This window comes from Lichenostomus cassidix, chromosome Z, assembly GCF_008360975.1.
Source record: "Lichenostomus cassidix isolate B80296 chromosome Z, HeHo_3.0, whole genome shotgun sequence".
NCBI classification, from domain to species: domain Eukaryota; kingdom Metazoa; phylum Chordata; class Aves; order Passeriformes; family Meliphagidae; genus Lichenostomus; species Lichenostomus cassidix.
Genome location: NC_139511.1, coordinates 21,702,251 through 21,774,339, shown reverse-complemented (window position 1 = coordinate 21,774,339; position 72,089 = coordinate 21,702,251). Strand labels below are relative to the sequence as shown.

General features: G+C 39.8%; 1 protein-coding gene across 1 annotated transcript; it reads right to left on the bottom strand.

Moving 5' to 3' along the window:
* Nucleotides 1-40,834: 40,834 nt before the first annotated feature.
* Nucleotides 40,835-43,008, bottom strand: LOC146424496 (uncharacterized). The gene is made up of 2 exons (XM_085043437.1): nucleotides 41,682-43,008; nucleotides 40,835-41,274 (listed from the first exon to the last, which is right to left on the bottom strand). Exons 1-2 carry the CDS (start codon nucleotides 43,006-43,008, stop codon nucleotides 40,835-40,837), a joined length of 1,767 nt encoding a protein of 588 aa, XP_084899563.1.
* Between the last annotated feature and the right edge of the window lie 29,081 nt (nucleotides 43,009-72,089).

Genomic DNA, 72,089 nt, shown 5'->3' with positions numbered 1-72,089 from the left:
AATCTGGGGCTAATATTAGATCCAGTCACCCCTAGACTTCTCCCTGAGAAGGAGTTTAGAAAGCACAGGGGTCCTTTCTGCACCTCATGACTCAAAGGGAGAATCTCCCTTATCAAACTTGTCCAAAAATTCCATCTGTCTGCAACAAGCCACTTATAGAAAACAAGAGATGGTAAATGTAGATAAAGAATACTCTTAAATTTATGCTGAAAATACACTAGCAATATGACATTTTCAAAGTCCACATAGAAAGTCTATGAATTTCTTTGTCTGTTTCAATGACCTGCTGGGAGTTGGTTTCTGCACATGCCACAGATTTATGTCACAGAGGCAAGAGGTACCTGTACTACCAATCTGTGTGTAAGTCAACCAAGTGGATTGACTGTAGTCATGGGGTGGAGTATGACTGATGCTCTCAACCCTGCACCCCAACAAACAACACTTGGTACAGGCTCCAAAGAAGGTAAAGACCTGCACAGTTACAGGAAGAAAAGGAAAGAAACAAAATTTGGAAGAATAGGTGAGAATTATGCTTATGCAAGCGCCACACCTGCCTAACCTCATGGAAATTAGGAAATTAATAGTATCCCCAGAGGACTGGGATGGTGATATTTGGGGTGATCCTAATGACTATGACAAAGGGAAAGATGGCCTTTGTTTCCCTTCAGATTCCTCTGAATATGAGTACAAACCTGTCATTAAAGCAGAACACACTTAGATTCCAGTTGGTAAAATTTCTAATAGATACAGGTGCATGATGCTCAAACCCAAACATGATACTGAAAAAGTGGTTGTGTGACCCAGACATCAGAGAGTTAAAGTCACTGAAGTAAATGGAGCACATGTTATTCGCCAAACCACAGAAGTTAGTTTATGGCTCTGGGGGCAGAAGCACAAGCTTCTATTTTCTTTGTAATTAAAGAGCATAACAAAAATTTTTGGGATTTTGATGTTTTGACTGGGTGAAATTGGTGCTTTCCAGATAGCCCCATGTGGTTCTTCCTTACAAGTGCCAACCACAACCCTGCTAGAAATTATGAGGCTACAATGCAGATACTCCAATCAGTCTCTACACTGCCCAATTCCAAAATTGCCTTTGTTCCATAGTATCCAATTCCTGCCATCCCTGCTGTAGAACAAAATGGATTTTCTGACGTAGTAGCAGACTTAGAAAAATGCACATTATTTCCATAACACACTTCCCATACAATTCATGGCTAGTCCAAAAGTCAGATGGGAGACAGCAACTAACAAATTATTAGCAGAGTCTAAATGCCCTACAGCTCCACCAATGGCTGCAGTACCCAATTTTTCAACTTACAGCCACACTGCATAAGTTGTACATTCATACACTAGAAACAGCCTGTGCAAATCAGAGAACCAGTTAATTTTACACAAGCATTTCTAGAATGGATTGCTGCTCCAGAAGGAGTTGCACAAATATCTTTGGCCAGTAAATGGTCTGCCTACTTGTTGAGAATTGAAAGGGAAATGAAATTAACCGAAGAACATACTAGAGTTTCCAAATTACAGATGCCTTCAAATGCAGGTGTATTGACATTATGACAATAATATAAACTGTCACTAATTTTAAATGCACCTCTCCTCACCAAGGAAACACCAAAGTAAGACATTTGGTTCAGTGATGTATCAGCAAAAAGAGTACAAGGCTGCTGCATGAAACATTGCAACTGGCAAAAAAAAAAAAAAAGGAAGTGGTGAATGTAGCACGTAAGTAGAAAAGCCATTGTTTCAGTGGCACCAAATGGAGAAAAAGTTATATATGTAGACCAGGTTATGAGGTTATGTCCCATTGACAGAGCCACACAATGGCTCTGTCAATGGGAATCACTGGACTGAGAAGCAAGGTTATCTCCAGTCTGGAGAACCCAAGACTGGCAATTGTTACTAACTGTAGCCAGGAAAGCATCACTTAAGATGAGACACGTGAAATTCATGGGAAGGACAACAAACCTGGTTAAAACTGGAGCAAAAATGTCAGTGAGTTTACTAAAATTGGGAAAATAAAAACCCCAAGTGGTATTAGCTGTGAGAATGTCTACACCAAAAGCTGGGTCCCACAGGTAAAAACCACATTATTTGCTGCACAGAGCAAGGTTTGACCCTGAGACAGAGTCACTGCATAGTGAATTTTTCCTTCTTTTTAATAGGGTGACCTGCTAGGACTCCCATACAAACAAAGTCTATTTTCCCTTGCAGCACCCTACAGGTTGGCAGGCAAGAATGCTGTGTTTGTGTTAGTCCAAACCCTGACAATGCTGCTTCTCCAATGCAGTGAGCAAAGAACCTTAGAGTGGCCATGATCTAAAGCATACTAGGTGAACCAGGAATACTGAAATGCATTCTGATGGGAGAAATTGAAATCTTTCCACCACTATCAACACAAAGCAATATCTCTGGAATTAAATCTGCCTGCTCACCAGCCCTGGATACATGTTATACAGGATGGTTAGCCTGGATACATGAACAAACCCTGTCCTGTCCTGTCCTGTCCTGTCCTGTCCAAAATTATCAAGGGGAGATGTTCTGACAATACATAATGCTTTGGTATACACCATATACCCTATAATTGTGTTTGGATTAAATCACTATAGAAATGTCCTCTACCCATTAGCACACAGATTATGGGACGAACTAAATGGGAACAAATGGCAAACTGTTGATGGTGATGCATGGGTTGAATGTGAACAACAGGGATTTATTTGTGAAAATAGTACCATTAAGTCCCAAGACATTTGTCTTGACACTGAAGAGTGTATTTGTCATTTTGAAATATATCCTGATGAAGCCCCTGGGACTGTAATTGTATATATTGGAAATGGATGTGTTCATATGAGAACCTCTTGAGATTCTATATTTACTGACAGCACCACTGTAGAAACATGTAATCACTGAAATATCCATAATTGCAATCTTACTGAAATTGTGGGATGTGACTCTAACTATTGAGCTTCTGTCACAATCTACCAATAACTACAATCTAACTACAGATTGTTTCAAATGTTCCTGCCTACCCTTGTTGGAATGAAACTTGTATTTATAAGAATACTGTTGCAATATGATCATTTGAGTACATTACTGAAAAGAATCCAAGACACCAAAGTATCCTGATTAACATCTATCTTCGTAAAATTAAGATACATGATGTCCTAGAAAGACTGAAAAAGGATGGAGAACATAACTGGTGGGATATCAGCAACAGGAACTTTGAATCTAACTTCATCCAGCTGTGATTTTGTTAGCTCTAACATTATGCTTGTTACTTAAAATGTTTTTATATGCAAACATCTGGTAAATCATGAAGCAAATGAACTCCTTATTCATTATGAAGACTCCCCCTATAACATAATTAATAGTAACATTTTATACTAAGAGCTATTAGCTTACTTTGGATCTGCAAGTGTGCAAACATAGTATATAATTAACATTAATTTTGGCACTTAAACGAAACAGTTTATAAGATAATTGGACTCTTGCCACTGATCTGCCATGTATTTATGGTATAGAGGCAAGAGGTAACTGTACTACACCTTTATGAATCAATGAAGTGGACTAACTGTGTTTGTGGTGTGTGACTTATGGGCTCCACTTCTTAATCACACTCACAACAGTTGATACAGGCTCCAAAGGAGGTACAGTCCTGGGTTGCAACTGAGTCAAGAAAGCCTCAAAGAAACTCAAAGGGTAGCACAGTGACCTTATGAACATCAGTGTATGTGAGCTTGGAACACCAATCATAGAGTTGTGTAGTGGTTTTTCCAAGATTTCTTTATCAAGAAACAGAGAAATTTGTGGGTACAGGGAGTTTCATGCACACCCTTTCCACTGTATGCAGTTTGACCATGAGCCATACACATCATCCCATAAATAAAATTACCTACGTGAGCCTTCTTGGAGCTCTCCTTGCTGGTCAGTGTGGCTGCATGGTGGTGGATCTCCCCTGGAGCTGGGGTGCCTCTCAAGGGTGCTCCTCAAGGCAGAGAGACCTTTTGCCAGTGACAGATCTTTGGGTGAGTCCAGTCTGAGTTCTTCATGAGCTCTAGCTGGACTGCATGCCAGGTGACTGTCCCCTTGAGCTTCAGAACAAAAGGGATAAGAAAAGAGAAAAACATTTCAGGCTGCATCTCATCCATTGTCACTGAGAGACTGAATAGCACCGGGCTGAGAGAGAACAGGCTTCTTCAGTAGTTTTGTGGGGGGTTTTTTCTACCTGAAAAGTTTCTTAGACTTTTACAGCATGGGCCGGGTAATAAAATACCCAAAGAAACTGAATTCTGAAATAATGGAATTTTCAGCAACTGGTTAATCTAGTAACAAAATGAAAGGTCTTGGAAATAACTCTTAAAACTGAACAGAAGGTTATAATTTCACTTTACAGCTGCGAACATGAATGAGTAAACAGTTAATATAGATCAACACCATGCCAATGAATTTAAGGGCAGTGCTGCAAAAGAGCAGTCTGTAAGAGTCAAGTCTCAGGTTTTTCAACAAGCTACCTCATTATGTTTATTGAATAGACATTTTGGGAACATACCTTAAAAACTCCTAAAAGTGAGCTATTTGTTTTGCGCTAGAATGAGATTATTTTCATGCTTTTAGTTATATGTTCTCATAATTCGTCACTGTGTTGCATGCAGCATGTTAAAATTCATATGACAAGCTCCATAGGATTTTTGTGTTGTAGGCCTATATACTTGTTATATTCCCTAAAACATGAATAGTTTTTTGTGCTTTTGCAGCCATATGAAACACTGCCTCAGATTCATCTCTGTCATGATCTTCAAATACCAAGGCCATATTTTCTTTGCATGAACAATAAATTGTTAAACACCCTGAAAAGAAAACTACACCACCTTTTTTTTGTGTTTGATTGTGATAACAAAAACTTGGTTGTGTTAAGAGCATGGGTGTTCTGAGCTGAGAGGAGAAAAATATAGTTGGTTTGAGCCTGTCCTGAGTCCCTGGGAAACATCTCAATGATAAAAATTTAATGTTTTTTTTTTTCCAAAAGGATGTATGCTGATGTTTTTTTTTCCTTTTCCACAGCTTGTGAACTGCTGTATAGGTCTGTGAAAAATGCAGGTCTATTTATCTAGCTGCTGTATTACTTGTCAAAGTAACTCAGAGAAAAAAAAAAAATTGAAGACAAATAGGATAAGACTAAGTTGCTTAAAGTGGTGTGATTTTTGACAGTGCTGCATTTGTAACAGCTTTTATGAAAACCTTCAAACATGCATGTAATTATTTCTGTTTCTTGGAAAAAACTGAAAGTACAATTTCCTACATTTATTATAGCTTTCATATTTCTTGCATATATATTGGAAGTAAAGTAACTTTATTTTTCTGGGATTTTTTCCAGATAGAAAGTAATTTTTTTTTTTTTTTACTGTACATTAGAGTTTTCTTTTGACTTTCTGATGAATTGGTCAATGATTTCATGGAAGTTAGAAATCTTTCACACACATCTACAGTGAGAGGAAGACTCTCTGGAACTATAGACACAACTGTGATGCAACAGATCCTTTTTGCTGCCCAGTCAGTGCAGAGAGGTTGTATCCTAGGTTAGTGCTTTTGATACCCAGATTTAGAAATTGCCACCTTGTGGCAGGACACCCCCCCTCCCCCTTCTCTCTCTCCCTGATCGGTCCCAGGAAATGGATGGCTCAACTCAGGTTGATAGCCTAATCAACAGCTACCTGGTGCTGGCAACTGAAAGTCTGAAAAGACACTCCCCTGTGGAATGCAGAGAGAATGTGAGAAAATTTTCAGTGACTACAAATACACACTTTTATCCTATAAAAAGCTCACGAAATCTCAGAAAGGTAGAAGCTTTTTACATGGACATTGGAGCGTGAAGTAAGCCTCTCCCCAGGGTTGGACGCAGCCCTATGGTTACTTCCCGTGGGATTGAGTGAGGAATTCTTAATGTATTCCAGCTCCAAATTGAGTTTGGTAAGATCATTGAGTTTCCTAAATTGTATTATTCTGGCTAACTTATAGGTACCTTTCTTAACTTGCATTTCAGCTAGCTCAAGCAAGCATTTCTTAACTTGCATTATAGTTCAAGCAAGCATTTCTTGCATTTTTAACTATTTTTATAGTTCAAGCAAGGTTTTACCCCATAATTGCATTTTTAACTATTGTAGTGTTGCAATTATGTATTCATTGTGTGTTTATGTGTGCCAATTTGTTCTATGTTTGTATGTTTGTTATGTTCTGTGTCAAATAAATGGTATTTTTAGACAAATCGGCCAGATATCAAAGAATCTTGCGAACGGGACTAAGTCTTGGGGAACTAGCTATCTTAAAGTCTGTCAAACTGCAATAACACATAAAACTCCTGTCTCCCATGCAAGACATAATACACCTAATTCAGGTGTCCAAGTTGCCACTGGTGGTATTGTTCTCTTGCCATGGATAGTTGAAGGACCTTATGCTCCTTAATAAGGTTAATGAAGTTAGTTTTATACTTACATATTGTGGTAAACATTTCATAGTGAGAGTTACAAAATGGATTTGGTCTATCTGAGGAGCTATAGCTGCTCCTGAAATTTCAGCCATGGTGCGACTCAATATGATATGAGTGGTAAGATGGAAATTCATGAAAAGGCTGATGAAAACACAGCTATCTAACGCAGCATCTTTCAAAAGGACAAATAAAAGGCAGTGGAATTACTGCTTAGCTTAAAATTTAATCCTCCTTAAATCTAATTATCTTCAGGTAGTGAAGAATATAGGAAAAAAATGAAATTTCAATTCATATTATCCAACAGTTTGTGGAGTCACCTACAAACTTAACTTGTGCTTTATTTAAAAGACTAAGGCAGTATTATTTTTTTCCCTGAAAACTGGTGCTAAATTAAAATTTATTCTACTCTGTGCTTGGTGCTTCACCAGAAATGGCTGGCCATGTGACAGCAAGTTTACAGAGAAATCAATGAAACAAAAGAATTGGGAGGAATACTTTTTTACAAGCATGATACTATGCCACAAAAGGATAAGAATGCTTTCTAAAGTTTTGAAAATCTCTGTGCCTGAGGGAATTGCCACATTCCTAGGTGTGAATTTACAGGTCTGGATCCCATTCTAATGCTTGTAACTTTTTGTCCTTGGCCTACTATATTAAAATCCGGTTGAAGAAATGAACAAAGTAGTTCTTTAAAACAAGATAAATTTTCCTTTGGGACCATTTTACTGTCATTTTACTATCCTTAAAAGGATAGGTTCCTTGTAAGTGTTGTTTGAAAGAAAATTTTAAGTTGATACATCTCCAGGGTTTTTTCAAGAAAAGCACCATTGTGATCATCACTGCTTTTCAAAGTAAGTGTCTCCAGAAGCCAAAGTAAATGTTTTGAAGAAAGACTGTATTATCATGCCATTGTTGGAAAAGAACTTACATTTCAAAATCTGCTAGAGATTGTGTGTGTGTGTATGTGTGTGTTTGGTTTGGCTTGTTTTATTTGTTTGGTTTGGTTTGGGTTTTTCTGTTTGGCTTTGTTGGTTTTAATTTTTGTTATTAATTTGTTTTTCCTAAATAAACTTTTAGTGAAAATAAGGATATTTCAAAGAATTTTAATATTTTGAGTTGGTGGTTTTTTTAACAAAAAATACTGGTTTTTTGTGAAGAACATTTCCTGACTGATTTTTTCCAGAAGGTGTTTTTTACAGAATAGAACTTCAATGTTTCTGCAAGTGCATGACTGATTGTTTTCCTCTCCAACTCATGCGCCATCAGAACAAGTTTAATGATGCCATTTAATTTAGGGTTATTGTGCTGCGCAAGTTTAACATTAAGCGCATTTGCTGGTGGCAGGGAGAACATTGTTTTCATCAGCCCTCTAAAATAAACATTGTGTCAAAGAACTGTAATTAATCTCTGTCATTGTTTCTGCATCATCAAAAGCATAATTTAGGTCTATGTGATCCAAAGGAAATCTAGTATCAGTTTACTGAGGTCAGTTAAAATTAATCCTATTCCAATGCTCTGTTAGCCCCATGACATTTTCATCTCAGTTTATTCCAGGATGAAAGTTAAATTTATCTGTGTTTTTGGGACAATCTGCTCCATCCCATTTGTTTGGGGTTTTTTTGTATTTATATTTTCCCTGTGAGCATTTCAGATACATCTCATTACAGTGACCATGTGAGGGAATTCTCTGTGCTACGGAGATTTGGGTGCTGGAAGTGGTTGCTTCAGCCCTTGCTTTACACTGGTCACATGAACATAATGGGTAGTCTAGAATGAAAGTCATCCTCATTTGTTCTCAAAACTTACCTGAGGTCATTCAAAAGTGGCAAACATGAAACTGATTTGTATATGGATTCCTGCAGAATTTAAATTCAAATATTCATTATACTTCAGTTGCATCTTTAAATCATAACCTGAAGATGCACTTATAAAACATTAAATTAAAAGATGTAGAATATGCACTTATGGTGGACCACATGAATTCTCCAATTACTCACAGTTTATATATTAAAAAATGTAATCTTGTAAATCAGAATAGGTTTTAATATGAGGTGTCAGATTTGCACATTTTGGTATTTTGACTAACAGAAGAGATTATCTTTAAGATCAGATCTGTGTAAATTACTTTGACAAGATATTTCTATGGCTGTAATTTTGCTTTTGTGTACATTATGTTATTCACTATAAACCTCCTAATTGCTGACTAAAAAGCATTTGTGACAACATTCTTTACTCTTAAAAGCTAAATTGGAGTTCATGATATTTAATGTAGAATGAGTATAAAACAGGCTTTTGCACAGCATACAGCTTCCTGAGAAACATCTTTTAGCTGTTTCCCATAAAATCAATTCCTGTATAAATACACCTGTAGTGATGCCTTAAGGAGCCTAGAAATTAAAGAACACACTTTTGAGATTATATTAGTGTAGGAGATAATATAAAAGCTGGTGTTGGAGGCCTCCAGGAGCAGATATGGAAAAAACATCCAGAAAAGCCTCCCCCCCCCCTCCCCAGGGCAAATAGAGCTTTGTAAGTTGGGCAAATTAGCATATTTGACAAGAATTCCCAATTAGAAGCACAGATGATGAGGTAATTCCCCCTTCTGGTTGACCCCTTTCCTGGATTCCCCCTTGGTTCTAGCTGTACTATGTTAATGAAAATGTGTCTCGAAGAGATGTTTTTTGGACTTGGTAGCCAGGGAGAGCCAAGGTAGGATAGGAGCCTCTGGAATGTGTTTGGTCTTTCTAGCTGGGGAAAAGAGTAGGGAAAAGTTCTAGGAAGGCTACAAATACATGTGCAAAGAATACAGAGAATACATAAAAGAAAAAAGGCAAAAATAATTCCGGCATCAGTAGAATTTCTGTGCAGTATGTATCTCTCCATAAAATCCCATGGTAAAATCCCAGGTAAAAGAAAATCCCATGTTTTCCAGATTTTTTTACGTGTCTATAAATATGTCATGATTCTGTATGATTATATACTTCAAATACTGAAATTGTCATGGGCAAGGGGATTCTGAGGGGTGACCACTTGGGCATTTGTCATTAATGATTAGCACTACCTATAAACAGAGAAGTGAACAATGTATGCATTGAGGACTCTTCCACCCTATATATTGTTTATATACCTCATTTACCTCAACAGGGATTTCATCCTAGGGATCTTAGTGATGCAACAGAGCTGAGGATTTCTTTGCTTCACTGCCTACAGAGCCTACAGAGCTGGTCAATGGATAAGCCTCCAGTAACATTTGAGAAGTGATCATGTCAGATATTAATATTTTTTTAAATTTCAATTTCAGATGCTTTACTTTTTAAATGATATTACATTTGTTGGCTGCGGACAACATCAATGTGATATTTATTCATGCTTCCCACACAATAAGTCCACCACATCCTGAAACCTTTATTGCCAAAGTACAAATGCATCAATAATTGAATGCCAGAAAAGGAAAAGGGGGCTGTAGTTTCAGCCAGTAATATCAGAGTTGCGTGTGTTGTGTAAAGAAGCATCAATTATATATGTCTTATATGTGGCTTGTGACAACCACGCATCTAAAATTGGGATTTGACAACTTCTATCAATACTGGCATTAAATAACTGAGCATAAAATTGAGTCACTGGTAAACGAAACTGTGAAACCTGTAATATTTTATGTTCTAGCTGGTTTTCCCACTGGAATATACCTTGCCTGATTGTGTTTGCTGTAACATATGACAGTCTCTTCCCAAAATCCATTTGTTTAGGGGAATTTAATAATTTAATTATTTTTCTCAAGTTATATGCATTTTGTTACTTTTGAGGTTAAAAAATTTCATCTTTGTTGCTTTAAGAGGCCTTTTCATTAAATTTGGCAGAAGCCGTTGAGCCATTGAGCCATTTCAGTTCCTAAAATGTTCTTAAAAATTGCAAACCATACTGGTATGTTTTCAAGTGTCTTCTTGCCTGAAGGTAGTGTATGAAAATGCATGTGTGTTCTTCCCTGCTCTGTCCCTTCTTCACTTAAAGAATATCATCTTGCCTTTCATCTCGTGCACCTCAGTGTGAGGAAAGATAGCTGGACACCTACCAGCTGTTACCAGTGTCACACGTTTTAAATGTTTTGTTTCTTCTGCTATGACAAGCAGCATGTCCGAGGATTCAGAATTTCTCCAGATGGGCTGTTGCCTCACTCAGTCACTTAGAAAAGTTGGTATAAGCTGCCTTTGGTAGAAATACATGTCTCTCTGTAGCAAAGCCACACTTTTTTAGAAATGCATCGTCTAAGAAGCAACAAGAGAAAGCTTGGATTTACCTTGTTGGTGCCAGTAGAGAACAAAATTAGCATGACCCTATTTGTGTTTATACATGTCCCCACAGCATTGCTGCAATTAAATAATGACATTCAGATGTATACAAGCAGAGCATAGTGAGAAACAGGCGAACAGCAAAATGACAGTGCTGTTTTATCAAGACTCAGTGGTGCACCCAGATGCTGCTCTCCTTTTATGCTACACTTACTTTGCTCATTATTTTACTACCCCCATCCCCTTCAATTTAACCCTAATTTCTTTAGAAAATAAATAACGTGTTTTTTGGATATTAATGGTTTGTGGTTCAAACTTTTCTGTGCCTCTATTATATCAAGGACCATAGTAGTCAGGCAAATGCATGCTTACCCATCACTTTTGTTTCATCATTGAGACCTTGATATATCTTTCTCTTTATCACATACAGTTTCCTCATTACAGCAGACTTGAGTCAGTGGTGCTGAAATCTGACTTTTTATCTATACCAGCTATCTTATATGCCAAGCTCACATCTTAGCATTTGAGAACCCACTGTGTAAACTCATGGGGTAAAAGAAAAACCTGCATTAATCTAGTTTAAGATTTCAATAAACACCTGTAGAGAGAGTTTCTTGTGCTTGAGTGTACAGGCATTCTGAAGTAACAAAGAAAACTCCTCAAATATAATTAAATGCTTATTCACCAGAAAATGACAGATGAAGCTTATTCATTTGGGCACAAAATGATAATCTGTGTAAAACTAATGGAAAATAGCCTATGTGTTCACCTTGAGATGTTAATTCCATTTTGGTTTTGTTTTTTTTTTTTCCAATTCCTTATGAAGATTTATTAACACTCAGTCACTCTTGGTGCCAGACTCTGATAAGCTCTTGTCCACACAGTAGTGATTTCAGATGATCACTGGAATAAATTATAGTTCGGTTTTCATTCTCTGAGCAGCTCAGTATTTTGTGGGAAGATTTACAGGGAAATGGTTATATAAGAAAATTTAGCAGTCTCACGAATGCAAAGCTAAGTTCCACAGGGTGATATTAAATACGTTTTGTAGGGTGAGCTGCCAGGGAAACATTTCTTTTGGGGAAAGAGGGATTGGTTGTTTTGAATTACGGCATTGAGAAATTTCTTCTAATGATCAGGAATAGCGATAGAAAAGCTGTAGCTGTGTTTCTTAAAATGCCTTTGGACATTGCCAGAAAATGGTCTCTAAAAAATGGTCCCTATCTCTTTTTCTATTAGTCTGTCTTTGTACATCAACTCTATTCTAACAGCTAAAGGTAACAGCAAAATTTTCTTAGATCCTCTGTTACGAAGCAAGGACTAAGATTGAGTATACTTGTTACATATAAAATTACAGATAAAAACCAATTTCCAAATACAAATAAGCATGTGGAGCCATGTCTCTGTGCCTTGTCAAGGATCTTTATAGTACCTATTAAATCATTTTTTGCTTTCAGCTGTGTTGTAATTATAAATAGGTTCACAATGAATTCTCAATTCTGCACATGTAAATCATGCCACATATCATTATCTGATAGAGTTGAGTAAGGCACGCATGGCTGCTGGGGCGCTAAAAATATCAGGCCAGGCAGTCAGCTGTATCTCTGAGCAATAACTGCTGTGTGTTACAGAATAATAGGGAGGCAATAAATAAAAAAATCAAAATTTCTCTGAAACCTGGAGCAATACCAAAGATGAGTAATGATTTGATTGAAGTTAAATGCAGAGAATAGTGAAAAAGGGAAAAAAAAAATCTCAGTTAAGGGGTAAAACATCCAATTAATTGTAGACAAAATGTATTTAAGACGGACTGCTATGTTTAACCTTTCTTTAGATGCCTAACTTTGATACTAGTCTTCTCCATTACTCTTCCATTACTCCTTTTAAGAAGATGCAGCTTTAAAGGATGAACTAAGTATGTTTTATCTCTAGAGAAGTAATAGGTGATGAGATTTATCCTATGTGTGATTTATGTTCCTTGTGGAGGGAAGCGTGCTGGGGTGGGGGAAACCTCCTTGTGTGCCTGGCAACCAATGCAGTTCAGTGCAATTTGTCCCTAATGACCAGAACACAGACTTCCTACCTGCTCATTAGCAATATGGACTGTTTTACATTACCCTTCTTTTTTAAACAGAAGTGAATTTACTACTTAATAGAGAATCTGCGGAGAAAACTTTTTTTAAGCAGCCTTATTTGTTCATTAGGGGCTACAAAACAATAAAACATCTATGACACCTTCTATAAGATTACTTTTCTTCCCTACCACTCCAAAAATGTATGTGTGTAGCAGATGAATTATTGTTCCTTTAATGAGAAGGAAAAGCTTACTGACTGGAGTTTATCGAAAAATAATTTTCATTTCATTTGACTGTTGCTTTTTATGCCCAATTTGTGTTTTAATTAACTGTGACACAGAGATTTAGCTGGTAAAATTTATTCAGATGAACTGCAGCAGACAATGAAAATGGCAAGATTGAGTGTAACATCATGCTTTTATATTTTTCCCCTCCCCCAGATTTCCCCTAACTATTGTGTTCTTCTATGAAATCAACAATAGGAAAAAAAAATCAAGACAGACGAAGTGAGCTTTTCCATGATGAGAAAAATATTATTGATTCTGCTGGCAGAGTAATTCACCAGCTCATTTCCATCAGCTTTTATTTCACGGCAATTGTAAAATAAACCACTCGTAGCACATGCTGTTAATCTCTAGTCCCTGGGGTGTAACTGCTGTTACACAGTATGGGTCATGTGCTAGCTAAAGTGTGCATTAAAAAGGTCGAAATTAATGGTAGTAGATCTGATTCCAAACTAAATGCTATTCAATGAGCAAGGCAATTCCCTTAATGGCCACCACCAATATATTGTCGTGTATGTTCCTTTTTTTATTCCTGATTTCCTCCATTAACAGAGGCAAAAGCAAAAAAAAATCCATTATCACAGCAAAGTCCAAAGAAAATTCATTCAGGACAAAGTCTGTGATGGTCATCTGTCCTCTGTTTCCTTCTCCAGCTCATCTTGTGCAAATGCAGAAATTTACCACTAGTACTAATATGTCGGTATTATATTTGCTGTGGGTTTAGTTGTATCACCTAATTTCTTTTAGCAGTCTCAAAAACTTTGGCATTAGATTACATTAGATTCAGTGGCTCTCTAATAAAATATTTTGAAAGGAAGAATATCAGTTTTTTTTCTTTCCATAAAATTGTCCACCTTTAAAATAAGCATTGTACCATTTTTTAAACACACAGGTTACAGGAACTTTTATCCTACTGAATTATTATTCCATTTTTTTTTTACAATGATCCTCTAATTTTAGGGAGTAAAAAGACCCTTGATAAGAGAAAAACTGCAGCATAGGAAATAGAGACAAAGAATATGTCTACAGAGCTGCTTTTCTCATTGCACATGTATAAATAAACTAAAATTCAAATCTGGGTTTGGAGCACATCGAGAGTCTCAGTAGCACTTTGCATGTCTTTGAGAATATTGTGGTCTCAGGGATTTGTGTTTTGTTATGAGAATATATTCAAACTTCCTTTCCCAAAGCATGAAACATCCAATCTAGTTCTTAGTGAAGCGAGTAGAAAAATAGGCATTGATTTCCATGTGGGAGAGGGAAGATTGGTCCCCAAATGAATTTGCCACTTAATGCTAGTTTTATGTATTGTAATACAGGATAAAATGTTCTGAATAAAATAACTCTCTCCTTCTTGCCTACTTCACACCTCATGGTACTGCTGAGTTGGCATGTAAGGAAGAAGTGATAAAGAGGAATAATCAACTACTAGCCTACATTTACATTGACAAAAGCAGACTCTTTCCCTCCTGAGGCAAAGGAGGCAGCAAGGAAAAAAGTGTAGTTCTTAACTAGACTGTTTCAGCAGCTGCTCTGTCTCTCTGCAAGGAAGATTAAGTCATCATGATCCCTTACCTTCTGTAAGGCGTGATTGTTAAAGAAAAGTATAGAACTTCAAATGGAAAATGCCCCCAAAAATAACCATTAAACCCTAAATTTATAGTACTTATTTTTTTTTTTTTTGCCTGGTCCATAATAGAATTTCATTGCCATGCCTTTCTACAAATTTTTGGTTTATTCTTGGTGCCTCCTTGGTAAATATGTGTGCTAATGTGCATTTGGGTTTTATTTTGTAGCTTTCTTATTCTGCATCAAAAATAAGGTACCCAGAAGGAAATAAGGCTGACATACTAAGCATTCTTTAATAATAGAAATACGTTTTCCTCCTTTTTCTCTAGTGAATTATCATTGTTACAGATCTGCCTTTATAAAAATTTAAATAATGGGAATTTATCATGCTAAATCTTATCACTATAGCAGTATTCTTCTTGTTATTTCTTAAATCCCATAGGAAAAATATCTAGAATATTATTATTACATTCACCTACTGCTATTAAACACTTGTATAAAGAATAAACAGATGAGAGAAAAGGGATACTTTATATTCAACACTAGAATGTACTATTTAAAAAAAATCTAAAGTATTGAGTGTTTTCAGGGAGTTGAAGAAGGTCTATAATTTTATCTTGTGTGTGTTTGACATGTTGCTGTCATTTTTTAGTTGACCTGCTTTACTGAAACAGGACTCATGCAACTCAACAGCTATGTTTTATATATACAAAGATGTTTTATTTCTCATAAGAAAACACTTTTGCCCTCTACATTTATTCTGAGTAGGTATTTTTCTTTAATATGCAGGCTCTGATGCTGTGTGACTGGAGAAATGTCAATGTTTCTTGACCTGGGATAAACCTAAAATGATTTGTCTTTTTGAGGCAATTGTGTAACTAAGAATTCACACAGCTGTTTTTGCAGGTCAAACTCAGGTTGTAGAAACTTGCTTATATTTGGATAGTATATAAATAAGTCCTTAAAAGCCTGGATTACCATGATTTTGCAGGTCAAAGTGTGGTACCTCACTCCATTGGGCTGATCTTTTTATGTCATTGTACATGTAAAGACCCAGAGTATGTGGGCAGCTGTTGGATGAGCTATGTAAATGAAATATACCTGCTTTCCCACCACGAGTCTTTGTCTTGGCTTAAAAGCTGAGTTGTATGAGCAGCTGTAACCTCTTGCTAGTTGGATTGCATTTATTGGGAGTTCCAGATGTTTGGCTTTTCCTAGAAGTTAGAACTTAAAAAAAAAATTTTTGTGAAGTTGAGTATGGGAAGGGCAGAAGAAAGCAAGGGAACTAAAATGTCACTTGGAAAGCTTTACTATTGAAATCAAATACTTGAAAGGTGTTTCTTCAGCACTATAGATATGCTTTACCTAAAGAGGCCCTTGTTGCAAGGGCTCAGTCTCAAGTTATTCACACCATGAGTCTGAGGTGTCAATTGGCACCAATCCACAGCCAAAACATTCACCAGAGAGGAGTTCAAAAGGCCACTTCTGCCTTCTTCCTCTGGGGTGATGTCTTCTAATGTACCTCTCTACTTCAATACAGAGGGGTTTCAAGATCAAACCAGAAGTGGCAGCGATTAAAAGATACTTTCTGTCTGGAATGTATTTTGTATTTCTAGCAACAACATACTTGAAAGATTTAGATATTTCATTTCAGCCTCGTTTAAAGAAACTCAGCTGCCAGACTGGTGGATATGGTCCCACATCCATGGTGACAAAGAGTACAGAAGTGAGCAAAAGCACTACTATTTGGCATCCAGAAATTTATAGTAAACTTCTTGTACTGTGCATGATCTCTTACTCAATGGTGATTACATTTAGATCAATATAGAGTTTTGAGTAAGAACTGATTTCTTCACAGGTACTTTTTTCAAAGAATAGCAAAGTATGAGTTCCATAAAAATTCCATCTTTGGCAATTAAAATCCTCAGTGTTATATTTTCTAACTACAATAATTTCAAGTGAATGCTTTATTTTGTGCAAGGACAACTGAAACATTTGACGGAGTAGTAGTGGCTATTTATGTCAAGCATATTTCAGTGTAAAATTTCCTGTATTCTTTGTCATGGGAAGTCAGGTGCTTTCCTTACACCAAGGAACTGTTTAACTGCAAAGAACACTTTTTCTCACTGGAAAATGTTTGTTGTTTTGTTTGTTTTCTTTTAATGAAACCCCTTCATTTCTGTTTTTGATAGCTTGATTGGTTTTTCTAGTTTCTTATGATATGTATATTTCAAAATACAGTGGTAACATTGTTATGTCTTTTTATTTCCTTGGCAGATATGTGATTTCTGAATGGAAAATGGGAAAGTACTCTTAGGATGTTTCTAGGATGACTTAGAAGAAAACTGGATATCATACCATAAACAGTCTAGTCTGTGATATGAAGAACACAAAGTATCTCTTTGATGGAGAGTAAAGAATGAGACAAATCTTTTAAACTTTTTTTATTGCTGTATTGCTGTACCCTTGGATGTTCCTAAATACTTCCCACCATTAATATACATTAGATTTCATCCAATTTCTTTATTAGGCCATAATCACTTTTTGAATTAAAAAAAAAAATTATGGCTAGCAAGTAATGAGTGATAGTTGTGTTCAACTCCCCAGACTAAATCAGAATCTGCTTCAGACTCTTACTCTGTTTATGTACATGAGCATCATTTTCAAATACCATCTTGCTACACTAAGGTACCAGTGTATCATTGTCTTTTCTAGAAGAAAAAGCGCTCCTCAAAACTAAACCAAAGCAAAGCAAGGCAAACCAAACAAAAAAGATAAAGAAAACAAACCAAACCTGCTCATTTTCTCATTTGTGCAGGTCATTTGTCCATCAAGCCAGTGTTAACTTTTTAGTACTGAAATCAGTCCATCATAAAATGAATTGAACTCATTGCAGAATTGTAGAATTGTTTCTGCTAAACCCAATTATACTTAATAACAATAATAATAATAATAATAATAATGAAAAACTCAGATACATGTAAATAATGCATATTGTACAAGCTTCAGAGGCAGCATCACTCTGAGTTGACATGTCAGTTGAACACATCTGACGAAAATTTTTTTAAAATGTTTTTAGAGAATGTGACTTACGCTATTAATCCTTTATCTTTTCCTGCCAACTCCCTTAACAAAAAGCTGCTGCTTCCAACTATGTTTGAAATTGGTAGCATCACATGCTAACACAAGTGGTGCCTAAGAACATCAGATGGTAAATCCAAGCATATTAATTACATCATTATAATAACATTTGGTATACCACTGAGATATATTACAATAACAATAACCTTCATGTGTAATAAGATGCACAGCCAGCACATAATGTGGGAGCTATGCACAACTGAGAGATTCTATTCTATCTTTGCATGGGGTAATTGAATTGACTCAGAAATAAGAAAGAACATACTGCCTTAAAACTAGCACTGCCCTGCTTTTTATATATGTCTCTATGTATATAAGAAGGTGTGTGCATTTGTCTGAATACTGTCACAATTTGAAAGCCAGATAAACTGTTTCAGAGAAGTCAGAGTTGCTTGGTTGCATCTGTTGAAAACAGTCTGTGCTGTGTATGAGACCTCATGTCAGTACAGTAATTACCATAGCTGAGATAAAGCCTGTGCTAAATGTCATTTTCAGCTGACAAACACATGAAACCAAGCACGGCTAAATGATTCAGTTGTTCTGAGAGTGCTTAGCTCTGTGTCTGGGATAAAATCATTTGTCCTGACTGTAAAATAAATAAACAAATACAAAATAAGCACAGAAAGAAACAGCTTAAAACAGAGGGTGGAAAAAAGTCAGTTAATGTACCTAATGAAGTGGAGAGAGATATTTGAGAAAGACCTAGTAGCAATTCATAACAATCATACTAAACACTTTTTCTCTAGCTACAAATTGTTTAAAGGTCATCAGAATGCAAATTTCCACCATGTTAGCAAGTAGCCAGAAGACTGTTGTTCCTTAAATTGATAGCAGTCTAAATATGCTAAAAGCAGCATTTTTTAACAGATTGCCAAAAGATGAGGCATGCACATATTACAAAGAGTGGGGTATTGAGAAGCTATACATCATTACTAAAATATTCCTAACTGGAAAAAAGACAAAAAAGAAGTGGTTTTCCAAAGCCATTTTTATTAAAAATAACCAGCTTGAAAAATGTAAGGGGAAAAAAAAGGGCATGGGGCCCAGGGAAGTCAGGTGCTTTCCTCACACCAGGGAACTATTTAACTGCAAAAACCATTTTTTTCTCACTGGAAAAATGTTGGACAATTCCCATTGAGCTAGAAAAAGGTTTATTGACTTCAAAAGGTCACTGATGCCAGGTGACATTTACTAAATATTTTATGTTGCAGGAGAGGAGTGTGGTGTAGCTGCCTCTGAAATACAGCCACAAGCTGAGAAGTTACTCTAGCCCATGACACAGTGTGATACAGTACAGAGAACTGAGAGTGGCTTCCAAAACCAGTGTAAAGGGACTAATATGATGCCATGTTAAAGGTAAAATGCCCTTCCTCCCCGCTGTTTGTGCTCTATTCTTCATCTAGATGTGATCCACAGTGATTAAAGCTGGGAAAGGTGATGTGTGTATCATCTGTAGGATTTCCTGCATTGTACTTCCAGACCCAGCTGCAGAGGTCTTGTTGGCTGAAAGCCTGGCAGAAGCCTGAACTCAGCATCCTCTGTATTTTATTTAGTATCTTTGAAATCCAGGCTTTAATTATTTTCCTTTTCAGCTTTATTGTAGAGAGGAGAATAAAGTCCTGGTTTTCATTCACCTTTTTGTATAATAGGAAGGACAGGACGCATTCTCCCTCTCTGAAGACTTTGCAGTCTATTTCTTTCAAACACCTGGTCATTTGCAGTCCCTGAATGCTGACTGTGGTGTAAACAATATGTACTACCATGCTGTTACACCAGGAAGGATACTGGAGCTGAATGGTGTGCTGTTAGTACCAGGAGAACTTCAGTAGGGAGGGAATGTAGGGAAAAATACATGAAATATTGGCAGAGACAAGAACTATTAGCATCTAAGGTAGAAGCTAGTTAAAACCTCTTTCTTAGTGTCTCTCTTTGTCCTTCTAAACATTCTCTCTGTTGATTAATGCAAAATGAATGAGTTGCAACTTGTGTCACTCATATTTTCTAACAGTGAGAAATATATATGTGTAAATAATTTATAGTACATGCAGATATGATGATTATCCAAATGAAAAATTGCCCTCAAATTTTACCTGGTATGCAGATCAAACCTGGAATGGAGCAGATCATTAACACAAACCACAAAATACACAAAAGATTACAGGATGATATTTTAAAGCAGTTTGTTTTAAAGCAGTTTGCAGTAACAAGACTTTTGTTTGTAGACAAGACCATATTATTATTTTTTAGACCATATTGCTTTTGTCAAGCATATCAGATATGAGTAATTGTAAAATAATAAATTTGTTAAGTTTTCTTTGCATTGTAGGAAAAACTCTTTTACAAGTGAACTAGATTAATCTTATTGTTTAAATCAAGAAAATTGCCCTGTTTTTAGAGAAAGGGAGAACTCTCAGGTAATAATTAATTAGGATCAAGAGAAAATGTTGATTTTTTTCTTTATCAAGTATGAAATTTTGTTAATTACATTAACAAAATTCTGTATAGGTAAGGATCTTGTTTTTCAGTGGTCTGTGGCAAACTCTGTCAGAGGAGACGATATTTGCAGAGGGGTTGGTGTCTGAGAGGTCTGTTCCCGTGGCCAGAGAATCTAGTTGCACTCTAGGCTGCTTTCAGGCAGCAGCCTGTGCAGCTGCACAGCAAATTTGACTCACTCCTGGGTATGTCTACTGTGGGATATTTTCTTCAGCACTTAATGGCCTTTCTTGGGGAAATCATTCTAAAGCAAGCAGATGTTCTGGGATCTGAAGTGTGCAAGTTCTAGGTGAAGTGTGCAAATTCTTCATAGAATCATACACTGCCTTGGCTTGGAGTGTCCCCTATAGATTGTCTATTTTCAGCCCTCACACCACAGGAACACCTTGCACTAGAGCAGGTTGCTCAGAGCCCCATTCAATCTAACCTTGAACATTGCAATAGTGCCCACAGCTTCTCTGGGCAACCTGTTCCAGTCTGTCATCCACCTCACAGTAAAGAATTCCTTCCTAATATCTAATGTAAAGCTACCCTCTTTCAGTTTAAATACATTCTCCTTTGTCATGTCACTACATGCTCTTGTAAATAATTTCTTGTAGGGTCCCATCAGGTACCGGAAGGCCCTAATTAGTTCAAAATTTTCTCTTTTCCAGGCTGAACAGTCTCAACTCTCTCAGCCTTTCCTCATAGGAGAGGTGCTCCATCCCTCTAATCATCTTCCTGTCCCTCCTGTGGATTGCTCCAACAGGTCGATGTCCCTCCTGTACTGGGACCCCAGAGCAGTACATCAGGCGGGTCTCAGAAAAGTGGAGTTCTTCCCCTGATGTTCTATGGATGGTTTTCTGTAGGCATGAAAGCAGAATTTCAGATTATGTTGCTAGATAGGATGATGTTGATGTAGCTCAGTTCCTATCACGAGAAACAGAAGCTTGTAGGTGTGCCATTGCCTTGTGACAGCTTTGCAGGTCATCAGGTGCACTGCTGGCAAGCTTTTGCTGAAATATGAGGACAAGCACAAGCATCTGCCCTGCCAGTAGCATCAGGAGTGGGAGAAAAAAGAGGACAATATGGATTGACATTTCCTTGGATCAGATTTGTACTCTGAAAAGCCATTTCTGGGCTTCTGCAGTACATGCTGACTAATGGGAAAAGATTGAGCTAGAGGGTTTTGCTGACCAGTACTGGCTGCAAAATACTGTGATGACAAGTGACACTTTGCTGGGATGTGTGCAGAGCTTGGCTTCTGCCACAGCATTTTGACAGCAGAGGGGTTTTTTTTGCTCAGATTGTTTACCCAGATGATTAGTTGTAGGTGAGCTCTGCTATTAAAATTATGTTTCATGGCCCAGAACTGATGAGGGTTAGCCACAGATTTGCAAGTGGAATGAGACTTACGGAAACATTTTCAGTCCTTCTGCAGTGGGCCTTACAATGTGTGGGTGGAAAGAAATATTTCAGAGCAGCATTTCAGTGTTGACAGGTCTATCATTTTCAAGACACAGAGATAAGAAAGGATGTGTTATACCTGAGGAAGCTGAGAATTCTATTTAAATATTGGACAGCTAAAGAGAGACTAACTTTCATTAGCAATGAACATGAATTCTAGCAGGACTGAAATTTTTTCTTTTTTGTGAGGGTTATTTGTTATCATATCTAGCTATATTTGTGCCTAGAATGATGGTGTTTGCCTTATGATAAGGTTAGAGACTGTTTTATTTTACAAATGCATTTTATTTTGCACAATACCTAAAGGAATCTGGCTAAGATGATAAGTGTACAAGCATTTTCTACTTATATGAAAGTAACTGGTAAAACAAAACATGCAAAAAATTTTTTCTGCTGACATGTGGCCAGGTTAATTTAGTGTTCTTATTTCAAGATTAAAGCTTCTATGCTAAAACTAAAATCAAGTTAATTTCATGAAGATTGTATATGGTGTTATGTCCAGGCTTTCAGAAATACAAAAATATTTTTTGACATTACCTGAAATATAAATGGAATTTAATAATTCATTGGAGCTCATGCCATTTTCCTGCAATATTTCATACAACTTTCAGGAAACTCATGAAATCATACTGCGCCTTATGAAATATTTATAAAATTGCAATATTTTTGGAAACTTTCTGTCCTCATTTGCGAAACATGGTTTTCATAAAGTTACACTTTTCTTTAATCATGTTTTAGATAATTAAATAATATTTCCAAAAAATTAATTTTACTTTTTAAAATAGGAGGAGAAATTATATCAAGTTCAGCCAAAGTGTGATGTTTGAATTAACAACAAGAAAAATGCATAAATAGGGCTCAATACATGAGGCCAACCACCAAAAAGTCATGACTACCCAACTCTTCTCGAACAGGGCAGTGTGCATTTTTTTTGACTATCAGTTTACAGCTGTGTATAAGGTTAGACTCTCACACTTGGATATTGCCTGACTGCAAGCTGTAAAGTAGTTTTTTATGCTCAAGCTCTTTAGAGATGAGAACAGCCCTGGTCCAGCACATTTTCAAGTAAAAAAAAATCTGCCTGTTCATGAGCTTTGCATTTCCTGATTTTTGACTCTTTTTAATTTGCAATGTAGCCCTGTCCTTCCCCTTGTCAGTCTAGGAAATCTCTTTTTTTTTTTTTGTTTTTTTTGTTTAGGCTGCTCAGAGCTTTCTGAAGGTATCTTCTTTTCTTCTTCTGTCTTTTTTTCCTCTTTTCCCTCTTCTGTTGTATTTGCCAGGCACCAAGAGACAGATAAAGCTCCAATCTTTAACAGCAAGTCAGCCCAGTTGCATTGAATCTGGGAGGTGAGGAGAGGAGCAGGCAATTACTGGGTTTTGTTCAGTTGCCATGGTACCAAATGGAAAATGTTTTCCATTTCAATTTCGAGATCCTGTCATTTGAGACTCTTCTCAGTGTTGGCAAGTGATAGCCTATGCCTTGGAGACCCTTCTCTTTTATTTTCTGTAGTTCTGGGAGGATTTGCTTATTATCAGTGTACAGTGGTATGTGATTGCTTTGCAAGTCTGAGGATCTGGATGCTGTATGTGGCTTTGAGAGAATATGGGGAGTCAGTGGAGAGTGCAGGGAGAAGGATAAAGAGGGCCAGGGAGAACTCCTCATGGAGAACAGGCACAGGTGAATGGTAGTGCCAGCAGTACTCCTGGTACTTGTTACCCTGGAGGATGTATCTCTGCTTTACTTGTATGGAAAATAAATGTGTCCATTTGAGAAAGCAAAGGCCAGCCTGAAGAGCCTTGAAGCACACTAACATTATTTCAGATGAGAAAATAGCCAGAACAGTCCCCTGAGAGATGTGGCAGAACTGAAGGAAAATAGCTCCCCGTGCAGGAATGAGACAGGGCAGCCTGGCCTTCAAATATTAAATCTCCAATAGAACATTTTTTCAGTTGTCAATTTTACCTTATAGCCATTGTAAGTGTGTAAAAATCTCACTGTAAATATTTTGCAAGGATTATTTGGAATTTTCAGCAGCATGCTGAGTTTATCATCTCACTGGTGGTGTATTATCCCTATGAAGCTTCATGTGATACACATGTTTATCCTGAGAAAATATTTCCTCAGAAGAATTGTATTTTCTTCTGCTGTACTTCTGCCCATAAGATACATCAATAAAACAATAAAAGTAATAAAATGCCTTTCAGTATTTTAAGACATAGCTTAAGTCTCTCTTGTCCCAAAGCACAGCTAAACAAATACAAACCTCATGCTTCAAAATTTTGGCTTTTTACTGTAATATTACTCAGACTTTGAGATACACTAATAAAGATATTGTTCAGCTTACACAGTGTTCAATAAACAAAAAATTATAGGTCTTGTCTCTTGATATTGCTCTGACAAACAGTAGTATGGGATAAAAAACATAAATATTTTGAGTCAGTGTCATGGCATTTTTTCAAATTTCCCTCAAAGATTTGGATTAGTGATGATCAAAGGACAGTGAGAGTAGGTGGTAGCCTGGCTGGCAGTGGAGTTCATACACACTTTCAAAGAGACCATGTACTTTATAATTTTTTCTCCCACTTTCTAGTTCTCAGTTACAATGAGGGTGTGACATAAAAAACAATTGTGAAAGATATCTCTGTCTGGTAAATTATTATCAGCAAAATAAATACCCCATATGTATATTTCTTCCTGAACACTAATTATTAAAATGATTTAGTGATCCAGTTTTTACCCTTTGAGTTTGGCTCATCACATGATTTATTCTGGTTGTACATCATGGGGACTTCTGCACATTCACTTGGTGGGACACAAACTTTTATCAGGTATCAACTGTTCTGTCAATTTGTGACTGCAGAGAAGTAGTAGGGGTGCAACAAGGCTGGCAGGATAAAGAATTATGTAGATTCACAGTCAGTGAGTGCAGTGTGAAGCAGAAGTCATTCTACAAAAAATTTTCTCCTCAGAATTTATTGCACACTACACTTTGCTGATTTTCAAAGCATGTATGTCACAGAACTGTCAAATCAATCTGTTTATCCTATGACTAGGTTGTTGTGGTTCACTTCAGAATACACAATAAGCTTCAAGAGTTACTGAAAGAGGACAAATCTTGAGTAAAAAAAAATTGTAAGCTCCCTTTTGCATTGGTTAGTCTTCAAAACTGAGCCTTTATCACTTATATCCAATGCTGTGGAGCTGAATGCAGAAAACTGGACCATTGAACAGTTATGTTTTCAGATTGTATGTTAGCATGCACCTAAACCAAGACATCATGCATAACAGTTTAAAAATGCAGCAAGCTCAGCTCTTGTCTATTATCAGACAATGTTTTAGGAATGATTACAATATACGTTGTTTGCCAAATTACTGAAGCTGTTTGGAATTTCATGCCAGATTTCTGATCTCCCTTCCATGGTGGATGTTTGATGACAGTTAAAGGATTTAATTTTGGGAGAGTGAGCAGGGAAAAAATAGCTGGTATGAAAGCCAAGGAACAAACAGACAAAGATGATACAGTTGCAGAATCAGTACTTGGTAATATTCAGCAGATTTATTCTCCAACCCCAGAGATTACTTTTTCAAACTCATTTTCACAAGGATCTTTTACCTGCCACATGCTTTCTGACATCCCCAAGGCACATAGGATTAATGGCAACTGCTAACATTTCATATTTATTTTGCCAATAATAGTCCATTAATTCTAAGTTCTATTTTCTGAAAGGATTTAATTATAAATTAAATATCAAATTTCTTTCCTTCAAATAAAATGAAATAATACTGAAATGCATGTAACAAAAATGCTAATGCCAAAAATACAAGAAAGAGGCAGAAATTAAAATGAACCTAAGAAATGCTTGGTGGCATGGACCTAAAGCGGTAAAACTGCTGTTTGGTAAAGAAGATAAGCTGCTGAGGCTGTGTAAGCAGGCAGCCTTTGCAGGAGAGATCCCTGCTGGAGACACATGAAATGATTCCATCTCCCACCTTTCTCACTTTCCTTCTCCTCCCACCAGTCCTTCCAGTCTCCTGAGACTGAGCTGCCAAGGGCTCTAGCATCTAATGGGATGGAGAACAACACATTGCTTAATTTGCAAAAACACCAATGCAGTTGGTCTGGCCAAACCAGCCACATCATCTTTCTCTTTGCCATAATCCCTAGGTTTCAGACTAAATTTATCAAAGTTAGGGATAGCTCCTTTCAGTCATACCTATGAATTCATCAACAGATCTAATTTTGACAGGACTAAAGACTTTAAGAGTTCTCCCTGAAAAAGGGACATTGATGTGTTTTGATAAAATTTGTGTTGCCTAATATTAAAATACTCTCCCATGCTGTGATTCTTATTCTTTCGTCTAAGTGATGTAAACTAAGTCATACAAAAGCTAAATTATGCAAACTTTGGTATGAGTCTTACAGCATGTTTTTCACAGGAATCCCAAGTATGCTGAGATCTCGATAATCAAAAGCAAACCCTGTGAGTAAAACACCTCTAGCCATACATCCTAACTAGTCTGTCAAAAATCAACACTGAGCTGCCCCCAGCAATGTTGGTGTCTGGTGGTTTTGTTTTTGGGGTTTTTTTGCTTGTTTGTTTTAATTTCTGATAAAACCTGACAATCTGGGCTTTTTCTCTTTTAAAATGTACTGTATTCCATGTTCAGAAAAAAACAATCAAAATCATGCAAGGGTAAACTGTTCCCACCTTTATCAGTTCTAAACATTACTTATATGTGAAAACAGGTGCACATCCTGTGGCTGTAGTGTAGCACAAAGATTGCTCAAGTATAGCATACTCAGGGATACAGAACCCATCCTTGTCAGGGAATTGGCAGAAATTCAATAAGGAGACACAATTTAGGAAGAGTCCTGATGTCCTTGGGTTAGCAGGTAGTGGTTATAAATTGAAGGTGATATACTTGGCCAGCTAGAAAGAGAGCAGGTAACTTCTTGGAGGAGAGCCCAGACAGAACCTCCCCATCTGGTTTATATATAGGACAACAGCAGGGACAAAGCAGTAGGACTTAGTGGGCAATTTCATTATTTTGGGAAAATATTACTGATATCAAAAGAAATCTTAGTAAGCAGTTACGCAAAAAAGAATGACATAGGATTTCCATCACAAAATATTTCTGTAAGAATAGATAAATGAAATCTATTTTTATGGAGTAAAAAAGAAATCACAATCTATCTGTACTTAACAAAAAATGCTGGAGATTTCTCTCTGTCTAAAGAGAAAACATAACAAAGGGTATAAAATAGCTATTTCTTAATGAATTTTTCAAGTTTCAAAACCAGGCAGGTATATTATGGTGTTGTTCCTTCCAGTGTTTCCTCTATTTTTTTAGGTTATTAAGCAAATTCTGAATAGAAAAGATAACAGATACTAGAGCAGATGTGATTTTCCCCTCTCTGTCTCACTACCTCTCAGACTTTGAGTCAAGGTTGTGTTTATTTGTGAGAAAATGCTATAGCTGGACTCAGGTTACTGAGTTTCCTCAGGAGTAATTTTTTAAATCTGGAGATGGTGATACCAGATAACCTATTATCACAACTCCATCAGGGCCCTAGCAAATTTTGCTGGCCTCTTTGTGCACACTTTTGTTGACTGACACCAAACTGATTTGGTGACCCTGCCTTGGCAGGGGGGGTTGGAGTAGACGATCTCCAGACATCCCTTTCAACCCTAACAATTCTGTGATTCTGTAATGATTTTTACCAAAGAACAGTTGTCAGGACTTGCAATTCCTAAGTCTTGATGTTTAAATGCCATATTATAATTTAATATACTTACTATCAAAAAGCTGAAATTTTAAAAAGTGAGATAATACATAGTTAGAGATCTTAAGGATACTCTTCCCAGCTGCCCTAAATGCATAAAGTACTCATTTCATGTGTTTTTTTAAGCAAAACAACAATTTTCATGATTGTAAGTGCCCTGACAAATGCTTAGGTTTACCTCCAGAGCCTACATACTAGCAGGGCTGAGCAGTAAATAACTTGCCTGATCTGACATATCATCACAGCCTCATTATGGCTGAACCTGTCACTGGTCTTGATCTGTAAAGATTTCTTGGAGTGCCACTGTGCAGATGACACCCTCAATAAGTCATAAATGTGTTACCAGAGAAAATGGCTCTCCTTTCTGCAGTATCTAGTGGTAGATTAGTGCATTCCCAACAACAGGAAAGGCATAAACCTGTCCCAGGCACCTTCAGGGAGCAGACCTCTTCTCCTCATCTAGGTGTGGTTTACAGATATTAGGCCACAGACTAATTTTTCTTATCTCTTTTTGACCCAATCTTTTTCACAAGGCACATTAAGAACAAGGGTGAAGAGGGCAATCTCTGTTCATGCAGAGCACTTGGTCACTGTCCAGTTTTCACACGGACAAGCTGCCAGCATAACACCACTTACACAGGACCACAGAGTAATAATACGTGGTAATACAACAGCAGCTCAGTCCTAGCTTTGCAACATGGGGTCTGGTCCCACCTGGAGCCTCTCTGACAAGTAGACAGTGGATATGAAGCACTTGCTTCACTGGCACATCTCTAGCCCTGTGTCTGAGGAACTGTTTTTTAAAAGTCGAGAATTTCCTTTCTTGCCTATTGAGAAACTGAAACAGCAATTCCTGCTTAATTCTTTGAAAGTGAGATGATGGTACTCACAGTCTTGAAAGGGTTTTGGTAATTGAACATGAGGAATCTTACCTTCACCTGCAAGAGGGGCACCAGCAGTGCAAGGGTTTGATTCTTGGCCTTTCTCCGTTGGCTGAACTGGAGACAACACCACTTTAGGAAGCAGCTATTCTGGAAACAGTTTTGAGGAAATAAACTCGTTGACTGTATTGAATAGTCCACTATTTTCAGGCAACAAGTAACCATTCATAGGCAAGCATTAAAAAGTCCATTTTGGCAACATAGGGCTGTACTTGTGAAGTTGTCGAAGTGGTGAAAACTGTCTCAGAAAATGTATGGTCTGCCCTTATCTACCAACAGGAATGCTCTTTCTAGGCACATCATCTGCAACTGGAAAATACTGTGTGAGATTTTTCTTTCTTTTCAGTTTTTTCATGTTCTTACAGTTTAGAGAAAAAAAGATGAAGAAAAGATGGGAAAAGCAAGCATGACTAGATGGAGGAAGAAACACTGCTGTTGAAAAACATGGATGCTGTGTTTCTCTGCCCAGAAAGCATATAGGAGACTAGGCCCCCTGAAAAATGGTCAACTCTGAGCCCTACTGACAGTTCTCTTACAATGAGTTCCTTTCTGATGTGGGAGCAAGTGCTCTCTCACGTATGCAACAAGCAGCAACAAATGTAAAGGTAACTGGAATAGTTTGAAGAACTGCATCTGAGAAAAAAGATTAAATTAACAGAAAAACTTGAAGAAATTTAAAAAACTCATTGCCAGTAATTACAAATTATTTTCAGGAGATATTTGTGTTTTCATTTTTTAATATGACTATAAAATTAACAAAGAATTTAAAAAGGAAAAAAGGCAATATAGTGCTCTCTATGTTTCATTAATATACAGAGATCTTTCTGGTCATGCAGTTGAGAAGGAACACAGAATGTGTTCCCTGGTATGAATTCTGAATATTAACACCTAACTAGAGAATTACATGCACTCAAATATATTATGTTGGTGAAATCATGTCACAAGGATGTGGGGTTTTTTTGGCATATAAAGAGACAAGGAACACAGAATTTAGGTATCTTTCCAAGAGCCAGAAAACCAGTTCCTGAAAGAGTTGAGTTCAGAGCTTGTTTCCTGCATTGCTGTATGCTTCACTTCTCAAGTTTTATTTGACTTCTGTAGAACTTCTGAGGACCACCATAGCTTTAAGCAAAAGACCCTAAACTGAGCCCAAATTTGAATTCAGTTGATGGAATTTCTCCTAGACTGCTGCAGTATAGGAGTATTGATTTGTTTCCTTGTCTATGGCAAAATTTAATGGCCTGCTGCAGTTTAATATCTTTCTGGAATAAAGTCAAACAGGCCCAGTCTTCTGCACCTGTCTGTAAGTAATATATATTTTTATCTCTTTGATTTATTCATAACTTTAAGATATATTGCAAGTGGTAACTGGTTTGGGTATAGGTGGAAATCTCATAGCTACTGCAAATGATCTGTTTCAGGTTGAAATTCAATGCCTTATGACTGGTTTTAATACAAGTAATACACAAGTATCTTAGCAGACTATAGTTTTGACTGTATCTAGTCGTTTCAGACTCCTTTGCTTTAGGAGGACCACCTTAAATTTTACATGAAAATAAAGTTTTTTTACTATTTCTGAATATTTTTACTCAAATTATGGAGTAGTTTCTAGATATTATCACTATAGTATAACCATAACACTATTCCTTTCATCATACAGCTTGCTGTCACATTTTTAAATAAGTTCTGTTGTATGCCTAGTCACTGTAGGTAACATTGTCCTTCTTTCTATCATCTGAGTGTTTATGCATTTCATTTTTACATGACTGGATAATAGCAAAATAATTTCAACTTAAAATATGTAACCGTAAAAAATGAAAATCCATCTCTCTTAAGTGATGTACTTGGAATTATGTGTCAAATGATCAAATGTCTACTACAGTACAAATTTAGAAAAGCAGGGCTTTTGCTAGCCAGATCAAAATATAGTGAAATAAGTTTAAACAGCTTGACATTGCAATAAAATGGCTGGTACTGCAAAGGGCAGTGATTTACTATAATAAAGAAGGAGAGATCAGTTCTTATTCCATATATGTTGTATCACGGTCCGGGAGGGTGGCACAGGCCGGCTCCCCCCCGGACCGGGTCTCTGGTTCTTGTAAATCCCACCGGATCCGGGGCGGGCGGCCCCCGAGGTTCTGCGGCATGGCGGCAGTCTTCTAACCGCGTCAATTCAAGCAGGAAAATAGTGATACGAAGGAAGAACTGGACTGCATCTCTGTTCTACTAGGGATGTTTATTTGCGGTAACGGGAAAAGGGGTGCAGGGAAGGAGAAGGGGGAAGGGAGACAAGGCAGGGAGGGGATGCTAGCAGCCCAGAGATGGAAAAGACCACGAGCTGGTCCAGGCTCTGCCTTTTAAGGGGAAGGAGAGGGGGCAGGGGCTGGCTCTCTCGGAGCCAGTCCCAGGAGGACGAAGGGAAGATTGGCAGGAGGGTACACACCAATAGGTTTTGAGGTACAGCAGAGCATATTTCAAAATGAACCAATGGTATACAGAGCAGAGGCACAAAGGAGCACATGGAATCCTAAAACCCACGTTGCTACACATATACATTGATTTTTTTATTGAAATGACTTGACTTGTGAAAACAGGAGACCTATGTTTATTTCCTGATGCATTTATCTGGATGGCGTTAAGTATGTCCATCATGTTAATATTCATCCATTCATTCATTCATTCATTCAAAGAGACACTGTCAACATATTCCAGGGGCAACAGGTCATGTAGCAGTGAATGCCAAACCAAATTTCTATCTACATATTCAGTTCTACTCATCTATGTGTACATCACAAGGCTTGAGATTTTATTGTGGACAAAGACATGCTTGTGATCAAGTTAGTGCCACTCCTGGGATAGCTCCCAGGTACAGCAGTGAGTATTCTGCAATATCCTTAGTGCTTCTGAAAGAGAAGCAAATGATGTAAATGTCTGCTACAGTACGAATTTAGAAAGAGAGACTGAAAGAGAGACTGGTCTCACAGGAAAACTAAATATCTTCCCAGCACCTCAACTTCAGAGCTAATTGTTGGTTAATCAATCAACAATTCTCAAATGTTTAGATGTAACTGTAGGTCTCTGTGCTGTATGAAGAATTTCAACATGAGCTGCTGTTTGATGGTATGAAGATGACTGTAAAAGGAATTTTTAGGGACACTGGAAATGTTTGCTAATGAGAATTCATTGCATACAATAACATAAAATATCCAAATCTAGAAACTTTATGACATTGCACACCAGTGATTACTACACACACTTTTTTATTTCACATTGACAATGGTGATGAGACAATTGTTTTCTATGATGTATGCATTAGTCCTCATCGTACACACACACAGCTACGTTGCACACAAAATTCAAGGCATGGTAAACCTTGTCAGAATATATAGGTATAGCAAGGCAATGAGGTCAGACTAGTTTCAGGTCACTCTCCTGCTGATTTTGTGCAAAGATTTTTGTTATCAACAATGGTTTTGTTTCAACAGAGGCCTTTATGTTGACAAAAAGATTCTCCATGGTTGCAGTTCTCATCAAAAATGCAAGTTTTAGAGCTGAGGTGAGCGAAGATTACAAGTGTATGTCAGCCCAAGCAATAATATAGGACTGTGTTAGCCTAAAAAGAACCTGTGGCAAGTCTGTGGCAGAGTTGTGGGGGTTCCAGCAATGCATACAGCTGCATTTGAGGCTTTCAGATGTGACAGGGACTGTGCTAGTCTTCAGATAATCAACGAGTAGCAAAGAAGTTGAAATGACTCAACAGTTCATGAAACTCTTATTGCCAACCAAATGTGTTCTCTGTTATCCACTCCCCACCAAAAGAAAGGATTATCCTTTGTCATGTTTTACAAAGAAAAACTTCATATTTAAGGATGTTTAGTACACAACTGTTTGCATCTCTTAGTGATGGCAGGGCTCACTTCACCCCCGAATTGCCCTTCACAAATATATGAGTTCAAGAAATATTTTCTGATGATAATTTGTCCCTTTGTGCTGATTACTCTGAAACTCAAGTCCTGGATTCTTATCTTCTGCATAAGAAGAAGAGTAATGTACATGTTTTAACCATGCACTAAAGAGTGGTGAAACTGGTGGAAGCTTTGGTACTGTTCTGAAATCAAGCTAAGAAACAAACCTGGACTTGAATTTTGTCCTTGTATTTCCCATATCTAATTATCCATTCTGAAATGGGCAAGGGGGGAGGGGAGAGGACCTTGTGACTATCTTGTCTTTAAGCTGTCATCCCAGCCTACTTAGTGTGTTTCTCAGTGACTCATAGAAGGAAAATGATTCACCAGATCTTTCACCAGAAGTACCAATTAAGTTACCCTAATGGCTAAGCACCCATGAGATATTCAGACAGCTGTGTAGCAGCTGACAATTAGGTTTTTTTAATCAGAAAATAATAAGTTTTGCATGAACTACAGAAAATAACAATTCTGATATGAGCCTTTCTAACTTTTGTGTCAACTTTTAATTAAGTGCAAATAGTTTAGAAACCTGATTCCAGTAGCCATCAAGTGGATTACTACTGTTTCTCTTTTCCAATATTATGTGAAACTACCTTCAGAAGCAAAATAGGTTTTCATTTAGCATGATTTTATTCAAAACTTGAAATAACAAAAAAAACCCCAGAACTAAAATCTCAATGTGGTTATTTTGGTATGACACATTTTTGTTTACAAACAGACTTTCAGTGTGGTCATTGGTGAGAGAATATACAACAGCTCAATATTTCATGCAATCAGGCCTTGTCTCAACATAATTAAATTACTCAACATTGCAGCTCTTTAGAAAGAGTGTAGAAAAACATTTCTTATCCTGGAAAGGGCTCATCAACTTAAGCAGTTTTGGAAACTAGACAAAATTCTTTATCTACATAGTTTTCCTGCTGTTTGCTCTGAAATTGCCTACTATTTGCACTGAAATTAGATTGGGGAGGAGGGTATTGCTTTATCATCCCGCTTCTGAGATTCATATATGTCACTGAACAGCTTTCAAGAAAAATGACAGAAGGCCATCACCTTAAGGTGTTTAATTAAATTGGGAAAATTAAACGGAAAATTTGTGTGGATTTATGCTGAGAAATATATTATATTAATATTGTATTTTTAATAGTTTTTTTTCTGCACAAAGCTCTTATGACAGATTTGTTGCTTTAGAGAACATTTGAGAAAATGAATACTTTTTGTGAACAAATGACTTCACATTCTGTTGGGGAAGATGTTTCTAGTGCAAAATTTAATAAGTATTATTTAAGGTATTTATAAAATAGAATGTTTCAATAGAAGAACAGAGCATCATAAAGTTATGGCATATTCAGTATCTGCAGTAAAAAAATGGGATCAAACCCAATCCCAGCAGGCCAAGTCGCTGGCTTTGCCAGACAGAGTGGCCTTAACAATATATTTACAATATCTGGCTCTAAATAATCATGTAGCTGGAAGTAAATGCCAGAAAAATGGAATTTACTTGCATCTAATGTTACCACTATACAGGTTAACTTATTATGATATACATCAAACAGGTCAGTTTATCTACTTTTTTTTATTTACTGCTACACAATTGGCTCTAACCTAGCATGATTTATACCAGCTGCTTAATCACATGGGAGTATACCTGCCATTGAAATCACAGCATTGCCACTTGCTGGTTGCTGCCTTTTCTATGAAGTGCATTACATTCTGCAATTTACCCACTGGTCCCTTGCCACAACCCTGCAGAATTTCTAGTGGGTTTGCTTCAAGTCTACTCCTTTTTTAGGTAGCAAAGTTGTACTTTTGTGACTCTGAAATTTGTCCTAAATTTCCAAATATAAACATAGTGTGAGGAGTTTGGGTTTTTTTAATTCATATTTCCTAAAATTTTAGTACTTTGAAATCCTATGGGCAGTATCTGAACCACCCAAACAGACAAATGTAGGTTCTGGTTTATTTTGTAATTTATTTTACTGCACTAAATGGTAGACTTATACTGTAATTATCTGCTCCAGTAGTGATAATGTTGCTGGAGTTCTATCAGTGCATTAATGAATGAGCTTGCTTGGAGAACTATCAATTGTTATTTATTCTTATAATTTAGCTATGGAAAACTCACCTGTAAAACATAAATAAATTAATTTTTAATGATGTGTCTGCTAGAGCAAGCTGTTGGATTCTAAAACTTTCAACATTATGCAGAATTGGCAGTCAGTTTTTGGTGGAACTACATCACATCAGTGCCCAAAAAACAAGGTTTCTTTTTCAGAAGGCCCATTCATAATGAATGTAACATATTTTAGTGTTGTTTTCTAGTGGCATCTTGCTTACCATGAGCATCTTCTTGAAGAGTAATGAAGCCAAAAGCTGAACAGAAGATAGAAAATAAGTTTATTTCCTGTGACTGTGTCTGATAATACTGTGTTGATTTTTTCAGACTAATGAGCTATGCTCAGCATAGCTGTGCTTAACACTGCTCAGTGGGTAATATCCATGGCAGCCCAGAAAGCAGGAGGTGTTGGTAACAGAATTTAAGCACAACTTGAGGAAAGGATAGGATTCATAATGCTGCATGCCTGGGACACTGTCAAGACACCATGTCTCAGTGTAGCAAAATAAAATGGAATAAGCTAGCTCATGGTGGAAACAAGTTGTTCCTCTCCTTTAAAGGTAAAATGCTTTAAATCATATGAATTATGCTAAAAATGGCATAAACTTAGGTTCAAAAGTTTCTTTGGAGATGAGGCCCAGACTTAGGGGAGATGCTCCAACGAAATTAATACATTTTCAATTTCTTCTTTAGAATTGAGGGATATTGGACCAAGACCATAGAAATGCATGTAAGCCCTTTTGGCAAGATCCTTACATGACTGCAAGGGAGAGGGAGTGAGGTAATTGCATAATTTGTTTCCCCTGAAGTGGTGGCTGAAGCCATCGAAGAGGAAACCATTATTACTGAGCAGTAGATGTCTGTCTATCATGACAAGGGGCTGAGCAGCATCAGTTGTCTCATCATGCTAACTGCTACATTAACATCTGAGTTTTGCCTCAATCTGGCAGGCAATGGGGAATTCTAGAGCAAAGGGTGAATACAGTAATAAATAAAATGAAGTTAATTTGACATCTCTAATAGAAGTGATTATGACTACACTGCCCAAATTAAAAAAGGGATAACTCCACTTGCCTATACAATACCACCACAGGAAGTATATATCTCTCTTCAATATCCAAATTTGAGTGGAAATCATTGAACTTAGATTATCCTGGGTTAACATTGTTGACATAATCATTTGGGAATAGATGAAGCTTTGTAGGAAACCTAATATGAGTGAGATGAAATCAATAAAATTCTCTCAAATAAACAAAGACTTTTGAGGAACTAAGCACTTTTAAGGAGGATTGATGATCATAGTACTTGCAACAATTACTCCCTTTACACCCAGCTGCTGCATTTAAACTGTATCATTAACTATTCCAAAGACTCAGTTTCTTGTGCAAGGTTATGTAAAAGATGTTAAGAGGATAACCCAAGAAAATATCAGAGGATGGTATTCAAAATAACCATATGCAGCTGACACAATGGCAGGAAAGAAATCCATGCAGAGGAACCTGGACAAGCTTGTGAAGTGGGCCTATGGGAATCTCATTAAATTCTGCAAATCCACGTGCAAGGTGCTGCACCTGGATTAGGGCAATCCCATCAGTACAGACCGAGAGAAGGTCACTGAGAACAGCCCTGTGGGTAAAGACCCAGGGGTTCTGGTGAATGACAAGAGGTCCTGAGCCAGCAGTGTGCACTGACAGCCCAAAAAAACAACCATATCCTGGGCTGCAACAAAGCAGCATGGCTGGGAAGCTAAGGGAGGGGATTCTGCTCTGCTCTGCTCTGCTCTGCTGAGACCCCACCTGCAGTGCTGCATCCAGCTCTGGGATCCCTAACATAAGAAGGATGTAAAACTGCTGGAACGCTGTAGAACTCTTAGAGTGCCATGAAGCTGATCAGACGGCTGGGAAACCTGTCCTGGGAAACCTGTCCTAGGCAGACAGGCTGAGAGAGACCATGCTACTCAGCCTGGAGAAGAAAAAGGCTCCAGGGAGAGTTTATAGCGCCTTCTAGTATGAAAAGGAGGCTTATAAAAAGTGGGGAGATTACTTTTTACACAGGTATATAGTGATAGGACAAGCGGGAATGGTTTTAAACTAAAAGAAGGTGTGGGGGTGCGGCGGCCCGATGCTGCGGATCCCGAGTCCCCGAGGCCGGCGGTCGGCGTAATCCACGGGGACGCTGCCGAGGATGCCATCGCCTGGGACTCGGACGAGGCCGCGCCGTAAACCGCTCTCTCCCTCCCCTGGAAAGTTTTTCCTAAGTTCATTGGGTTAAAGTTTTGCTTCCCCGCCCCTATCACCGCCCCTGCTGCTTGCCCTCACTAGAATGTTCTGTTGCCGGGCCTCCCCATTAGTTCCACTCCCCAGCTGCTGTTGATTTGCTCCCCCGCTTGCCCATCGTGCTGTACCGGAGCCCCGTTGGCTCCGCCCCTGCCGCCCCGCCCTGAGAAACCCCGTTGTGCCCTGAAAACCTCTCGCGCCTTTGTTCTCAGGGGAGTGCGTGACCGCGTGGCGAGACCCGCAGTGCTCGGCACCCGGTATCTCGGCGGTCCGCCCCACCCGGGAGATTCCAGTGCGCTTCCCCGCTGCTTCTCCTAAATAAACCGCGCCCTGGAACCTCTCACCGCTTGGACTCTTTTTATCTCGGGAGGGGTGACCCGCGACTCCACCGCATCCCTGCCCGGCGGGCGCCTGCCTCTGCCGCGGGGTTCCTGCCGCCCATCGGGCGACCCTGGGTCCCTGAAGCCGACTGCCGCCACCGTCGTTGCAGAGAAGGATCGCGGGAAGGGCGGAGAGCCCGGGCCCCGGTGCAGCCCCGGAGCTAGCCGAAGCCCAGCCAGCCCTTGAGGGGCAAGGCGCCCCGGACCCCCCGCGCGCCCCCATACCACAGCAAGAAGGGAGTTTATATTAGATATTACAAATAAGTTTTTTATAGTGAGAGTGGTGAGGCACTGGAGCAAGCTGCCCAGAGATGCTGTGGATGCCCCATCCCTGGAGTTGTTCCAGGCCAGGTTGGTGAGGCCCTGGGCAACCTGATCTATTGGGTGGCATCCATGTCCATGGTGGGGGGATTGGAACTTGATCTTTAAGGTCCCTTCCAACCCAAACCATTCTGTGGTTCAATGTTCAGCTGATGTTCCTTGCTTTCAAAAAAGACCTACAGAACCATCTTGAATGTGTTGTTTTGGAAGGCTTTTAAAAGGACTGTTGATTTATTTATAGGATGAGCCTTAGTCAGGTGCAAAATATCTTCTAGGTCTGAACCGTGCTGTTGACAGTAACTGCCAGAATTCATAAACTTTGAGATTTATTTAGGCTTTTCTGAACTGTAACAAATTCAGGAGTATGATCAATGACACAGGATATGAAATACCAAGACAATAACCACTTTTAGACAATTTTTTTCTTTACAGAGCCTATCTGCTTATTAGTGCCAATGAGTAAATGCTCAAGAAACAGCTATGCCTCATTAAGATTTAATCCCCAAATAAATGTGGTCTCAGACCTAAAGTCTGTACCACTATTTTGGTGTGTTTTTAGAAGACAGCCTGAACCAGAGAGTGAGTGTGATATGTTAGGATTATATCCCTTGTACTCTGGGGAATAAAATCCATCTGGGAGTTGTTTCTCCCGTTTGATGGAAAGGTAATATTAATGAGTAGGTCAGAGTCTCTGACAAATTGATTCCATTTAGCTGGCCTAACACAGATAGCAGTTTAGCAAAGTGTTACATTAATAATCTATCCTTTTAGCCTTCCTCTGTTCTTGTGGAGACAGGTGCCACTGTTTTCCTGTTACTTTAAACAAATGTAATTAAGCAATGGTTCAGTGATTCGGCTTCATGAGCCAGACTTTGATGTTTTTTTCCAAGCTGAATCTGCTAAGTTGCTAAGCTTTTTTTGTCTCTTTAAACAAGACCAGGATCTAGCTTCATGTGTCTCAACCTTGATGAAACTGCTCAGTGATGAAAGGACAGAATTGTGGTTTCCAGATGACTCTTCAGTAAAAAGCTACCTAATAACTTGACAGTTTTGATTACGTAGGCATGTGTATGAGTAAATGGACATCTCTTGCAAATCACAGGTTTGACTTGACAGGAAATACCTCACAACTTGTAACTGGACTATAATAGAGAATGCTATTCATGGATCCACAGTACTATAACAAATCACTCTACTGCCTCATCTATACTTTACTGTCCTTTTCTGGACCACATATTTAAATAGGTGCCTAGCTATTGTGATAGAAGAGGGTTCATTGAATACCATTCCAGCCACAGGAAGGGTGATGTTAAGCAGCACACCTGAACTGAATGGTAATCCCAGCAATCACTCCTGTGCAGGTGCCTCAACTCTGCCTGTCTCCCAAGAGCAAAGATGTCATGTTTTGCCAGCCCCAGGGAGATACTTTGTTCTGTACCTAGTTTGCAGCACATGCATAACCCCAAAAATTCAGAACCGGATTGGGATCCTTGCAAATTTCTTCTTAACCAAACAGCAAAATTTTTGTTGGACTGTGGGGACCTTTAGAGTTGGTGTAAAGGGCAGGGTGTCAGAAGGAATTATGGGGAAGAAATACAACATTTCAAACATCCAGGACAGGGAAAAGAAAATACCAGAGCTACGGAGAGAAGCAGGGTGGGGGGCTGCAATGCAGGAAAAATGTTGCTACAAATGAGAGAAGTGGCTGGTTGCTGTCATGCTCTTGACTCTAGATCCTGAGATTTTACCCAATTTGGTGATCGAAACAGCTACAAAACTTAGTGGCAGTCCCTTCTGTCTCTCCTTTGCTTGTTGATTTAACAGTGAAAGAATCTCCCTCTGAGATAGTTCAGGTACTGTCTGTTCATCTGCTGAGATTAACAGTTTAAGCATCTTGAAACTCTGTGTGGGTTTATGTATTGAAAGTTTACTCTTAAATTTAGAAGAAAGAAAAGAAATTATAAATGCTATTAGGGATGAAAAGGCAAACACTTCAAAGCTAGGAATTACCAGTATTTGAGGCAATAGCAAGTAATCATGTAGTAGGTAATCATGAAGATTGTATCAAAATACATATGCACAAGGGAGTCAATTAAGTTTGCTTAAGCAACTTTGCACACTGGGTTTTTTTCCTGAGTATAGCACTGGGTTTTGAAACCTGAAGGATCTTTAAATGTAGGCAATCATAACCAATATTACAGTAGTGCCTAATCTTGGCATCCTGCTAAGATACTAATTCCTAGTGAAGTGTTGTACCAGTGACTTCTGCAGATGGTGTATTCTTAAAGGATTGTTTCCTTTTATCAGTTTAAAATTTTCTGCCTTTCACTGTCTACTCATACCTCTTCATTCTTATAAAGAATGCCATGCAGGAGCTGCTTGATGTATGTTTTTCTGTTACAAATATGCTTTTATATACATTTATCTTATTTTGAATCTATACAGCTCCAACTTTCTCAGTTTCTCATGTGGTTTTATGAGCTGACATCCCTAACAGGCAAATAGAGCTTTTTTTACAGTCTCTGTGCCTTTCCAGAAAACTTAAAATTATGTTCAACATTGAAAATTGATGAACTGGTCAGGATGTCACAGAAAAAAACCAAAATCATGATCGATGTAAGAAAAAGAAAAAGATAGATGGAAGAATAGACAGGGTAATTTTCTCTGTTTCTGGAAAAAGGGGGGAAAAGGCATGGTTTACAATGGCAACATATAACAGACAGTGACAGGAAATATTAAATATTTAGCCACATAAATGCCTCAGAGTCCTCACTGCATGTTCACATGCCTCTGCTCTTCCAGCTGCCTTTCCCACTATATCGTACAGATAATTTATTACTGGATGACAGTCACCTTTACTGTAGGAGTCTGTGCTGGTGCAATCCTGAATGACATTCAAACTCGTAAGTACTGAATGGCTTCAGATATTGTGGGTTTTGGTGTGCAGAAGTAAAGGCAAAAGTGCAGCCAGCAGATTGAGCGAGATAATTACTCCCCTGTGTTCTGTCCTCATGAAACTACATCTGGAATACTCTGGAAGGAGTGTAGTGGAAGTCCTCCAGAATGGTTGAGGACTATAGCATGTAGTACATAGGAAAAGGCTGGGGGAACTGTGCTTGGTCAGGCTCAGAAAGGAGACTGAGGTGAGACCATATTGCAACTCATGCTTACCAAATAGGAGGAAATAGGGAAGATGTAGTCAGACTTGGAGGCACAGAGTGGTAGGAAAAAGAGTCAGAACCTGGAAAACAGGCAGTTCTGACTATGTCAGAAGAAAATATTCACCATGGGGACAATTAAGTACTGGAACAGATTGGCTGGTAAGTGTAGTTGTTTGGCCCTCCGAGGTTGCCCTCGTTGAGGACAGTGGCCCTCGGACGCTGCAATGGTCCGGCTCTTTGAGGCAGGGGAACCCGGCTAGCAGACGGGTTTCTTCCCCAGGGTCGGCGGCTCGACCCTCGCTGCGGCCACCCGACGGCGGCTTACCCAATCCCAGGGTGCCCCGATTGGATTTGGGGGGACCCTTTGCAGGGTAGGGGAACAGTCCAGGCAGGCAGGAGGATGAGGCGGCGATCCCCACGAAATAAGACCAGTCCCAGGCGTGGAGGAGCAGCAACAGTCCTTTATTTGTGAAGTGCAAGCAGGGGAGGAACTGTTGTCGCCCTCGGGCAGAGGTCCGGTAGGGTCTGGGGTCCGAAGCCTCTGAACACGAGGGCAAGATGGCACCGAGGTGTTAAAGGGAGCCCCGGGGTTTCCTGGGGCGGGAATGCAGGGGCGGGGCCAATCAGGCCCGGGGAAACATTATAGGCAGCAGGGGGAGCAAATTAGAAACAACAAGGGAGGGGAATACATAGAACCAATCAGGGGAGCACAGCAACAGAACAAGCTAGAAGCAGGGAGGCAACAGGGGTGGAGAGGGGAGGGGTACAGGAAACTTTTAACCTATAAACTAACACAAAACTTTGTCGTGGGAGGAGGGAGGGCGGCTCAAAGCTCAGCCTCAACTGAGCCCCAAGAGATCACGTCCTCAGCGGCTCCGGCCTCCGCCACATTGACCTCAGTCAATGGAATTCTGCATTGGGTGGAACCGGGCTGCCGCCCCTCCACACCTCCCCTATCTTTACTAAATAAAGAGGAAAATTGTTTAACTAAACAGCGCTTAAATAAGGCTAAAGAAGCATCAATCAATAATAGTGCAACTAAAATAAGTAAACAATCTTTCAACAAAGAGACCCCCCACCCCGGCAGTCCAAGTCCATCCAGCGCTTTGTGGGCCCATCCTTTGACCGTTGATATGGTCGAGTTCACCGCCTTTTTGACTCCATCGACGGTGTCTTCAAACCAACGGCTGGACTCGAAGGTGATGTCAGAGAGCAGAGCATTCATGTCCTGCAACCGTTGGTGGATGGAGCGGCTTTTCGATGACAAGTTGAAACAACACAGCCCTTCGAACTGCTGGCAACCGTGGCCATGTGCGAGGAGGAGAAAGTCTATTGCCGCTCGATTTTGCAAAGTCGCTGCTTTAGTGACTTCCACATCGTGTAGGATACCTACAATGGCCTCTGAGGTTAACTGTGCCTGTCTCGCTACCCAACATTCGAGATTGCCTAACTCTCCCAAGGCCTTGGCTGCAGCAACCCAAGGCAGAAAGGCAGATACAGCAATACGTTTTCCTTTTGACCAATGGTAAATTTCTGTGCTGCAATCGTCAAAATTGTAAGGTTTTGCGACCGAATTGTTGGACCACTCCGGGAGGAGGGTCATGTTGGGTGTCGCCAGGGTCAGACGGCCAAAGGTGCAAGGTCCTCCTACGAGATGGGAGGGGATTCCCGTCCAGGCACGTTCCCCACAGACCAAGAAAATCCCCTTAGGGAGCCGAATTGGGTGAGGGTAAGCCAAATCCGGAGACGAAGGCGATTCTAGATGGGCAATTTGGGCGCACCAATTCTTTGCAATATAATTTTCATTGCCTTGTCTCAGCCCCTGGTAAATTTCCTTGTTGTGTGCCTTACTTGGATCGTAGCCGAAGTGCACACAAAAGGGAGCTTTCAGCGAACCCAAAAGCTGAAGCTCTTGGGGCTCTCGGTCCATCGGCGCCAAACCCATTACCCACTTCCCCCAAAGGGCAAGAGGGTTTTGGATGGGCAGAGGGATCTTGATCAACAAGTGGTCCCATACATACTCAAAGTAATCTGCGTGCAATTGCTGGGTCGATTCCCATAATTCTACAAGGGGACGTGGGTAGTTTTCTACCTGGACCGGGACTCCCACTAAAGAAGACGAGAGTGGGTTTTGGACCACATCCGTCGACATACAAAGATGATCACTCCCCATCGCCTTGGCCAGGGTCACCCAAACATTGGCGGCTGGCTGTCTCATGACCCACTCGCGGCTTGGACTGCAGGTGATCGAGAGGAGCAGCAGCAGGCGCAGCATGTTGGCAGGTCTGGCTCCTGCGGGGTGGGGAGCAAACATAAACATATTAATGAAAGCAATCAGGTTGGGGATGGGAAATGAAGGGGAAGAGGAAAGGCCATGGGGAAGTGGGGGAAGGAGAGTGGGAAGCTGGCTCAGGGATCTCCTGGACTAGACTGCAGCACGAGGCGACCTTGCGGACTGGACGTGGACGCAACCTTGGAGGAGATGATGGCGGCGAGGAGTTCTTCTTCTTTCGACGCCATTGGGCTTCTGTCACGTCCTTCTTCACCGCCCGCGGTGAAAGGGGTCCTGCTTTCAAGAATGGCTTGACAAATTTCCCTGGGACCCACCTCGGCCCTTCCGGAGTGGAGACGCAGCAATAGCCACGCCCCCAGATGACAAGCGGAAAGGGACCGATGATTTTGAGGGAGTCCGGTTCTCTAATCAGGACAAGAGGACGCTCCTTCAGCTTGGCTCGCGTGTGGTTGGCAAAGTGGCGAACCACCGGGGGGTCCGGCTCTTTGTCGGAGCAATTGAGAAAATTTAGAGTAAAAAGAGCCCTGGCGAGCCAATTTGCCGGGGTCTCTGTTTCAGGGCCCCCCTTTTGCTGAAGTAGCACCCTCTTGAGGGACTGGTGGGCTCTCTCCACCAGGGCCTGACCCGTTGCTGAGTGGGGGATCCCGGTGGTATGGGAAATCCCCCACTGGAGGAAGAACCTCTTCAGTGGCCCTGAGAGGTAGCATGGGCCATTGTCCGTCTTAATTTCTCGGGGAATGCCCAGGACAGCGAAGGCCTGCAGGAAGTGCGAAATCGCATCCTTTGCCTTCTCACCCGAGTGCGCGGAGGCAAAAATCGCACCTGAAAAGGTGTCCACACTCACATGCACAAACTTTTGGCGACCGAAATCAGGAACATGGGTCACATCAGTCTGCCAGAGCTCCCCACTGTTAAGCCCTCTGGGATTGATTCCCGATCCCATTGATGTTATGCCGAGAGGTTGACACTGGGGACAGGTCGCCACAATGGCCTTGGCTTGGTCCTTTGTTATTTCGAACATCCGCATCAAGGCCTGGACATTCTGGTGAAAAAGCGCATGGCTCAACGATGCCTGTTGGAATCGGTCAGGCACGTTGGCAACATGCACAGGCACAGCGAGCGCGTCAGCTACTCTGTTCCCTTCCGTTATGGGACCCGGAAGGTCAGTGTGCGATCGTACATGCATGACGTAATAGGGTTGATCACGCTGGGAAATGGCAATTTGAAGCCGCTTGATCAAGTTATTAATTTGAGGGTTGGAGGAGCCGGACAGCCAACTGTCCTCGGCTCTGGAGACAATCCCCGCAACATAAGCCGAATCTGTAATTAGATTGAAGGGGCCGGGAAAGCGCTCGAACACCCTGACGACGGCTGCAAGCTCGGCCACCTGAGCGGACCCAGAAACCACTTCGACATTGCTTTCCCATCGCTCTGTCGAGGGGTTCCACCAGGCGATTGCCGATTTGCCAGAGACGCCTGAGCCGTCAGTGAAAAATGTCATGGCATCGAGGGGTTTCATGCTCCGGACCCTACCACAAACAATTTTGAGTTCAGAAATTGAGAAGATTTTATGTCTTGGATACCAGGTTACCACCTGGCCGGGGAAAGACTCCAAAGCCATTTGCATCTCCTCACTTTTTTGGAAAACAAATTCGAATGATTTCGAATCAGTTGGAGCATGGATGTACTTAAAATCGCATCCTGCCAGAACAGCAAGACAGGACCTCGCTCGTCTAACGAGCTGCGCCATCTTGTCCTGTGGCGTGACCAGAACTCTGGGGGACGACGCAGGCAGGAAAACCCACTCAATAATGAGGAGCTTCCACATGTCCTCTGTGTCTTCGTCATCCCATTGAAAGATGAGCCCAAACAAATGTGGCATTTTTCCCATTATGGCCAAATTAAATGGTAATTTGGGGTCACATCGGTGAATGTGGCACATTTGCAGGCGGTTTTGTACCTTCACAACGGCTTGCCGCGCTTCCGGAGTGAGGGTCCTGGGACTGTTCAGGTCACGGTCTCCGCAGAGCAAAGAAAACAGGGGAGTCAAGTCGTCCGTCGGTATGCCAATCAGGGGCCAAATCCAATTGATTGCTCCACACAGCTGATGGAGTTCCTGCAGGGTGGAAGGATTGTCGACAATTTTAATTGGGAGAGGTCGGATGGTTCTCTCCTCTATTTTTGCACCAAGGTACCTCCACGGCGCTGTCACCTGCACTTTGTCGGGCTGAATCTCAAAGCCCATGCTTTCTAGAGCCCCCACGACCTTAGAAAGCACTGTCCTTAAGATGGAATCGGTGGGAGAACAGACCAATACATCATCCATATAATGGACGATGATTGACTCCGTTGCTGCCTCTCTCACCGGTGACAGAATGCGATCGACGTACCACTGGCAGATGGTGGGGGAATTTTTCATCCCTTGGGGAAGCACCTTCCAGTGGTAGCGTCGCATTGGGCGAACCCTGTTGGTAGAGGGGACAGAAAAGGCAAACCTGGGTGCGTCATCAGGGTGTAGGGGGATCTGGAAGGAGCAGTCTTTTATGTCCACCACTGCTATCTTCCAGTCCCGCGGAAGCATTGAAGGGGAGGGTAAACCTGGTTGGAGGGGGCCCATGTCTTCAATGACTTCATTGATTTTTCTCAGGTCCTGAAGGAGCCTCCATTTCGTCCCTCCCGCCTTCTTGATCACAAAGACGGGAGAGTTCCATGGACTGGTAGAGGGCACAATGTGCCCCCTGTCCAGTTGCTCCTTCACGAGCTGCTCGAGCGCTCTCAATTTGTGGATGGGGAGGGGCCACTGTTCAACCCAGACAGGGGTGTTGGTTTTCCAATTCAAAGCCTGGGTTGGGCGCTCTACAGTGGCCCCTAGCAAAAACCCTGGGTCGGTGCCAATTCGACCCGGGTACCCCACTGAGACATGGTGTCCCTTCCCCACAGGTTAAACCCAGCATTGATGATAAATGGGCGCACGGTGGCAATGCGGCCCTCTGGTCCTTCAATACAAATGGGAGCTGAGCTCCGCTCCGCGGGGGTATATCCTCCCACACCTCTGATAGACTCTGCCACAGGCTCCTTGGCCCACGCCGATGGCCAATTAGATGAGGAAATGACCGTGACGTCTGCCCCGGTGTCCAACATGCCCGAAAGTTGGACGCGAGATCCCCCTTTCGGAAAAAGGCGGCAAGTGAGCATTGGCCTGTTTGATCCTACCGTTTCGGACCAGGTAACAAGCGGGTGATCCGCGAAGGAAGCGTGGTGCGGAACGGCTTTGACTCATGCGATGACCTGTTCCTGCGAGAGATTAAGAGGGGGGTCGGCTACCAAAACCTGAGCTGTAAAGAGTCCAGTCCGGTCCACTCTGACTAGAGAAGGGACGATGGAAAGTCCCTTGGGTCCTTCTTCTGCACCTGGAAGAACACAGACAGAAGAGTCAGGGAAGTCGCAGTGCAAGTATAAAACAGAGAAGTCTAGTCCGGATAGAGTTGAGTCCACTGCGACCCAAGCAGGGTGGAAATCGCCCGGGTCGAGGCCGGCCGGTGCGCTGCAGCGTGAGGCCAGCATCTCACGCTGTGTGTTTAGTTTCCCTGGCCAGCAGGGAAGGAAGGTGGGAAGGGGGTAGGGTCACGAAGGGAAGAGGGGGGAGGACGCTGGGCACGGGCAGGGGCAGGAGAATGGGAAAACTTAGAGATCTCCTCGATGGGAGTTGGGCAGTCGGCAGCATAGTGGCCCCTCTTCCCGCAGCGATTACACGTGGTGTAGGGGCTGCAGGGACCACGGACAGCCAGCGCCTGGGAATTGCTGAAATTAAGAGCTTTGACGGCTGCGAGCCGCCGGCAGGCACTGACCATCTGCGCGATGGTAGGGCGCGGGTCATGGGGCAGAGCGAGGATGATCTCCTTGCAGATCACATTGGCTCTGGTGATGGCGCCGTCCACTAGCAGCTGGTCTCTGATTTTGTGGTCCGGCACCTGATGGTCGATTGCTGCCTTCAGTCGATCGACAAACGTGACGAAGGATTCTTCGGGGCCCTGGAAAATCTCTAAGTATGGGACAGTTGGGGCATCCCCTGGAGGGATACCAAGAAGGACCCGTTCTGCAGCACCAGCCAGTGAGACCAGGATGTCAACGGGGATTTCTCTAGCCTGCCGCTCAGGCTTAAAGTAATCCCCTTCGCCCACTAAAAGATCAAAGGTCGGGCCGTTCGGCGTACCGTGCCCAGGAAGCAGTGGCTCTAACTCCCGAATTTGTCGCTTCCACTCATCTTCCCATTCTTGGTATTCCACGGGAGTGAGTAGACACGACATGATTAATTTTATGTCGCTGGGGGTTAGAGGGACGCCGTTGAGGGTGGCGTGAAGCACTGCTTTAAAATAGGTAGAATCCCGACCGAATTCTTTTTGCGATTTGGCCAGGTCCTTGAGCACGGCACGGTCGAAGGGCTCGTATGCAGGGCGATTACCTGACCAGGAAATGCGGACAGGTGCTGCGAAGGGGGCCTGGAGGTCTTCCGGGCCCACATCGGTTGACTGCCCGTTCCGGACCGCACCGGAGGACGCACCCAAGATGGCCTCCTTCCGGTCAGGGACCGGGGGAGGACCATCCAAGATGGCGTCCTTCCAGTACAGACCGGAAGTGGAGCCGTGGGAACTCCGGAGACCCGCCTCCAGGGGGAGGGGACTTTGGAGGGGAGGAACACTGGGAGGGGTTACCGACTGAGGTTCCGTGGAGGAGTCGAGGAAAAGGTGGGGCTTAGGTAGGGGAGGGGAAGTGGGAGGGGTTTGGAGAAAGGGGTTGGACGCGGGGGCGGAGAAACTCGAGGAGGGGGTGTGCCCGTACGACGGTGACGCGGTCGCCCAGGGGGAGGGGTTAGGGTAGGGTTCCGGTGGGGCAACCGGAAAAGAAGCTGGACGCGGCGGGAAACGGGGAGAGGACGCCACGCGGCTGGCGCCATTTTTGCGCTCGCCACCCCCTTTTTGTGGCTCCTCGGGGACACTAAAATGGACGCGGCGGGTGCGGGGACTAGCAGGGAAGGCATTAGCTGGGGCAGAGGGTTCGGGATAGCGGGGTGAAGGGGTGCCGGAGAAGGGTCACGCGCCTCCCTCTCCGACGGGGTTAGTAATGTCCGAGGGGGCGCCAGGGACCAGGTGGGAACCCCGGGTCCATGGACCTTCTGGGCCACCGCGGACATCACGCGAAGGATGGGGACTAGGGTTAGAGAGGGACCGGGAAGATGGGGAAGGGCTAGAGGGGGTGCCACCCGTTCTGTTAAGGGAGGGTCGGAAAGTTAAAAATATTTGTGAAAGGAGCCCTAGAAATTTTGCGGCTCTCTTGTCATTTAATGACTGATAATGGAAAACAAGAGCACGCACCCTACGCCAAAAAGCATAGGACAGGGCATCCTTGGGGGTTACATTAGGGATTTCTGCAAAAATAAAACGAACAAAACTTTTCAGGCGGGTGGACAAAAAAGTAAAATCAGCTAGGGTTAGGGAAGATTTAACGTTAACGTAAAATTCCCGCTGGGGTTTTGTCAGCTTGCCCCCCATTTCTCCTCCCGAAAAATAGAGGGGCAACCGACAAACTGGTGCCCGGAGCCTCCGAAGGGAAAAAATAAAATAAGAAGGTGAGCCCAGGGACCTCCCGTCCCCAGAAACCCCAACTCACCCAAACACAAAGCGGCGACTCCGGTTTTCGTGGCTCTGGAGCTGGAACGATGGAGCGAGGAGCACTCTCAGCGAGCCGAGGTGCTTCCACTCGCTGCAGTGACAATGTCCCGACATCTTCCTTCCTTTTTACCAAAAGGGGCAGGCAGGTCCGGAGGGTAGACGTTGGGCGCCACTTGTGGTTGTTTGGCCCTCCGAGGTTGCCCTCGTTGAGGACAGTGGCCCTCGGACGCTGCAATGGTCCGGCTCTTTGAGGCAGGGGAACCCGGCTAGCAGACGGGTTTCTTCCCCAGGGTCGGCGGCTCGACCCTCGCTGCGGCCACCCGACGGCGGCTTACCCAATCCCAGGGTGCCCCGATTGGATTTGGGGGGACCCTTTGCAGGGTAGGGGAACAGTCCAGGCAGGCAGGAGGATGAGGCGGCGATCCCCACGAAATAAGACCAGTCCCAGGCGTGGAGGAGCAGCAACAGTCCTTTATTTGTGAAGTGCAAGCAGGGGAGGAACTGTTGTCGCCCTCGGGCAGAGGTCCGGTAGGGTCTGGGGTCCGAAGCCTCTGAACACGAGGGCAAGATGGCACCGAGGTGTTAAAGGGAGCCCCGGGGTTTCCTGGGGCGGGAATGCAGGGGCGGGGCCAATCAGGCCCGGGGAAACATTATAGGCAGCAGGGGGAGCAAATTAGAAACAACAAGGGAGGGGAATACATAGAACCAATCAGGGGAGCACAGCAACAGAACAAGCTAGAAGCAGGGAGGCAACAGGGGTGGAGAGGGGAGGGGTACAGCAAACTTTCAACCTATAAACTAACACAAAACTTTGTCGTGGGAGGAGGGAGGGCGGCTCAAAGCTCAGCCTCAACTGAGCCCCAAGAGATCACGTCCTCAGCGGCTCCGGCCTCCACCACATTGACCTCAGTCAATGGAATTCCACATTGGGCGGAACCGGGCTGCCGCCCCTCCACAGGTAAGGTTGTGGGATCTGTGTCCTGGGAGAGATTCAAATCCTCACTTGATGAAGCCATGAGAAACCTGACTTAATTGACAGTGCTTTAAGCAGGGTTTGAACTACCCATCTCCTCTTCAAATTCAACTATTCTACAGTTTTGTGTAGGACCAAATTGACAGACTCCAGTAATAAAGAAAAGAAAAAAAAATCATAGGATTTACAGTAAATAATCTCAACAGTTCATCTGCTAAATTATTGATATCCAGTTAAAGTAGAATTGATTGGAAAATCATATCAAAATCTTATGCAGGAAAAAAACCCAGCATTTGCTTGTAACATATTTTAAGATTCTTTTGTCAGCATATGTTCTTACTATGAAATATTTTTGAATCAACTAAAGATGCAATCCTTGATATTTAGGACTTTTTCTGGTCCATTTTGAAGATATATTAATCCCTAGTAATATGAAATATTGAAAATTAATAATTTTGATAATATCCTAACTAAGAGATTTTGTCTGTTAATTATTTTTTGTATGTGCAGTCTTGTATGTCTCTGGTGATTTGTTTCTATGGAATCACACAGTGTGTTCCCAAAGTACACCATAAAAATAACATAATCATGATGTTATCTGTTCTGTTACAAACTATATGACAATATTGTGTTTATTGTTAAATACAGCCTCAAGGACCTCATAACTGTGCCAAACAAGTAAGTTGTTTTCAATTAAGGACATCGTCTCAGTGCTCAGTAAACACAGAAGATTATTTATGTATGAGCTTGATGTTAGAAAATGTGCAGCAGAAACATCCAGTTCAGCTTTTGTTTGGACGTAACTAAAAGCAACAAAACCTAGCACAATTATTAAAAAAATTATGCCTGTAATAAACCTAGGCCATAGATGGTTAGTTAATTTTATATTGTTGATAATGTATGGGTACTTCTAATGAATCTATTAGAGTTCAAATAACAGAATTCAGCACAAATGTATTTCTACTGAGGAGTAGAAACACAGTTGCTCTGGAACTGCAGCTGCTGTAGTTGAAGATTAGTCTCTTACTACCCCTTAGGGAGATGACTGTCTCTGCCAGCTGACTTAGTTTTTATACTGCTAGCAATTTATTAGATTGCTTTGCTCTTAAGTGTGATAATAGGCCTTATGCTTAGCAAGGTTTAGAGACTTCCAGTGCATTAATATTTTATGGCAATGACAGTCAAGACACATTTTGTTTACCTAACAAGACAAGCCAAGCTACAGCTGATGTGTACTGGAGATTAGATTGAACTGGTAGGAACTCAGCCAATTATGTCTTTAATGCTTTGCAATGGTTTTTATAATTGTAATATAATCATTTGCATATTTGATGTATCGACATTTTGTTGCACTACTGCTTTGTGTGATTTTAGTGTTATGTTAACCTTTTCTCTGTAGCCATGCTGCACAGTTCTTTGGTAGGGTTACATTTTCTTTGGGTAGTTTATTCAATCAGATGTAACAACATTTGGAGGCAGAGAAAACTCCCACCTAGGATCCCATATAAACCTGCTCGGGGGATTCAGTTTACAATGAAATTGATTGAATGTTTCAATCTTGTGAACATAAACCCCAGTTTCTGTACTTATTCCGTATAATGGTCAAAATAGTACCCTGGTTTGCTGTCACTCACTTTCAGTGACAGTGATAACTTTTGCTGCCCAAAAAAATATTTCACATGAAGAAGTCCTGTGCTGATTGTTTTTTGCTTCTTCTCAACAAAGCAGATTTATCAGCTATTAGTGGTGGAAGACAGAGAGTGAAGATCTGTGGGTCAGGTGTCTGGCATTGATTCACCATTATCTGCAAAAAGCTCCAGGGACAGGATTGAGCATATTTACCAAGCAATCGCATATTGAAGGGTTTGATGCCTCAATTACTTAGGCTCAAGTACATCAGAAGATGTTAGGTGTAGGTTCAACAAACACTGATATTAGCAGTTGTATGGTTTCAGCTGCAAAGGTGGTGCTTGCGGCAAGCGGTAGAAAGAAGTCAGGGAGGCGAAATTCAGCTTTTGTTATTAAATGTGCTGGTCCGTGGTTTTAAACATTTAACTTCTCTTTACATCAGGTTTAAATGGACTTTGTAAGATTTGAATACATACAGTTTTTTGAAACCACAAAAAAAATTCTCTCTAGAAGTTAAGGTAATACACAGGTTAACAACTCACATTTATTTGTCTCCAACATTTCCATAAATATTATGAAATGGAGTAAGAATTTGCAACTGCTCTATATTGTTTCCAAACTGATTTTTAGTTGACTGATGTTGTGTGTTGAGTTTTTTAATTAGGCTTTTGGTTTTGGGTTTTATTTTTTTTGTTTTGGGGTTTTTTGTAATTATACCAAAATTGAATGTAATGTCTTTTTATTTTAGTGGCCCAGAAGCTGAGACCTGATCCTGGAGTATAGATGCACATTAATGTAGAGGGCAAACGAAATTTCCAGTGTGCAGCCCAGAGATGGTTGGTGAGCTGAGCACTGAAGTTTCTCAGCTGTAATGATTTGCAGGAAGTGCAAAGTGCTACTGCCTCTTCCTAGACACTCTTGTAGGTGAAGTTGTAGTAAGTTGTGATCTTAATCCTAGAGAATCTCAGTGGAGCTGTCTGTGTGCTGGTCAAGACAAAATTGATCACACAAAAAGGCACACATCTGATACTGTAATAAAAAAGGTAGGTGTGTGCACATGGGGGCACAAGACAAATTTCAGGTAAAGTGAAATTATTATTATTATTATTATTATTATTATTATTATTACTATTATTATTATTATTGTCTGTGCTAAAGTCATTCTTTTGTCTCAGTGAAATTTGGCTTGAGCATTACGTGCTCTTTTGGCATTCCTCTTGGGATGTGCAGGCAGAGTAAGAGATACGATCAGTCACAGAAATAATAATGAAGTCTGCCAGTCATTCAGCAAGACAAATGACACAATTAGGAGCCATCTCATTTATGACTAGCAGGGAGCTAGGCAGGATTTTCAATTTCATAACAAGTTAAAGGAGTAAACCCAAGAAGCTGCAGTAAGCTGCCAAAATTATGGTTACAGGATTGAATTTTTATCAAGACTGCGTTTTGACAATAGCTGGTGTGGTTGAATAGTCAAGTTTTTCAATCTAATTTGGCACCTTTTTGTGTGCATGGTTTGCTAAGGATGTTTAGATGTCTGGTCCCCTGTGTTTCTGGCACTGTGGAGGTTTGTGGCCTGCAGGGTGCTCAAATATGTCATGTGGGAGTGCAGTGTAGCAGTGGGGTGGAGACAAACCATGGGTTTTCAGTGAATTTAAACAGTCAAGATTATTTTGTCAGTGGTAGTAGCCTAAGAAATTGTCATGGCTGTGTGGATGCTTATATTTTCCAGGGATGAAAATGTATGCAGTCATGAATGTCAATTAGGCGTGGCCCTCAGGCTCTTGGAAAGAGGTTGGTGTGACCATGGATGGCAAAAAAAATGTAAGTGCTTCTCCTGTGGGAAATATGAAAGTGATTTTGGCTTGAGTAGTTTCGGGGAGATCACTTTGTGCAGCCTTTACTTGGGTTCAGCAAAAGGATGGTGAAAAAAGAAAGCATCAAACAATAGGTAAAAACATTTTAGATCAGATGCACCAGCTTCTGGTTTCTGTCTTTTTGGAGTATCTGTACCACACCATTTGATTTTCTCTGCACTGGTGGTCTCTCAATGTGTTCTTCAGGAATCTTCTAATGAGTCTTATCGTACAATAGGTTTATTTTAAGAGAAAAGTACGGTTTGTGTGTACTTTAAGAAAGTATGTGATAATGTTTATTGGACAAACACTACAGATTTATTTCAGCCTACATTTATGCACTTCAAACATTCAGATGAACAAATTTTTGTTTACACAATGTGAGTGGAAAGAATGTGTCATAAATACTGGTGTGGAAAGAGGAGCCTAGCTCATACAGATTGTTCATACTGAAAACACTTTGTAGAATTGTCCTGAAAACTTTCCTGTGTGATCTGCCAAATTGGTATAGGGAATACCATATTGTTTAGGTAATGGTCTATTTAGACAAATATACATATAATCACAGCAAATCATACGTTAGGAGTAACCTTTGAAATCAATGAAAGCATTTGAATGACACAATCTACATTCTGAAAAGCAATTACACTTCAAAAATTAACACCTCTTTTTATGCAATCTGAACAAAAATATAGTAAATAATGAATTTCCTTTCAGTAGTTCCTTATTCTAGTTTTGGACGGATATTGTGAAAATTAGCAATTGAATTTATTTAATATTAACGTGGATTGAATATCCTTTCAAGCTATTTTCAATTAGACTGATACTTAATCTAAAGCAATAGTTTCTCTCCATTCTAATTAGTTTCTTTTCCTGATTACCTCTAAAAATGAAATGAAAGCAGTTGAAGAATTAAATTATTCCTATACTTTATTTTGTTATTTAGATTTACATAGCTTGATACTTAACCACTGCTTTACCTGTACTTGTCAAAACATGAGGGATAATTAGTCCAAATGTATGTGACCTTTACTTGGAAATATGTGCAAACTGCATCCTCTAATGTATGTATAATATGAATTGAAAGAAGAGAAAATAAAATCAATTACTCTGTTTTACGAAAAAGAAAATTCCCCATGAGATCTGAAAAATAAGACCATTCATTATAGAAGGGAACTTTTAAAAAATGTATAACTTTATATGAAATGTACCTTTAAAATCCATTACATGACTAGAAAAACAAAAAGTCATGTCAGAAAAACTTTAAAAAGTTGTAGCACCTATTTATTTTTCAGGAAAATTTCCAAAGTATACAGGAAATAGAAATCTTGCTCAGAGTATTTTAGATTATTGAGTTCTCTCTGCCTTGAAAATCATAGTAGAAACCTCCAAGGACTCCTATAAAGATGTATTACATCATAAAGCAAACTAAGGATAGTAACCCATGTTATTAAACTGTCAACATACATTATACTGCAATCTATCCACAATCCAACTCAACTTAAAGCCTCACTCTTGGCAGAAAGTTTAAAACATAAGACTACTCTCTAATCATCTAAAGCCCATGGTACTCTGGAAAAAATGTTGTAATAATCGCTCCACTACTCCATTACAGTATGTGTGAATTTCATTGGTTTAGTACTGCAAATGCTCAACCATTACAAGGAAGGATTCTGAAGGATTACCACTTAAAAGGTTTTATTAGTGATGCTCTAGATTTCTTATTTTACAGAATGTTAATAAAGGTTTGCTATAACAGACATAATGAAAAATAAATCTTAAAACCCAGTGCTTAAACCTGGCTTAATTTCCACATTAATATTTAATAACAAACCCGATAAAATCACATAGATATAAAGTCTGCCTTCTCAACTAAATAGAACAGGACTATTGCTTCAAATGATGAAATACTGAAGATTGGTGTTATTCAGCAGGAATTATGATAACTAAAAATTTCAGATCTGCTGATAACATATGTTGAGAGAAGAAATTCCAGCTCTGTGTATTAATCTGAATCATCATTGTTAGTTTCCATTTCAGCATTACAATGAATCTTGACTATTAATATAGGTATTCTTAACTCAAAGTTTATCATGGGAGGTGTGGCATATAAGGGATTATGGATACAGGTTAGAAAGATAATTTATTCAAGGAAGTACCAAGGACAAGTCAGCTTTCAAGTCTTTGTGAAGTCTTAGTGTCGCATCTTTTGTCTTCTGCAAGATGGAAGTCATGGGTACTTTCTTTTTTTCTTTATCCTCCCCCCTCTCCTCCCCTCCCCAGGTTCTTTAGGAGAGAAGATAAAGAAAGAGGAAAAGAACAGACACTGGCTGACTGGCTGGGAGCAGTTGGGATGGGTGGGGGTTGTAAGGAGCATCCACTTGGATGGGTAGATCTTGAGTTAATGGTCACGGATGTGAAGATAGCAGAAAGGCTACACTAATATATTAATGACTATTTTTATCTCTACATAACAAATTGCAAAACCTCTTGCTGTAAAATGTCAAAAACCACAATTCTGTTATCAAGAAAAACATGCCAATCCTGTTGAAATTATTCTTCAGAGGTATCTTATTTAGCTCAAATATGTGTTTCTAAACTGAAACAGGAGAGTCTAAAGTAATTAATCTACTAGGTGGTTAGAGATTAGAAGTGGTCAGAAATACGAGTTAGGACAGGAATGTGGGAAATGGTAGGAAATTAAACTCAGTCACTTTTTCTCCCAGTCTGCCTACAATCTGCAAGTAATTAAACACTTCTGGTAGAAATGCAACAAATAAGTAAATAAATAAATAACAGAATTTATATAAATTCTTGCAAACATTATGTGTCAGCAATAGTGCAGTGAAAATGGAATATTTGTATAACTTTTTTTAAAATCTAAAATTCCAGCCTCATTCAGCTGTCAAAAAGTATATTTAACTGTCTCAATCATAATGGCAAGCTATCATTCAAACTACATGGTATAATATTCTTTTGAAACAGTCATTTCTAATTGTAGCTTCAATTAGATATTGTCATTCTTTTTGTATGGAAAATAAGAAACACATTTAGTTTTCTTGGACATATTCCTGTCCAACAGTTCCCACAGCAGGGAGCTTTATTAGGAACATGTGAAAATAATTGAGAAACAAAATGTCTAATGTAAAATATATTTACAGCTTTCCTGAACTAGACTGTAGCTGAGGACTTTGTTGCTAATGAGAAATTACAGTATGCAACACAACGCTGCCAAAGAAAGCATCCATGCAGACCCTGCAGTGTGCATCTGAAGACTAACATTTCCTGAATATATAAATATTTGGACTGAGTTGGAGTTTGACACATTCTTCTCTGGGATCCTTCAGACTTCTGCCCAGCAAATGCTAACTAATTTTTCCCTCCACCACCTGTGGGGTAATGAAAGAAACGACTAGTCAACCCATAAGAGAAGCAGTAAAAATCAGTAACACCCTCCAACTTCCTTCCTTTCCTACAGCCAGGTGCCCTTAATACTTGCTGATGAGCATCCTTACAGAATGCCTCTTGCATGCTTTAACACCTTATTGGTGTTTTATTGATTAATAATTAGAATTGAATCAAAATAGGAAAGCAATTGTGCTACTTCTCTGTGTGTATTGTATCCTTTAGCTCAGAGAATACTTCATCTCATGTTGTGCCTCTAGGAAGATCTCATTTTGTATGGAAATGTGGGTGTGTAGTCCCTGTTTTGAGATAAAACAGGGACTCCATAGCACCAGACACCTGCATGTCTGACTGGCTCATCTGTAGGTCAGTCGACAGCATAGCCTTTAAACATCTCTCTGCAAACTCTTTCAGGGAAAGTTCCTCATATCTGGTATTTAGAGCAGTATTGTTTACTCCATACAATAATTCTGCAATGAGCTGAGGGATATATAGTAGCAAGGAGTCCAACAATGAGGGGTTGGACAAAAACAGGTTTTCCTCCTTTCTTCAGGACTTGAAGCTGAACATGAAGGAATATGTCTCCCACGAAAAGAACTTCACTCTAGCAAAATGTAAAGCCAAAAGCAAAGCAAAGAAACACAAAGCAAAATGCATTACTTTATATTTCAGCATCAATTTACATCTCTATCATGTTGATGAATTAACTTGCAGAGGTTAGTGGTTGTCTCTGGCTGAAGTGACAACCCCAATATGCATGTTTGTGGGCTTGGCTGCATTTTGACTTTCTGACTGGAAAGTTGATTTGCATGGAGACAACTCCACATGGAAGAAGTCACTGTAGTGTGCAGAAGCACTTGTTGCTGTGACTGCCATGTAGGGTGGGGCTAAGGAAAGTTCCTCTAGTTATTCACAGGTGTGCAGAAGTTCACTAAAAAGGGGATTTAATTCATGAAGATGCTCCCATTCTACAGGCATTTGGCCAAAACTGAAAGCTTGCTAATGACTTGAGGAAAAAGTTAATCCTTCAAAAAGTTAAAGCCATTGAATTTGGAAGAATGAAATGGAAGAAGTGTTTAATCAAGTATTAAAACAGTCAGGACATTGACTTCTCTTTGTTACTCCTCTATTTAGAGTTGATGCTCTGTGGCTACTGGGACAAAAATACTTTCCATGGTGTTCTTTCCCTGTGTCTAGGTTGCGGTTTCATCACAGACAAAGGAATACTAAGCCATGTCTGACATTCTGTGGTCATGCTTGAGTAAAAACTATTGCTCAGTTTGATTATGATGGGATTTTATTAGCCCAGTGTTTCTTAAAAACTAAAGAAAAGGTGTATTTAATTTTTATTACAAACTTTATTTCCATATTCCAATGTGACAGCAGAATTTTACTTTGCAAAAATGTGAAAGTCTCTTCTAATATCTTGATTTAATTTTCTCTGTACTGTGGGGATCATTTATATCAGAGGCATTTCTGGAGATATTGTTGTAACTCACTGTACAACAACAAGGACAAAAGCATTCATGTGCTGGAATAATCTCCAACCACTGGGCTAGAAACACACATATCTGCTGAAATAAAGAGTGGTTAAAAGACCTTGATATGCTCCTTTTTAACTTTATTCTAAGACGTTTCTGAGTTACTCCTTGAAAAATTATCAGCCATGGTAAATCTAGCAGTACAGTGGTGGTGAGCTGCTAAATGTTGTGCTCTTAATTAACACAAAATTTAGCAAGAGAGCCTATCTTCCACCTGCCCCATTTCTATGTTCCATTCACAAAGGGAAGACAGATCATTCCAATACATTTGTTCAGCACTTAGAAAAAGAAATAAGTCTTAGCTGTAGTACTTTAATGTGAGTATTAAATAATGATGTCAATAGCATTAGTAGAAACAATAGTGAACATAGTAGCATATATGTAAGCAGTGAGTATTTACAGGCTCTGTAGGAGCAAGGACTATATAACAAGCACATGGCTAAGATTTTCATTGTATTTTTAAAGTAAATGTAATATGCAAAATGAACTTTTGGTTTTTCAGAATCCAGTCAGTTGTCAAAAATCAATTCGAGCGAAATGTTGTGCCCATAATAAACACATAATCCCACAGAATTTGAACTGTTCTTTGCCAGCCAATTAAACCAAAAGCCATCTGGGGTACATATCTTGGTATTGTTTAGTTCTGTGGGAGACTAGCACTCAGATGTAAAATTAGTGTGGGAGGTGTTTCCCACACTTGTCTGCTCAGCTCATGAAAGACAGTAAGAGCCTTGCAGCTGTGAATGCACTATTTTATGTTTCCGAGCTAATTTTCCAAGACCTGGATTTACTGTAGCATGTTTCTTTACCCACAGAAATCAGATGGGAATGAATAATTGTGTGAAAATTTCTATTTGGACTTCCTCTGTTCTGCTCTCTTCCATACACAAATTCTCAGTTGTTCAGCCATATCCTTTGGTGGTGAAGTGTTATGGCTGCTCACAAGTTGGTCATAACCTTTAATTAGGGCATGGATGCCAAATGAGTAAGGATTTAAATGTCCAGCCTCAGGCTTAACAAAAGCACTGACTTTCTTGCAGAAAAGTTGTGCTATGATCATAACTTTGTTCTAATTTGTCATCTCTGCTCTATACAGTTACCCTTTTCTCATGTGTTCCACTTTCTTCCCATCCCATTAATTTCAGTGAAGGTATACAGGCATCTGGGTCTGCTATTAAAATTGGCTATTTTCCAGTTGTGGGACAACATCAAGGTCAGCTTTTTATGTGTTTACTCCAGGCACTTTGGAAAAGATGGAGTTCAGTGATGTCTCATTTACTGGAGAATAGTTCCCTGTGCTACACAGCAAGGCCTGGGAGAATTTCAGAAGTATAAAGAGGTTTTCAGAAATGCCAAGCAGGGAGGAAGAAGCAATGCTGGCAGCATCCACATCAGAGATATCCCTTGTTGTGTCCATATGGCCTAAGCCTCACGTTTTTGGCAGTCCCTTTCCTCCCTTCACTGCTGCTTCTCACTGACTGTGTAGACTCATTACAATTATAAGCAAGTATGAAGCTCAAAACAAATGCTTACTTAATACAATAAGCCAAAGGTGTCTTTTGTTATAAAAAATTTTGAAAATAAACCAAAGAAAGTTAACAAAATCAGCAGCTGGTCATGTAGTTTGTGACTGGAACAAAGAGCAAGAATGAATAAAGAATAAATAATAAATAAGAATAAATAAATAATTCAGAGACTGGGTACTGGGCTCAGTTCGCATGCTTAAGATGAAAATTTTTAAATATGTTTTCCACCATCATGCAATATTGAGACAAGTAATGCTGGTAGCCCCTGCAGAGAATGGTTCTTCCCAACGGAATGAAGAGGTCAGTTTCTGTCAGTGCTTACTGTGGGTGTTGCTACAGAGCTGTGTAACCGCCTGGGACACCTCTCCACTCCTGGCTCTGCTTTCAAGCCCTGAAAAGTCTGTGTTCTGAAGTCTTTGAGTCAAAGATAAGTGAAATGTAGGTTAATAACGAAAATATCTGAATATGGAGTAGTCTGATCCTAAACAGGTTTTTCAAGATCTGGCTCAATGGAGCAGCACTGAATGAAAAAGCTTCTGCTGCATAAGGCACACCATGTTTTTTTCTCTAGGTTCTAACTCTCTGGGTATTAACTCAGTAAGAATTCAGGCAAATGGAGACTGATTACTTGATGATGATGCAGCTGACTATGGGTTCAGGTGAATGCAAAGTCTGTCACTGAAAGCGGTGATCCCAGCCTGAAAAATGGAAAAAATTAAATAGACTATGACATGACAGCAAACTACCAGCAGCAAAAGTGAAGAGGGACTAGCTGCTTAACAAGGGAGACTATTTTGTTTTGTGACTCTCCTCTGTGATATCAGAAGAGTATTTGGTTTTGAAGTATTATATAATCTGTGTTTTGCTTGCTTTTGATACTACACATCCTATGCATAAAAATTCCCTGTAATATAGAACTTTGGGAAACACAGTATGTTCTTGCTAGTAGTCATAATCAATTTGGCCCATCTTTACCCTGGTTTATTGCATCTATGTCCTCTGTTCTGTTTATTTTTCATTCTGAACATTTGAAAACTGACCTCTTCCACTTCAACTTATTTTCTGTTTGGCATTATACTCAAAATGAGTTTCAGACTTCCTATTTGGACATATGCTCAAAAGTGTTGGTGTGCTTCTGCAGGGATCAGTTATTAAAGTTCCTACATGTTTCAGTGGTGCTGCATCAAGCTTAATGTTATTAACATCAAAGATAATATATTATAATAAGCATTTGCATTTGTAGAAGTGTAGCACGTGTTTTATACAGCATGAATATTTCTGTAGCTGTCAATTTACATTTAAGAGGCCATCTTTAAATCTGTGGCTAGATGCTTATTACCCAAAATATAAGTTTGCAAGTAATTAATGGATCTGAAAAGCTATACAAAATCTTAGAATTAGCTTTTCTTTTTTTTTCTTCCCTCATTTTAAATGGATGTGCCAAATAGTTTAAAAGCACAAAAAGACAAATTTCATGACCTTAAATCAACACCCATCAGATCTGATTGCAATGTGTCAGAAACTACTTCAGAGATTTGTTGCATCTCTTTCATTAATGAACTGCCATTTTCATGCTGAGGATGAAAAAAAGAAAAAAAAACCAGTTTTCTTATGACAATATTTGTTTAAAAGCAGGTATTCTTTTCAGTTTTCAGGTTGCTCGTCAGTACCTAACTATCAAACACTACTCACCAAACTGTTCTTACTACAGCTGAAATTATCAAGGGTGCTGATATATTAATAAGGACATTGTTAGTTTTTACAGCATTTAAAACAAAAGATAAACTCAGTGCCAAATGGACAGGGACACGAATGGCAAGAAGAAATATTTTATATCAGACTGAAAGATGACGTGAAAAGCAATAAAGTAGTAACTATACTGAAATGATTAGAGGACCTCCCCAGAAATTTGAAACTCTTTTCAAAATATGCAAAAATAGAATAAAACATAACAGCAAATAGTTATAAGGGCACTGTGCTGTTATTCAAAGAACTCTCCAGTAATATCTGTGGTGAAATGTTACTATACAGAATATTGATATTTCCTTCTTTATCTTTGTTTAGTGGATTATGTGGGTGTTACTTATTAAGTTATTCATGTTAAAATTTAATCTCAAAGTTGTGTATTTCAACCGTGGCATCTGACAGCACTTTAAACTTTAAAACTGATATCTGGTAGCTCATGTTTTGGGGGATGGAGCTTAGGTGTTAAGCACTAGCACAGTTCAAAAAGTGTGTATAAATTTCCAAGTATTTATGGTTTGAGATTTTTTTAAAAGAATATTTCTGACTAGCTGAGAAAAATGTTTAGAATGACAAATTTTTAATATTTTTAAATCTGAAATTACTTTCCAAATATATCTGCTAATATAGTGATGTTGTATATAATACATATAATGTAACTTTTGCATTATGATACAACACAGATGTGCCATAGGAAAAGAAAAGATATTAGTGTCTTCCTAGATAATTGTCACTGATGTGCATACAGCTCTGGAAAAGCTGGCATTTAACAGCTGTGCCACTACTGAGAGTAAGGACAGCTGTCAGGTCTGAGGCTTCCCTAGTGCAACATGCTGTGGAGAGGTGGGAGGTGTAACAGAGTGCAAAAGTTCTACCATGTTAATCTCTGTGTGCAGCTTTAAGATGTCCAAAATGTTTGGAGAATGTTACAGAAAGTAGTTATCAAAAGGAATTGTGCAATTTTCCAAAATACTGCTTTTAGAAAAATGAGAAAAAACCTTGGTGCTGATGACAAACATCAGCTAATGACAAATGGTGTGTCCTGTGGGGGGGGAGGAAACAGGAGGGCTTCCATGGGGGAAGGAGGAATGGTATAGGTATTTTCCATAAGTAGCTGTCTAAATATTTTCATATAAAACAAAATGTAGGAAGTAGTTTTATGACACTACAGTTATAATAAAATATAAGTTAATGAAAAACCTTTGAGGAAAGTAAGATGTCCTGAGGCTGTGAATAATGCTATAGTTGCTTGTCTGGTATGACTGGTTTTGTTTCCTCTCCTTCCTTCACCATGCCAGACCATGGTTTGCCAAGAGCTACCATACTTGATCTCATTTGAAGTGGGTTTTCCCTAAGTACACTGCGAGACAATTTTATCACAGACAGAAACTGCACCTTTTCTTGGCAGCCAGAGTTTTCTTGAACTTCACTACTCATCTTCTCATGTGTACTTGGACTTAAACAGCAGAGTCCTCCTGTCAGGAGCAGTTTTACACCCAGGTGAGAGGTTGCTTCTGCCAGCAGCCAGAAAGCCAATATAAACGAGAGGGGGTGGGGAGGGCAGGCGGTGTTTGCTTATTGCAGGGGAGGAAGGGTAAGCGAACTGTTGCTAGGTAATATGTTTCTGGATGACAGATCCTCTGCTTTGCTAAGTGACCAGAGTAATTTTTTTTGGCAAATCTACACAGTGCTCTGTGAGCTGTCATTGGCCTGCAAAGAAAGAAATGGGTGTATAAATATACAAACTGTATTTGATCCTTCTATAAAAAAGTGAAGATGTTGCAAGAATTAGTTATCTGACACACATGCACTTTCCTTTGCCGATCTGTTTTTCCTTCTGTGTTTCTGAATTGGTTACCTTGGTGGGAATTAGGGTTGTTCAAATCCTCCTCTGAGCTCTTCTCCAGCTGCCATCGAGGTGTGTCATCCATGCCGTGTTTGTTGGCACTTGCAGTTGGAACGATGGAAAACCAATGAGCCAGGGCTGCTCTTGGATAAGCTGCAGCAGCAGCAGGTGCTAACAGTGTGAATTGATAACAGCCACTTAAAAACCCAGTGCCCTTGCCAACTTTCTCCCAAGCAGAATTGTGCTGTGCTTGCTGCTGGCTGCAAGGAGTTCTTTCAATCAACACTGAAATGAGAGATGGAGATAAATAGCTCTGACCTTTACTGATAGTGTCTGAGCTGCAGGAAGAAACATAAAAATACACTTTCAAATTTTTATGGTAGTGTTTTCTCCAGCCATTAAAACCTGATTTGGACCCTGAAGATGAGGACTTTTCTTGCTTGGTAATCCTGCTAAAGGATCTGCAGGGCTTGTCATTTAAGCCCTATGCCAAAGACATATATCCTTGGTCTCAGACTGCAGAGAGTTTGTGACATTTTTGGAGCTGGGAAGAATTCTGAAGTAAAAATTCTATAATCATTCTCATAACAATAATGATTTTCATCAGAGAGATTGTAAGTCATAATTCAAACAAATTTGCATACTCATTATTTTAGGGTTGAATCTAAACTGGTGACTACCATTTATACTGAAACCTTAAAAAACCCCTAAACATAGTTTGCTTTTGCTTTCAACCATGGATTTGAAATTCAGGCTCAGGGAAAGGGTGATGTGGTGAAACAATTTTTTTTTCCCTTGCACCTTTCTTTTTCTCATAAAGCTTTTTGACAAGCCTGGGGCTGATTTTGAGATTTAATATTCAAAACCCAGAGAAATTCAGCCATTCTATTTCCCTTTGTGGGGATATTTTTTAACACTTTGTTTGAACTTGGAAATCAATCCAAATCTCAGGCAAAAAATTTCCCAAATGTTAAAAGTGAAGAGAGGGTTTATGTAAACATTTGACAAGTAAAACAACTACTTTTGTTCAGCCTGTGCATTTGCATTGCCATGTCAGGTGCTGTTCTCTCATGCTGAGCTCCATCCCCTGTTTTGCCCATTTAAGCAGCATATTGGCACTTCCAATCACAAATCCTACTGAAAAAAATTCCAGTGCAACCTGGGGCAACTTGCAATTGACCCCAGTCAGGGTCTGAGGTGAGAAAATGAGGCCAGGAAGGGCCAAGTCACCACCCACCAGAGTGGTTGGGTCATGTGCTGCCAGAGGACATCAGCCTTGTGCCATTTATCAGAAGGTGTGATCCTTGCAGAGAGGATGACAGAGAGTAGGGGAGAGAGGTTTCTTTTTTTTCCACTGAAGTTCGTGCTTGGTCATTCAGGGTGATGCTGTTTGCAATTCCCCTTGCTAAGGGATGGAAATTGATCTCAAGTATCTTAAATAAAGATAGGAAGATGCAGCACACTGTAATTACATTTGAAGCATGTATTTTTTCCTGCTGCATGTTGCTGCTGGTACAGCTCTGGCTAAAAGAGCTTGCCTGGAGCATCAGTACTTCTTTTTCATCTTTGTTCTCAGGGGCCTTTCTGTAGTTGGCAGCCTTAGTGGAAGAAGATCAAATAGCTCTGGCAGCTTTCGTAGCAAGGTAGGATGTCATTTAAATAAAATGATGCACATGTATGGTGTAAGCCAGCCTCCCTGCTGAGAGGGCATAACAAACAATTAAAGAGCAGTTTCCTCTGGGGATAAATGGCTTTTGGAGAACTATTTCAGTTATATGTGAATTATATATGTATTACTAGGGACAAGTGATCCTGTAAAGTGAAACAGCTGGGAAAATCCTCTGACAACACTGTGTAATCACAAGGGAGCCTGCCTGTGTTTGCTGATGATGGGGACAACTTTGAGTGGATTGCAGTCAATAAAATGCATTAAAAATCCTAGAATAATCATAGTTCCTACTTAAACAGCAGAATATGAACTAATAAATGAAAGTAAAATAATCTGTTTAATTTTAGTTTGAAGATCAGAGCAGATTACATCCAGTTTACTGATTGTCATGCTGCTGTCCAAATGGAACATGCATCAAAGCCAAAATCTAATATTAGATGGAATTACATGGAAACACCACAGAGGGAAGGAGCAGGTCTCTGATTTACTGGGAAAGAGACTAAAATGAGGGATAAGGGAACAAAATAGAAGAGATAAGCAAACTACTGTGATCAGCACTCATCTTCTCATAGAGAGGGAAATCTTCCATAGGTAACTGCAGGAGCTGAAATGCAGTGTTGGGTCATGGTCTTATCTGTATTGCAGAGGAAAGGCAATTGAGGTTTTATGCTTAAAACAGCTGATGGCTGCTAATGTGGTGGCTGTGAGAACTGCTCAGTGGTATAGCTACTGAATTAACAAACAGCAGGAGTGCCCTAAAGGAGTTTTAACATCTTTTGGTAAAGAGCTTTGGTATGAGCTGCTATCAGAGATGTGCAGAAAAATTGAAAGAGAGGTCCCTCCAAAAAAACTTTCAGAAAAATACAAATTGTGCAAAAGCTTTTCTGAAGTACTCTTTGAAGTTGCATCTCTGGGAACAACAGAAGAAAGGGGACATTTATTCCAGACTCAAACTGTAGATGAAAGGAAATTGAAAAGTGGTTTGACATTTTTAAGAGATGAATAATATTAAGAAGCTTGACCCTGTAAAATAGGAAAGCTGCTGTTTCAATGATTGTGGAATTGAAGACTGGAATTTGAAACAGATAAATTGGACCACTTTTTATACAGAGCTTAGTGGAGTACAGTGCATTAACTTGAGTAATTCTTTATTATGTGAAGGGCTCTACAGGACTCTGAGAGGAACACATTATGTGAACAAATATATATCCAGTGGCATGAGTATTTTCCTAGAAAGGGATATAATTTCCTGTAATTTGGGGCACAAGGCTATTATTTTGTGGAAATAGTAGAAGAAGAAATTTCCCTGACAGGCAGCTTATTCCACAGTATTGTGTATTATACAATTCTCTGGGTCTTTACTGCTTGCTTTTGTTCGCTGTCAGCTCTGGGTTAGGTTACACTGTCAAGTACCTTCTGTTTCTAGAAGCTAAGAAAGAAAATGACAGTTCACCTGTCTAAGCTGAATGGCCTTCTCTAAGAAACACAACGTGCCCAAACAATTAGCTTATCCTTTTGTGCTTTCTCATTTTTCAATAGCTAAAAAGGATTCTTCAAAAGTTTTCACATGGTTTTCATGTTTGCAGTCTGATGTGCAAACATTGCATGTTAAATCATTGCTTCACAATTTATAACATTTGAATCACCAAGGATTGCCATAGATACAGCATTTATTGCTGATATATGATAATTAATTATGATGCTATTTTGGCATTAGTGTTTAATTCCATCTGCCTGCCTGAAATCTGGTTGTTCATGGGAGCAATCAACCAGCATTTCATTCTTAAAATTTTAATATAGAAAGGAGCACAAGTCACAACATATAAACACAAATATGTGCACTCTCAGATCTGACTTGAAAGTCTAATGCTTTCATCTAGCAGAAAGCACTGTAGTCCTGCTACTGTTGCCCTTTCACTGAACTCTTAGAGACGTTTTATTTTATGGAAAACTACTTGGCACAAGTTGCTTCAACATGCTCTTATTTGCTTTCTTCTGATCAGCACACTCTATGGCTTGCAAGCCTTTGAAGTAACAGCATTTCAGCTCTTTCACGATTAATGTTAACTTTTCATTGTTTCCAGTTTTATTAGCAAGCACAATCTTCTGTTAATTTTTCTACTGTACTTAATGTTTGAAGTTTTCCATTGGAAAAAAACCAATCTGAACTATCTGGCTCCTGCAAATACCTGAAAGACCTTTTTTTTTTGTAAAGTATATTTTATATCTTTATGGTGTACATATGCAATAATGCCTACACAGTGATGATCCCTTATACCTTTTCTGAATCTTTATGAGGCTTTTGTTTTGAGGTGGTTTTCCAGACAGGATCCTTCTCTTATTGATAGAAGTGGCTGAGAAATAACATCCTAAACAAGTAAAAAGGTACACAGAAGTTGTAAAACTCTCTAATGGGATTAAATTTATTCACAACTGTGAACAACCTGGAAATACACAAATTTGTTACTGCATTATTCTCTCTTAGTTTTGTACTGAAGTTTGATCTGACAGTTTTTATTCATGAAATTAATGTGTGTTTAGTGTTTAATAAAAATTAAGGTGTACATGAGGAAGGCTGATTTTGAACATAATTGAAGATTCATAAAAAGGGCTCATAAAAATATTCTTATATAACCTCTATAAGTATTTTTATGTAGATATTTTGGGTTGCTTTTATTACTGGGGAAAATAAAACAAAAACTAAATTGCTTTTCTGTAACTTAAAAGTCTTTTTTACAGATCTGGAGTGAAAAATATTTTTAATTTAAGAAGCAAAGTTAGATTTCTGAGCATGTCCATGTATAGTAATTTACAATTATTGAAGTAGTTTGATTTAATAGGCTGTATCTCTCTAAGAATAAGAAGCACTCACATTACAATGCACAAGCTCACAAGTCAGAAGCCGATTACTTCCTAACTGAAAAGCTTATAAAAAATGTGAAGTACTCTAATAATTTTAAATTACTCTATATTGCACATTTTCAGGTCTCTGATCACCTCCAAATTCAAGTGCTTATAAAACTGCTCCAATAATTTTAAATTGCTATGTGCAGAGTGATTTGAAATTGTTAAAGTGCTTCAAAGTTTTTTAATAATTGCTTTAATTTAGAAGTGAGTTGAGCAATACTCTAGTATACCTTCAAGAGATTATTAAACCGATGTAAAAATTTACCAACTGGAAAGAAAATTAAACTATTTCTTTAAGAAAATGGAAAAAGAATTGGGGGGAGGAAGAGAGAGGGAAGGGGAGCAGGTATTAGAGGTAGTTATATGTTAATGGTGAAGAATACTAGGATGAGAAGAAAAAGATATATAAACCCAAACTGCACAGAGTAACAGGTTTCTTTGTTGTGTGAAACATAAGAGCTTCAAAACTTAGGGCTGCTGCCTAAATGTGGCCATAGGGCCTTCCTTAAAGTTATGACAGTGTCACCGAGAGGGTTAAATTAAGGTAATAGTGACAGAGAAAAAGGGTCTTTATGGTTTTGGAAGAGCACACCTAACAGACAGCATCTCTTAGACTTTCAGCATCTAGGCTGTGACTAGGCTTGTTTGCAGATGTACATTTTTTCCTTAGCGTTCCTTATGCTGTAAAGTTGTGTGGCACACTTAAGTTGCAATTGTTTGTGTGAAATAATCAACTAGTTTATTAACTGATTTCTGAAGCAACAGTTCTAAAAAGACCATTTCTGCTTAATAAAACACCCTTTCCATAATGACATTTCTTGCTTTTGTTATATCCCAACCCATTGTGTTATTGGATTTTTATGCTAGAAATTTGTAAGAAAAATACAAACGTATTAAACACAGCAAATATGTAATTGCCATTAAGTACTGAAATTTGTACTTAGTTATTTCCTCAGTTGATGTAACACTTTTTTGGTTTTAATTATTTGGCTTGAATGTTGACATATTAATGATATGCACAGAAGGAATAGACCTCTTTATAAAAAGCATAAGAGGCAAAATATTAGACTATCTACTTGTAAACAACCAAACCAGACATACAGCTATCAGTTTGAAATTAAATACGCATCCAAGTAGGAGCACTGATATGAATGCCTTAGCTGAATTACCTTGTATGAATATGTATTTTTCCTGGATGTATCCTTGCTACCAATCCTCAGAGCCTGGTCCAGGCACAGTTTTGACAAATGCAGCCTGTGTTCAGATTTTTGAAATACAAGAAAAAAATATCCAGAGCTTCCTTCTTGAGAGACATCCAAGCAGGTAGTGGGGTCAGTTGGCTGCAATGATCCAGGAGGAGCTGGCAGGGGCACAGAGAGGACAAGGATGGTGTTGGCAGCTGGGGCTTAGAAGGCAGAAAGGATAAGACAAGCTGCTATTTCCCCCTCTATTCTCGTTTTCTTTTTGCTATGTGAGGGACAGTGCTTTGTTTGGTGGGAATGCACACTGTGTTTTCAGTAGTTGCTTTGACCTTTAATCAATATTGATTGATTTTGTGAAGACCTGAAGTCTCTGACCTCTGGCTCGCTTTGGAAAAGTAAAGTTAAAAGGTGCTAATATTTTTCAGTTACTGAAAATACCATAAATACATTGGGGACAAAACCAAACAGTGTTTTCAAGCCCACATTATAACTCTGGCATTATTTGAGGTGGGTGCCTAAAAGGAAAGCTTTTCATTTTTTAAACTCAGGATAAAGAAATTGGCACTGAATGTACATTGAAGAGGGACCAGGTATCACCTTAGAAAATTATAAGCTCTTTCATAAACAATAGACAATTACACAGTTCACAAGTGTCAGAGACCATCAACCTGCCCTCACTGGCTCATTTTAAATTGGTCTAGAGAAAAAGATTGAAATCAGGCTGTATCTCCTTTATTATACTGTGGGCCTGTCTTTAGTTCTCACATGATTCTCTAGAATCATGTTGACTGTCCCTTTTTCTACAGGAAACAATTATGTGAGAATAAAAAAAAAATCTTTCCTTATGGCAATGAAAGAAAGAGCACCACAAAAACTACCCCAATGGTTAGTTATACATTTGGCCTTTAAAGAACTGAACAAAAAGATCAATACCCTGATTTCCTTTTCATCTGCCTGGACTGTGAAGCATAGACCTCTTGCTTTGTTTATTGTGTAATGAAGGAGGTAAGGCAGTGTTAGCAGAAAGAAAAGATTATCTCCCTCTGGTAAATATATTGATGTTACAGACAGAGGCACTGTACAGCACAGAGAGTAATGAGAGATTTGACTGCTTTTCTTCCTTTCCTTCCTTTCCAGCTTAGCACTGCTGCATCCCAGTGAATTAGCTGATACAAAGAGAAGGAACTGTTTAAAGACTGGCAACTGAGAGCATTTACAATTAGCTGAATTGATTAACCTTTACAAATGCTGTTACTCTACAAGGTGTTTTTTCTTCCACACTAGTTGAACAATATGCCTTATTGATTAAACATACTTCTTTACAGTTGCACTGATTTGTCTATGGCTTCTCCAGTCATAAAGCTGCCTCTGTAATAGCTGCTGCATGTTCTTGTTGAGGACTTGACACAGGAGACTGGTTGGCATTTGACTGGAAAATGGTGACTGATGAAAACACTGGAGCAGGCTGCCCAGGGAAGTGGTTGATCCACCCTTCCTGGAGATATTTAAAAGATGGGTTTGATGGGGTGCTAAAGTACATGGTTTATTGGTGGCCTTGGCAGTGCAGGCTTAATGGTGGGACTCAGTCTTAAAGATTTTTTCCAACCTAAATGATCTTATGATTCTGTGATTCTATGATTATGCAAATAGCCCTCCATGTCTTTAGCTTCAGGAATCACACTGCAAAAGCAGGAGAAGCAAATTTGCATTCCAGCTGCTCCTCTAAAGTCAGGGCTTGCTGAAACAAAGGGAGTTATCCTTTCTATTATGTGTCACCTACCCTGCACCAGACATATTTTCTTGTCTAGCTGGGAAGACTGACAGCTAAATATAAACAAATAAGTAAGGAGCGTTATTTGCAACATTTATGGCTTAGGTTATGGCATTTTTTTGTGTGTGCATCACATGGGAATTTGACAATGGCGAGATTCAGCTTTACAGTGACGTGTTTTTAAACCTCTTTGAAAGCTGGTTTCTGTGGGAGTGTGATTGGCAGTGGATTGGCCTTCCTAAGAGAAAGGGCTCTCAGAGATCAAGATCTCTTGGAAGACATATGTGGTGCCAAGTGGGTTCCCTTCTAACCTTGCAGCCTGTGAAGTTTCAGGAGGATGTGTGCAAAATACCACCTGATGTTTCATTCTTATTTTTGGAGAAGTGGTATGTGTGGGATTCTTGTGATTATGAAGGCTAATGACAGCACAGGCTGTTTCACTAAAAATTCATCACACTCTGCCCAGTGTTAGTGCTCACTGTACCTGGGAAAACTTTCTGCTTTAAGAAGGGAAGAGTAGAAATTTAATTTCCCTGCCAGCTCAAGCTGAGGCTTCTTCTGTACAGAGTCTTTGATGTATTATGAATCATGCTGAATTACACATGTTGTTCTACCATTTGCTTTTCAGCTCAGCAGGGACTGAACAGAGAATGCCAAACTCATTTCACTGAGGACTCTATGTGGGTTCAATGAAATGCCCTTCAATGTGTAAAAAAGGCACCAAGGCTTTATTCACGTCTATGAATCACTAAGACTTGGGATTTTAGCAGCACTCTTCCAGGTTTTCAACAAAAAAAAAAATGGCTTGCCAGTAAAAATTGAGGACACAGAGAACATGAAGTGGCTTAAATTAGGCATTCTTTTAAATGCAGATAAACTGGTTTGAAGAGATTTATGTTCTAGCAAATGTTAACAGGGAAGATGTAAATAGTACAGATATACATACAGTTTGTATATTGAGACATATGGTAGCTTGTACACGTAATATATTAAACCTATATCATCAAGTATTTAATGGTTAATATGAGGAAACTGATGTAATTCCATGGATCAGAGGAACAATGGTGGCACTCAGCCATTTCTTCCTGAATAGCTGCTGTGTTTTTAAAAATAAAAAATCAGGGAGCTGCTGTAGCAAAGTCTGTAGCATTCACAGCATGACAAACAAATTAGAAAACAGCAGATGCAGCACAAATTAAGATGTATTTAGCACAGCAGCCCATCAGATGTGTGAAAGTCTTTTGTATATCAGCTTTGCAAGGTTGATGTATTGCACTTTAGACAGCTGATAATGAACCCTTCTAGCAATTAGAGGTGGAAATACTG

Bases quoted from the DNA above. Each gene is read 5' to 3' on its own strand.
- LOC146424496 (XM_085043437.1), bottom strand. From the start codon at position 43,008: ATGCTGCGCCTGCTGCTGCTCCTCTCGATCACCTGCAGTCCAAGCCGC. The intron at 41,275-41,681 runs GTGTGGAGGGGC...CCTCGTGTTCAG, and splicing joins ATTTAGTAAAGATAGGGGAG to AGGCTTCGGACCCCAGACCC.